Source organism: Salmo salar, chromosome ssa06, assembly GCF_905237065.1.
Source record: "Salmo salar chromosome ssa06, Ssal_v3.1, whole genome shotgun sequence".
Classification (NCBI taxonomy): Eukaryota; Metazoa; Chordata; class Actinopteri; order Salmoniformes; family Salmonidae; genus Salmo; species Salmo salar.
Window position 1 is genome coordinate 35599600 of NC_059447.1, and position 56858 is coordinate 35656457.

At 42.9% G+C, this 56858-nt stretch overlaps 4 protein-coding genes across 6 annotated transcripts; 1 reads left to right on the forward strand and 3 right to left on the reverse strand.

Annotated features, from left to right (window-relative positions):
* Nucleotides 1–473: 473 nt before the first annotated feature.
* On the reverse strand, nucleotides 474–13912 carry LOC106607160 (aconitate hydratase, mitochondrial). 2 transcript variants are annotated; one of them, XM_045720450.1, is made up of 16 exons: nucleotides 13732–13912; nucleotides 8838–8980; nucleotides 8309–8567; nucleotides 7698–7790; nucleotides 7275–7433; nucleotides 7017–7167; nucleotides 6773–6877; nucleotides 6531–6622; nucleotides 6310–6415; nucleotides 5943–6100; nucleotides 5658–5843; nucleotides 5284–5562; nucleotides 4848–5039; nucleotides 4591–4723; nucleotides 4062–4183; nucleotides 474–3942 (listed from the first exon to the last, which is right to left on the reverse strand). In XM_045720450.1, exons 1-16 carry the CDS (start codon nucleotides 13786–13788, stop codon nucleotides 3811–3813), a joined length of 2367 nt encoding a protein of 788 aa, XP_045576406.1. In that variant the 5' UTR covers nucleotides 13789–13912; the 3' UTR covers nucleotides 474–3810. The 2 variants fall into 2 exon arrangements, with proteins under 2 accessions (XP_045576406.1, XP_014059275.1); XM_014203800.2 differs by lacking the exon at nucleotides 13732–13912 and adding an exon at nucleotides 10465–10763.
* LOC106607161 (protein Tob2) lies at nucleotides 12089–19304 on the forward strand. Its single transcript, XM_014203801.2, has 2 exons — nucleotides 12089–12332; nucleotides 14316–19304. Exon 2 carries the CDS (start codon nucleotides 14603–14605, stop codon nucleotides 15809–15811), a length of 1209 nt encoding a protein of 402 aa, XP_014059276.1. The 5' UTR covers nucleotides 12089–12332; nucleotides 14316–14602; the 3' UTR covers nucleotides 15812–19304.
* Nucleotides 19305–24668: 5364 nt separating this feature from the next.
* LOC106607162 (thyrotroph embryonic factor) lies at nucleotides 24669–29040 on the reverse strand. Its single transcript, XM_045720451.1, has 4 exons — nucleotides 28747–29040; nucleotides 27649–28051; nucleotides 27023–27242; nucleotides 24669–26762 (listed from the first exon to the last, which is right to left on the reverse strand). Exons 1-4 carry the CDS (start codon nucleotides 28784–28786, stop codon nucleotides 26547–26549), a joined length of 879 nt encoding a protein of 292 aa, XP_045576407.1. The 5' UTR covers nucleotides 28787–29040; the 3' UTR covers nucleotides 24669–26546.
* Nucleotides 29041–39367: 10327 nt separating this feature from the next.
* LOC106607163 (zinc finger CCCH domain-containing protein 7B) lies at nucleotides 39368–55737 on the reverse strand. Of its 2 annotated transcripts, XM_014203803.2 has the most exons (23): nucleotides 55544–55737; nucleotides 55165–55232; nucleotides 54986–55022; nucleotides 54536–54733; nucleotides 53925–54083; nucleotides 53429–53509; nucleotides 53138–53191; nucleotides 52615–52657; nucleotides 52273–52469; nucleotides 51756–52176; nucleotides 51543–51604; nucleotides 51272–51380; nucleotides 50470–50628; nucleotides 50092–50294; nucleotides 49368–49468; nucleotides 49062–49243; nucleotides 48665–48741; nucleotides 48378–48544; nucleotides 47617–47722; nucleotides 47267–47375; nucleotides 44793–44926; nucleotides 44408–44577; nucleotides 39368–44207 (listed from the first exon to the last, which is right to left on the reverse strand). In XM_014203803.2, exons 2-23 carry the CDS (start codon nucleotides 55221–55223, stop codon nucleotides 44027–44029), a joined length of 3009 nt encoding a protein of 1002 aa, XP_014059278.1. In that variant the 5' UTR covers nucleotides 55224–55232; nucleotides 55544–55737; the 3' UTR covers nucleotides 39368–44026. The 2 variants fall into 2 exon arrangements, with proteins under 2 accessions (XP_014059278.1, XP_045576408.1); XM_045720452.1 differs by lacking the exons at nucleotides 55165–55232; nucleotides 55544–55737 and having other exon boundaries at nucleotides 54986–55147.
* Nucleotides 55738–56858: the final 1121 nt, after the last annotated feature.

Consider the following 56858-nt stretch of genomic DNA (forward strand, 5'->3'; position numbering starts at 1 on the left):
CCAATTAGATTTCACAAAATTGGGGAGAAAAAGGGGTAATTGGCCTTGGGTCCAACTTTTAGGACCCGTGAAGATCTCTAGTGTGGGGGTAAGTCTCATTCGAAAAGCACCATAATTGCACATTTCCACTAGTTTTACCAAAAAGGCTCAGATTTGTGTGTTTCCAATTCCACAGCCCTGCTCCAAAAAAATAACACTAGAGCCTACATTAACATATTCACTGGCAACACACTGGTGCTGTATGGAAAAACCCAGACACAGGTTAAGCCTAGTCATGGACTGAAAATAGCCATTGAAAGTACTTCTTAGTCCAGGACTAGGCTCAATCTGTGTCCGGGAAACCACCTCTATTATAGCTAAGGGATACTATATTCATAGTGCTGAATTGTGTAGTATTTTAACTGTATTACTGGTACAGTAAGTATAAAAGTGCTCAAATTAAATCTAATTAATAAACTTGGGGGGGAAAAAAACAGATTTTATTTATCTTTATTATTCATTTACCACAGGAAATATCCTAAAATCTCTTTTTAATCTTGTACGCTATAAAACTGCAACCATTGAAATCTCCTAATACAAAACAAACTTTAAAATCAAAACAAATATGGAAATCAGTGAAGCGGAATTCACCACTGGAGATTACATTAAATAATGCCCATCAATGGGTTTCTACATTTAATTGTTTGCAGTGTCTGAACAAAATTAGCATTCGTATGAAGTCAGTCATTGACAGTGTTTCAAAATGGAAAAGAAATAGCTAGGCCAATAAAACAAAGCAGTTCAGGTTTTGGATTTGCTGAGGACAACTTAAAATGAGCTAAACATTTGCTTTGTCACATTACAGTAACATTTCAGAAACTCACAGATTTGAACCAGGGATCAACATATTGTATATTACATCACAGTATAAGCAGCCTGCTTCACGGGTGGCTGTTATCCTTATGAATTACAATGTACAAAGGAACGGTTCCATTTAGAGACTGCATTAAATACTTGTGAATTTAAGAATGTATGAATTTCTTTATTAAAAGCCACACAATTGACAAACTTAAATGCTGCTGGCATTACACTGGTCATCTTCATACTCAAACATGGGGTTCATTGACATGAAGAAATTAAACAGAATGGCAAACCTTTGTAACAACACTTTTGTTTTAGTATGTAAATGGAGCATTTTCATGAGGCATCTTTGGCGATTAACTGCAGTAGACAGATCAGAGAGAATTCATCAGCAACATGTTAGCAAAGTTTAGGTTGAGAAAATGACCAATTAGTATTGATTATGACAGTGTATAACAAGTTGGTTAATGTTCTCTAAACCGAATACAACATGGGTTAAAGTTGCAACGATCTGGAGCCAATCCTGTTTCAAGTCAGGGGTTCCTTCATCGGCATCAAATCATTTTAAAACAAAGCCTAGACATGTCTCACCTGACCAGTCTCTCCCTTTACATTGACAACTCCAACATTCACCAGTGTGCAACATACAAAGATGGACCACTGTACAGCACAGGTCCAAGAGCACCAAAACATTGAGACATACAGTACAACCCTACTTTAATGCTTCAACAAGAATTTATTTCATTTAAAACCTCCAACCACCTGTTTATTGGTTTGACTAGTTGTGAAACCCTTAGATTGGGGAGGGGGGAATGGATAAACTATTTTAGGCTTCAGTTTAATAAAAGATAACTGATAAGAGATGAAATGATTAGTTTGTTACAGTGGGTTTATCAGAGAACGAAAGGCTCTGCATTCAACCAGGCAGCTACTGCCCACCCTCTCTCCATTTTATATAGTGCATATGTACACCTCTATATTACATGATTTACACATAGGCCCAAACCAAGTTCCTTTAAATACATTTCGGTTTGACAGAGCCATTGCCATTCATCTGAATAGATTGTCAATGAAGACCATATGCTAGTGGACAAAAATAAGCATTGCATTTCTACTTTCATTACACCCTACTGCAACTACAAAAACTGAGACCATTAGCTCTTCAGTTCATCACTGACAGGCGAAATAAACTGACATGAAAATAAACGTTGATTTGATAGCAACATTAATCATCTTGGCACCATGACCAATGGATTTAATGGAAGTAGCCAATCCAACCTCCAAAGTATTCCCATGAATACTTTGATTATAACTTACTTTAAAGTAAATTAGTGACGAGAAGACAACGAATAAGTGGTCATGGCCCCCCAAAGCCAACTTAAAACAGTCACACTTTATAAGACTTAGCTGCAATATCCTCAAACACACAATGTACCATTTAAGTGGCAAAATGTAGATACATTTGGCTAAAACTCTTGCCATTTTGTAATAACCTGAATAAGATAATGGTATACATTTGTCAAATTACATTTGTCATTGTATTCTGTTATTTCAAATTAAAATCACACCCTTGCTTTAAGACGCTATGGAGTGCAGCATTTGCGATGTATAAATGAAAGCGTGGCTGAGTGTCTACAATACTACTACATATAGCGCTAGTGTACAGCCGTCTGGACACTAGATTGTGCGTTCATTTTGTAAGAGGAGGTCCCTCAAGCTGTGCGTGGAGCCCTGGAATTAGCAAGGACAGTGGGGCAGCACCAAGCCAGAAAGGGATATGGACAGGCAATGGTCTGATTAGCTAGCTAACATATATGGACACGCACATAGAATGTAATGGCAAGACTAGTACAACACAGCAGTATGTAGCATTTTACTCCCACCTAGAGACACACAGAAAAGGGCTGCTAGGATCTAATATCATTTCATGCAATAGCCCTCAAGTAGAAACAAATAGAGCATGTGGAGAAAGCAGCGGTAGAGTTAACGTGTGGAATTCAAAGGAGTGACAAACGGTACACCAAATTTCGTGGGTTAAAATTGATTTTGGGTAGAGAAACGCCAGAAAAGGAAAACCCTACAAAAAAAGTCCATGATTACACAACACTCTGTAGAAGAACTAACCTTGTCACTAGAACCTGGTTCTGGGGCCACAGAATCTAATGGTTCCATTGATGCCTTTAATCTACTATATGAACAGTTATTAGGCCTGGGTAAGCAGGTTAGGCCACTTGCTCTCTAATCAAATGACTAAAACGGATCAATTCAGGTCAGTCACAGCAAAAACCTGCAGCTCCTGAGGCCCACTAGAACTATGGTGGACTTAACTAAACAAATATTCACATTAATCTTTACCAGCAGCAATATTGAACTAACAAGAGTTGCAAATCCTGGGAATGAGAGGGATACATTCAGTGAATTAAGATGTGCACCTGGGTTAACCAGCTCTGTCTGTGTTGGAGGAAACAAGTGAAGGTCCAGGTACACAGCTTAACACAACAACTATGACAGGGAAAGGAACGTGAGCAGAATTCAAGCTACAGACCAGATATGGAGAGCTAGCAGTGTGTTTGTGAGGTAAGAGTGAATTGAATACTGCAGCACTACAGTCAATGGCAAGAAGCGTGACAAATGTGATTACACAAACGGAGTACTGCCAACAAGAGCAGTGCTGCCTAGAACGGGAACACTTAAATGCTATGCTGAAACAAAGACATGGGTTCTTGTGTGTGTTATGTCAGAGCTTGTGTGTGTGTATACAGCTCCTACTGTCTGTGGGGAGAGCTTTGACAGTAATCCTGTATGTGTGCGCGAGCATTTCATCTGTACAGCGGCATGGGGTGTGTGTTTACGCTAGGCAGGCTGCTACCGCCCATTCCCCACCTCTGTGCAGCCCCTCCCCCTCAGTATCTCCAGGCCCGCCTCCCTCTGTGCTCCTCCGCCCCTGCGGACCCCCCTGGGTCCCTTCAGTTACTGAAGCTCCTTCATCCTGTTGAGGGCGCTGCCGGCGTGGAACCACTCGACCTGGTTCTCGTTGAAGGTGTGGTTCAGGGTGATGATGTCCTGGCTGCCGTCACCGTGCTTCACCACTCCCTTCAGGGGCTAGAGGAGAAAGACAGCTGGCCTGTAAGGCATCCGTGTCAAATACACATACTACCAAGTCCCATCCCCATTATATGGAGGGTGGAAATTTGGGTGGCTGAATGGTCAATGACGCTCACCTTGCCGGGGGCAAAGGTTGCGAGGCCTGTGATGGAGATCTTGTCATCAGGGCGGATTTTGTCATAGTCAGTGGGGTCGGCAAAAGTCAAGGGCAGCATGCCCTGCTTCTTCAGGTTGGTCTCTGAGAAGAGGACAGAATGGCAATGAGGAGAAAAGAAAGAAAACAAGACAGAAAAAAAGAAAGTTGGGATCAAGACGGAGCTTGGGGAATTGGCTCGTATTGAGCTCCATTGTGTAAACAGAGGCCTCCTACCACAGCGGGGCAGATCCATTACATGCCAAGTCAAGGTCATAGAGAACAATGTGCACATTCAAAGTGTGTGGGTGATCTTGTTTCTAACCATGTTTCCCCTCTTGTGCAATGGGTCTCATGATAGCTACATGAGCTCCGTCTCAGCACAGATAGTCTCAGATTGAGTAGGTTCCCACCAAAAGCTTTTCCTCTCATGCTACCCACCCACATGCCCCGCCACACCCCTATACCCTCTCCTCTCTCTTGGTGACTCCACATATAACCTCTAAGCGTACCGTGGATCCTGGCGAAGCTCTTGACGAGGATGACCCTGCCTCCCAGGTGTCTGGGCTCCAGGGCTGCGTGCTCTCTGCTCGAGCCCTCCCCGTAGTTGTCATCCCCCACAACCACCCACGACAGACCGTTAGCCTGGCGGGAGCAGAGATGGAATATTTCTTAAAATCAGATTCTAATTTAAATATTGTCATTCTGGGACAGCCCAACAGTACACAGCCTCTATAGGTCCTCTCCTGACAGTTACTGTCTGTCACACCTTGTAGTGGCGAGCCACGTCAGGCACGCCCCCGTACTCTCCCGTCAGCCGGTTCTTGATCTTGTTGACCGCGTCGTTCTCGATGTTGATTGCTCCGATGAGCATGTTGTTGGAGATGTTGTCGAGGTGACCGCGAAACTTGAGCCAGGGTCCGGCGGCGCTGATGTGGTCTGTGGTGCACTTGCCTTTCACCTGCGGAACAGGAAGGAAGAAAAGAGACCGTAGGGTAAATGGCAATCCAAATGTGGCACCACATGCCTGAACAAACATCTGCCAACTCTGTGGTTTCTTAGTCTTTAATAATTATAATGCCACCGTTGAAGGCCTCTCAATTCCAACCATGGTCCTTGGCAGGGGATGGAACTCAGCCAAACAATGAGAAGAGGCCTTCCTCATCATATAGCCGTCTTGACATACACCTCTCCCCTTCCCTCACCTTGATCAGCACTTGCAGGTCCTCAAGGTCCTTGCCATTCCACTTGTCAAAGGGCTCCAGCAGCTGCAGGCGGGTGCTGGTGGGGCTGACGTCCACCATAACGGAGCCGCTCTCGGCAGGGGGGTGTTGGTAGGTGTCCTGGCCGGGGTCAAAGTCACGGGCAGGCAGCTCATCACCATTGGGTGGCTCCAACTTGAATTTCTCACCATTGGCAGCGGTGAGGTAGTCAGTCTCAGGATCGAACTTCAGGGTACCAGCGATGGCCAAGGCTGTGACAATCTGTATAGGAAGAGAAAGGGTTATTAGGGCAGTTACAGGGGGACCTAGTGTGGATGTCATAATATATGAAGTGTGTGTGTTGTAATTATTGGTACCTCAGGGGATGTGACGAACGCATGAGTGGCAGGGTTAGCATCATTCCTGGAAGTGAAGTTCCGGTTGTAGGAGGTGACGATAGTGTTCTTCTCCCCCTTCTTCACATCCTTCCTGTCCCACTGGCCAATGCAGGGTCCACAAGCGTTAGCAAGGACCACTCCACCCACATCCCTCAGGATCTTAGACTGAAGGAGAAAAAACAAACATAAGAATGTACCTACAAATAAAGTAAAAGGGCAACTAGTTTGGCAATGGACTTTTTTCCCCAAAAGGTTTGAACTCACAAAGCCATCCCTCTCGATGGTGGCGCGGATCTGCTCAGAGCCGGGGGTGACGGTGAATGCAGCCTTGCACTTCAGGCCTTTGTCTAGGGCCTGCTTGGCCAGGGAAGCAGCGCGGCCCATGTCCTCATAGCTGGAGTTGGTGCAGCTGCCAATCAGACCTATTGGGACCACCAGAAATCAGGTTAATAATAAAGACAGGAGAAACACAGGTGATTTTAACAGTCATGTAAATATGCCTGCAAATATGATAATGAAATGTTACTGTACTTTCCTATTATAGGGCTTTCCTTGAATATTAACAGAGAGCAAAATGTAGACTTTAACGGAGTGTTAAAGATACCGTGTGACTGCTGGTGCTGATACTGACCCACTTTGACCTCCAGGGGCCAGCCGTTCTTTTCAGCCACAGCACCAATCTCAGACACTGGGTGGGCCAGGTCAGGAGTGAAGGGCCCGTTGATATGGGGCTTCAGCTGCCAGGGACAGAAGACAGACACACAGTTAGCATTGACAATGTGTGTTATTGCTTGAGAAGATATTCTATAAATACAGGTAATGGATGTCAGCCTAATAACAGAGTAGACTCACCTCACTCAGGTTGATCTCAATGACCTGGTCGTACTTGCAGCCCTTGTCAGGGACTAAGTCATCCTTATGCTCATCAGCCAGGGCAGCGATGTCTGAAAGTAGATGGAAAAAGTCCAAAAGACAATAAAAAATGCTAAGGGACTATGCTGTATGTGTATCAGTGGCTGCGAGACTGAAACGGAACGCACTGTGAAATAACGGGCTTTAAAAATATTCCAGAATGTCTTATTGTGAGTACTAACCTGCACGCCCGGTCTTATTCAGGTAAGTCTTCATGCGGTGGTTGTAGGGGAAAACAGAGGTGGTGGCCCCAATTTCAGCTCCCATGTTGCAGATAGTTGCCATACCTGCAACCAGGAGGTGGGAAAAGTCACATCAAGTTTATGCAAACTAGCACCAAATCAAGACCAAACCACTGGGCAAACAAAACAGCGTAGAGTAGTTTACTCACTAGTTCAGGTAAACCTTACTATCTTTTGGCCTCACCGGTGCAGGAAATGGAGTCGACGCCTGGGCCATGGTACTCCACAATGGCTCCAGTGCCCCCCTTCACTGTCAGGATCCCAGCCACCTTCAGGATAACATCCTTGGGAGAGGTCCAGCCCGATAGACTACCAGTCAGCTTCACTCCAATCACCTGATCAGGAGGAGGGAGTCATTAACACACACACACGTAGGAAGGAGATATATATATGAGTGGGTGAAGGGAATGTAGTGAGGTGGTTCACTGTCATAGCAGCTCACATTGGGACACTTGAGCTCCCATGGGATACCAGCCATGACATCCACAGCGTCAGCGCCACCCACTCCGATGCAGATGGAGCCCAGGCCGCCCCCATTAGGTGTGTGGGAGTCTGTGCCAATCAGCAGGACTCCTGGGTAGGCATAGTTCTCTAGAATTATCTGTCAAGGGTAAGTGAAATCTGTTAGCCAATGCACAACAATCCTTTGATGTATTGATCTCAATAACGTCAAGATCTGAATGTATAACAGGTTTGATATCATGAGTGAACAATGCATTCTGCTACTCGTTTCACAGCAGTATTCCTGAGCTCTAATCTAGTTGTTAGTCTAATTTCAGAAGTGGATATTGTTCAAATACAAATGAGTCTCATGGCAGCTCAATCTGACCAGTTATCCTTTATTATACCAGTAAAGTTCCAGTACCTGATGAATGATTCCAGAGCCTGGTTTCCAGAAGCCAACTCCATATTTGGCTCCAGCTGTCGCCAGGAAGTTGTAAACCTCCTGATTCACTTCCTGGATTAAAAAGGACCAGGGAGAAGAGGTTGGGGTGTCAGTTAAGGAGAATATATTTTCAGCTGGTAGTCCCCTTTATATAACCTTCACAGCACATATTTGGCTGCAGACCTTAATTCCCCTTTAATCCCTGTTCCTCAATTTGACCTCTGTGCAACTGGATGTAGTAAGTGTCACCCATGCTAAATATTCCTCAGGGCTTCGCTTTGTCTAAAAATATAATGTGATGCCGTGTGTGTGTGTGTAGCAGTTAACCAACATTCCCTCTCATTTGGGTCATCTTGGCCCCAACGCAATACTTGTGACAGGCTGTCATTGTAAATAAGAATTTGTTCTTAACTAACTTGCCTAGTTAAATAAAAAAATTTAAGAAACTTTTGGTTACCCCTAGGAACTTGTGATACCATGGAAAAGATGATCCCTCTGTAGAACACCCTAAATCTCAGCCAACAGAAAATCAGCTGGACAGCCCAAAAACATCTGGACAGGCCCTTGAGTTTCCCCTGCTCCCTACTGACCTTGGCCCTCTTTAGATCCTCGACCCCTCCGATCTGCGCCTCAATCAGGTGGTCACAGTGGATGGTTGAGGGCACGGCCACCTTGGGCAGGCCGCTGCTGATGAACTGTAGCATGGCCATCTGGGCCGTGGCGTCCTGCATGGCCACACGGTCCGGACGCAAACGCAGGTAAGTGCGGCCCCTTGCGATGTCCTGCCCCACAGGGTCATCCAGGTGACCGTACACGATCTTCTCCGACAAGGTGAGGGGGCGATTGAGCCTGAGGTGAGAGGAGGGCGGGGATCGGAGGACAGTGTGGTTAGGATTCAACTTCTAAAATACATTTAAAAAAGGTTAACTCACTAGGTGGAATGCTTTGTAATCTAAAGTTAGCTTGGTGTGACCAGTGTTGTTGAACATGAGAAGTCAACACGCTAACATGTCAAAGGATTTAGTGAGCAGTTGTAATGGGCATGTCATAGTAGTAGTGGTTATTAACAGAGGAACACTGAGGAGCGCTGGGTGTGAGGTTGGAAAGGCAGCTACTGACCTCTTGCGCACAATGTCGATGTTCTCATGCAGCTTCTCATAGCTGATGCTGGTGCCAGGCTCAAAGCGGCTCATGGCCACCTTGGCTTTGGCGTTGAAGGCTGCCGAAACATGGAGACGCCTTACCCCTTCTCCAAGGACAAGCTAAAGGAAAGGGGGGGGTACATTTTTAGTAATGATACATCAAACTTGGAAACATGTTCATTATCATGGAAGAGGATACAGGGGCTTTACAGTTCCTAATCATTGCAAACATAGGACCTCGTCTCCTCAAACTCAACTCTGGACCTCAAAGCCAGTTCCACTGTGTTCTCATTACTGTATCAGGTGGGTGCAATTAATTATCAGGTAGATCAGAAAACCAGCAGGTTCCAGACCTTGTAGGGTAAGAGTTGAATACCCCCAACCTAGTCTGTGGCCTAATGACCCGAAAGTTTAAACAGAGACATATAGAATTCATACTCTCAGAGAACAAGATAAAGTTTCACTTGACTCAGTGTTAGGCTCTGTTATTATGGGGGTCATGTCAAGTAAGCATGTTGGCATTATCAACAGAGGCCCAGACCGACAACATTATGGATTTTCATGCTGGTTGAAGAATCCCAAAGCCCAAGAATCCCAAAGCCTCATCTACAATCTGCGTGATCTCCATGTGACTTTCATGTTCCATCACCTCAGATACAATGGAGACTGACAGCAAGCCTATTCAAGTAAAGACTAGATCATTGCATTAGATTTACTTAGTTAGTGTATCAGCCAGCTACTTGTCACTCATTTTCCCAAAATACTCTGCACCTAAAGTTTAGAATGAGTAGCTTAAGTGTTGTGTAAATTAGTGTTTAGCCCTAAAGGAGACACCTAATCCCTACACATTAGCACAGCCAATTTTGTGACAGCTCAAGTAGCCTAACCTAGCTATGATTTTCAACATTACATCAACACAGCCAATCGTCCTCAATAAGATGTTAATCAGCCTGTCTAACATGAGTTATCAAGAGTGGAAAGATGTAAGCAAATGTTATATCACAAAGAACTGAGAAAAATCAGTAATGTTAATTTGCCGAATCAAATACAAATCTACCTCATATTAGCAGGCCCTTGGTCAAATATTTTTACACACGTAACAGAACAGTATTGGATAGTGACCATTAAGATAATTTCATTAGATTTTTATAAGATCCTATCATGTTCAGTTAAATTTCTATATTTGGTGCCGCATTGTCCCGACACCGTGATTTCACTAAATCTGTTATCAGGCGTAGAAACCAGACAAGTGCGCACTTAACTTCAGTAACCTTGAATCACGTTGCACACTACTGGACATTTGGTGCAATTTGAAGCTACCAATGTATTGTATTTCGACACCATATTGTATTGTAAACCAGCATTATAGATAAAGCGTTATTGTACACTTCCCAGACTCACTTGTAGCAGTTGCATGGAGCGCTAGTTAGTAACAGTCTAGACCGCGACCAAACGACATAGCCGCTGAGATGGATTGTTTATAATATTGATGATGTAAAAAAATATCGTTGTGGACAGCAATATCTCTTCATTTTTAACTGAACCTTTGTACTTGATGCATAGTGTTGAATATATTTACTAATATAAAATAAAGTCCTACTTACCCGAAGCCGAGTGACAGTCATACAATAGGACGCCATTTTGTTCACTGACAAAGATGTGTTGACGTCAGGAACCCTAATTTAAACGCGTCCATTATTTTTGTCCTGACAGGTATTAAAACTGCGTACAAGTCTCTGTGAATAACGCAATGTCAAAATACAATATGTCCATACAATTGTCAAAGTAGTCCCAATAATGTAAGATATACGCAATGATTGAGTTTATGTTTTTGTTTAATACTTATCTGTAAGGTTGTTGTCATGAGCTCCCTATAATGAACTGATGCGCTATCTATAATAAACTATGCACATAGTTTGCATACAATTGATGCACTTTTACAGTTTAAAGGGGGCTATTTTATTTTACCTTTATTTAACTAGGCAAGTCAATTAAGAAGAAATTCTTATTTATAATGACGGCCTAGGAACAGTGGGTTAACTGCCTTGTTCAGGGGTAGAATGACAGATTTTTACCTTGTCAGCTCGGGGATTCGAGCCACGAACCTTTCGGTTACTGGCCCAACGCTCTAACAACTAGGCTACCTGCCGCTACCTGCCGGCTATGAATTTTACTGATGCAAATGAGTTAATTATTTACATAGTAGCCTATATATAGTCTGACAAAACTACTAAAGACAATGACTGTGATGTGGCACAGCAGTAATATAATGAAGGTCCTGAAGAAGGTATTTTGACAGAGAACTTGGACTCTATAAAAAAAATGTATATATAATTACTTTCAAGAACACTCCTTACTCAGTATATTTCTTCCAGTACCTGGCCTGGTCCTGGACCAATGATGTGTCCAAATATTTTCCTTTTTAATCACTCTCCTTATGTGAAATGTGGCAATAGATTGTTGTTGCATATTCAAAAATATAGCATACAAAATAAAATTAAAATACATAAAAAATTAGATCAACAGTTAGAAAACAATTCTTAATTCTTAATGTTTGAAAAGTAGGGTTCTCTCTGGGGGAGAAAGTAGACAAAAGTAGAAACCATGCCAATCTTACATGGTAACTTTACAGACTTATGTAATTTCACCTGCAGAATGATTTCCCAAAACAAGTCTCAGCGGGAAGTTCAAGCAAATATTGTAAATAACTTGTCTTTCTTTACGCTATATGGTTGGAACGACATTACCCACAACTCCTGCAAACCGTCATATCACTTACTTGCTGACTGGACACCCTTGCAGCCCAATAAAATACGGGTCCTCCCCCTTCTAAGCCAATAGGGAGTCTGTTGCTATCACCGCTTATATTTTTAGCAATGGCACAGTACTTACTTGGAGTTACAAATATCCGTTCGCCAACTAAACTAGGATTTCGCTTTCCGGTTTTGCAGAACCATGGATGTAATTGTGTGGCTCATAGTTGGGGAAAAATAAAGAAAATGCATTTTTTTTAATTTACCATCGTTGTTCAATCATATCTACCAGCATTTACAATCCTCAATAACCCGTAGCCTATTTCATATGATTTACTTATTTTGAAACTATAGGCTTATTACTGAGGGTCGACTATTCTCTCCAAGGTGTGTATGAGTTTATTTGATAGTATACATTACAATAGTATCAAGAAAGTAGTCCGTATTCAGACCAACGTCACAAAATAGGGGGTGTAGGCGAAATGGTCCTGTATAAATGCGCAAGGTTGTTGAACAGTAAAGTTTTCTCGGGCAGTTTTAGTCAACCTGTCTGTCTGTTGTGGAAATGGAGACCGTATGAAGAGAGTACATTTCAATACCCATTTAACACACCACATTATATCTGCCTCTAAACAACTACTTTGAAAAGCCACATCACCTTCACGTGCAATGTAAAATACGGGAATTAAAAGCGCAGGAACTGAACACAAGCTGCATTAGTAAGTATACACCGCGTCCGCATATAAACATGTATGGCATTGACATACATTTTTATGTAGCTGCCATAACCATACATTTGGCTAGATAGTGCATCATTATTTAATCAAAGAGGCTTTAGGACTCTCCAAAGATGCCCTGCCTTTTGAGAATCGGACTCTGTAATTGGTTCTGTCATCCATTTTAGATTCTGTTTATTTTTATTTTTAGACAGAACCACTCAAACCCGTATCAGAGAGTCGAGTTGTATTTATTATTCTCATATACTGCTAATCATTTCTTCCTGTATTCGGGCAGGACCAATTTATTATTGAGCTGTTGTAGTCCTGCTCATCGGTCGACATAATGACATGAGACTGCAACATTCACCACTTTATTAGTCTCCTTATAATTTATTTACAGTGCCAATTTGTAAGGTCTTCCAGTTTGTTAGAATAATAGTATCATATGTGTCCTTATTGGTGAAAGGTGGAATTGCCATGTAGAGAAGTAGGTATTGGACCTTTGGGATAGGCTTCACCACGGCACTCAAAGCCATATAGGCTACTCTGTCATTTGCACACCATCACTCTATTGCTTTACTGTATGTAGCCTATTGTTTTGCTTGAGTTAACGAAGTTATCCTACATATTGTAGACATTGTTTTCACACCCCTTATCAACATCCAGGGTTGCTACTTTTTCTCTTTAATCTATTCTTTATTAATAGGCTACCCGCCCATAAATTATTTAGGGAAATATGTTCTGTTACTGTATACAGGTATAGTATTCACTTGAATAAGCTTGCTACATTATTACAATGTGTGGACAGATGTGTGCTTTATGGTGGTGATGATGCACTGTAAACGGAAGGAAAAAAAATTATGCATTCACTACTGTAAGTCGCTCTGGATAAGAGCGTCTGCTAAATGACTAAAATGTAAAATGTAAGCAACATGTCAACTATCAGATTAGGTCATGTAACCTACTGTTGGCTTGTGCAGTCTGCTTAGTAGTAGGACACAACTATGACAAACACACATGTTCATGGTTGAGTAATGCTGCATTAACTAATACAGTATATGCATCATAGGTCAATTGTCAAAATTAACAACTAGGATCCATTTTGATACATGACAGGTTTTACTGTGTACAGTACATGAAGTCCGGATGAAAGAAGGGATGACATTGAATCGTATTGGAAAGGACGATGGTGGTTAATGCTTTTAGAAGATGTACTGTTAACTTTATTATCATTGGTTTAAATGTAGTCAAAGGTGAAAGTTTGTTTGCTATATGCCAAACATCTCCTATTGAATGGTTTCACACCTCTTCAAATGAGTTTCTTCATAGATTTAACACAAGTAAAACACTATCTTAAATAACAAGCGAAGTCAGGTTGTGTATTGTATCTTGTACTTGCCCATCTTCTTGCCATCGATGCAATGTTTTGCCTGCAAACAGAGTAGCTGTATCTCATATCAATAATTATGTTGTTGTTGCTCAACCTAATCTGATTCACAATATAACATTCATCGTCCTTGATGCATACATTATAACCATGTTCTTGTAGATCAAGTATACAGTTGTTAAATTTAGCTTGCTGTGTAATCCTGGCTGCTGGACAACGTTTATGGTGCGTAGGTGGACTATGTACTGCACGTGTTGTGATGACGTTAATAGTGCTGCATGGTGGGAAATGGTGTCCTTTATGCACTGTAGCCAGTACCGTGCCATTTACAGTATGCAAAACATGCCTACGTGTGAACTGTACACCCACAGCCTACTCACGCAACTACACATTTTCTCTAATTGTGTAATCCTGAGTAGTGAAGCATCTGGCAGAAGCAGATTATCATGGCTTTCTGCCTCAATCACTGCATCTGTTACACCCCCTCCACATTGGCTGGCTAACCGATTTACTCTCTCATTATCCCTTCTGTTCAACCTATATGGTCTGCCTTTTACCTTACTAGAACTAACACCATGTCTTTATTTTTCCACCAGTTGGACTCCTCATCTCGTTACCTGGCAAGTCTTGTTACCTGTCAACTGAAAACAACTGGTTGGACTCGCTTTTGTCCTCCTGGCCACCAAGTCTGTCCACCAAGTCTGTCCATGTTGATCACCCAGGAAGAGGTTTTAAGATTCTTCCAGATTTCAACTTACCTGCAGTACATGTAGTGAAGAAAACATCAGACTTCTACAAGCCAGAGATAACTGTTCCAGTATTGTCTCATTTTGGGCTTGATTTGAATACTTGGCTATCCAGACTGCATTGGCCAGGTACAGTCATGCACCTAGAGGTAAAGGTAGCTCTGAATTTCATTGTGTCCTACCTGTACAACAAACTTCCTCGTCGTCGTGCTGACCTCTTCGGGGAGGAGTTGGAGCAGATACTGTTGTCGCACTATGAAGGCCACTGGTACCCTGAAGCTCCTCTGCGGGGCTCTGCCTTCCGCTGCCTGCACCTAGGGGCCCCCAGGGACCCAGTGGTGGAGCTAGCTGCCAGGAGAAGTGGACTGGACACAGAGGAAGTGCGTGCCAATGTCCCCCCTGAGCTGAGTGTGTGGATCGACCCCTATGAGGTGTCCTACCAAATCGGGGAGAAGGGAGCCGTTAAGGTTCTGTACTTGGAGGATCCATCTGGCTTAGGTGGGGAAGGCGAAATGGTGGAAGTAGTAAGTGGAGTGAGTAAAGGGGACATGGAGGCAAAGAGCTTAGGGTTCAACCCTGAGGCCCAGGTGTTTGTTCCAATTGGAGCTCAGATATCTCCAGTTCTGCTTCCTTCCCTCTCCAGCTCACCCACACCCCTCTCGGCCTCATCCTGCCCAGTGATTTTCAGCTATCCCAGCTCCACCACACCCACGAACCCAACGGCCCACTCCTCTAACACATCCACACCTTCCCCTCCAAGTGGGGGACTCCCTTATCTCCCCTCTCAGCAGCCAACGGCTGCCCTGCCCAGCACCCGTCCACCGCTGCAGCCCATCACCTTCACCACGGCCAGTTTCGCCGCCACAAAATTTGGCTCCACCAAGATGAAGAAGTGTGGCGGTTCTGGATCGGCTGGCGGCTCGGGTGTAGGTGTGCCCCCGCCACAGAGGATCCTTTCTCATTCCCCCACCAACATCTCTCCCCCAGGGCTGCTGAAGCACAAGCCCCTCTCAGTCTCCCTGCACTCCCTGGGGGCTCAGATCCCCAGCCAGCTCTCCCCCAATGCCAAAGAGTTTGTTTACCCGGCATCCCCAGGGCCCCTATACTTTGACAACGATGCTCCGCTCATACTTCCACACTCAAGCCCCTTCCAGCACCCTCACCCCACCCACTCCCACCCCTCCTTTGACCCATTCTCCAGCCCCCCACCTGGTCCAGCTGTTGGTGTCATTGGTGGTAGCGGTGGGATTTCTTACATGGAGAAGCCCTCATTTGTAGAGGGTATTGGTGGGTATAACCTGCAATATCCCAGCCAGGCCTTCCAGCCGGTGGTGCTGGCCAACTAAGCCTTTCTTATGAGTATTTCTGTTGCAGCAGTAGGGCAGTAATGCTCAAGTATTTTTTGGGAAAATTGTTCTTACTGATACAACATCGTAGAATTAGTTTTATTACTACAACCTCCACTATGTATTTCAATATGATTATTTCCATATCATTAATGTTCAGTTTTGTTGTTGTGGATTTTGATTTCAGTTTCTCTAACCAGAGGAGTAACCAGCCTCCTATTGCACAGACATTTTCATTGAATGTTCAGCAGAGTAAAATGCCCTTCAGCTTCGGTCTATTGACAGCAGTATGATAGTTATATTTTGCACTTCACTGTCTCGCTGTGAAAAAGGACCAATGTCCTGTAAGATGGCTTTGGAAAGCTTAGCGCTTTGCAATCTGCTCGGCCTTAGTTACCAAAAATGCACAGAGTGGTTTGTGTGGGTTTGGTGAGGTCTTATTCATGCTAACAAGTGTTAAATGTGCTCTTCTGTGGCTTATGGTCTTGTGAATATAGTGGGCCTGTTACTAGAGCCTTGAAACATATCACATACCATGTCTGAATTGGTTTGGCGTGAGGTATCAGTATTTGCCATTCATCAGTTCTGAAATGTGTTCATGGACATGCTAAGAAAGGGAGCCTGTGTAGTGTCTTGGGAATCGGGAGGGTTTAATGTGCAGGGTATGAGGAAATGGATCTGTCATGACGGGAAGAATTACTGCCAGGGAGGTCAGCGACCTTTGGTGAACGTGAGGCAAGTTGATCTTTGGATATAACGACTACTAATCTCCCACACACACACATTCACACAGGCACATAGAATTTGTCAGCAGTGTGTGAAGGTGAACGGGCATTGTTGGAGGAGAATAGGATGCTGCTAAGCAATGGGGATTGTGATGAATGGCTTAGCGCGACTTTGACTATGAAGGAGAGGTCTTACTCTGCAGGGAAAAGCGGATGGGGAGGGAGTAAGGAGAGGGAAAATGGATGGCAAGGCAGGGGCATCGATGACGTTTTAACACCTTTTGGCATCTTGGGTGCAATGGTTTTAGACTGACACTTTAAAACCCGGAGCACGTTTCTGCGTTGCAGCCAAAGGTTCACGCTAGGTCCCCTGCTCTTTAATCCCTTAATTATCTCTGTTCCAGTTGCTGCTCCAGTGGGAGACCAGCATCATATAATGAGATGTTTTCCTTTTCAATTTCCAGGACTATGAATGTTAACTAAACCTGTGTTTTTGTCACTTTATGATGCCATGTCAGATCATTCTCATATTGATGGTGGTGATACCCTGTCTCCATATAGGTAATAGAGGGGGCAGTAATTGTCACCAGGGTTCAGGCAGCCTCCTAACCCCATCTTTCCTTTTGAGCCATCCAGCACTTCATATTATTGGGCTATAGATGCCATGTGACCCCCCCCCCATTATGTTACAGCTGCATCTGCTAAGAAATGTTGGTTCTGTTCCAATGAGATTTGGATGGAAGGGGGAGTGTCCCTAGCCATCGTCTGAATGTTTTCTAGATTGTGCCCGTAAACATCTGTGTATAAGCTAACATAAGTACCCTTAACTTGTGCTCACACTGGTAATTGCTGTGATAGTCGGTCATATGCGTGTCATTCAAACTGTTTATTTTTCTTTACGTCCAGGGGTTGGGAGGGGCGGATCTCTTTAGAAATGTAATGCTAGTGAGGGAAGGGGTCATTTTTACATTTGTAATTTATTTTAAATTTTCTATATTTTTCCTATGTTTTTTTCAAAAGTAATGAAGTACTTTTGCAAAGTTGAGAGGGATGTTATAACAGTAGGAATATGTATATATTTCTTATGTTCAGGTTTCCTTTGTTTAGTTATGTGCTGAAGTTATTCTTACAAAAATAACTAAATATATATGCAAGTTGGGAATAAAAATAAAGATGTATAAAGTATTGAATGTGGATTGTACCTTGTACATAATTTGTCCAATAAAAGACGGGTAAATGTAATTTGTTAAATTGGGTTTTTGAAGAGCTTCAGAGATGAATGTTTACAATGGGTGGATAGTCTGACAACATCATTCTCAGTCTGTGTTTCTAAGGGCAGTCTGATAACTTGTGTAAGATATCTGTTCCTTCATAGTTTGTACACTTAAACCAAAAACTCCACATTTAAACCAAATTCCCTTAGTAGTGCTTGTATCTTACAAATTTTGTCCCTTATTCATTCATATTCCATCTACATATTGTCCAGTGCCATTCATCTTTGCTTTATACCATTAACCTTATTTGTGTGCCTGAACAGTCCTGCTGTGACTGAATTGGCTGCCAATTTCATTCTCGCACAAAGACTGAGGGAAAGCAAAACCCCCGTTCCTGCGGTCTAATTCTTGATGAGTATTCACCTCGCATCCATGTGGTAACATTCCCATGCTCCCGCTACTATAGCCATAACTTAGACTGTCTTTACTCACACTGACCCTGGTCCAGTGCAATGTGTAACTAATGCCATATTTTAGACCACAATTGTGGGGGTCTTAGCCCTTTTCAACCACAAATATTCCAATACATTTCATCAAGTGTTTCAAGCAGGTTTAGGAGGAGGATAGTCATTGAATGTGCTGTGATTATGACCAGTGACTGGTCAATCCTGGTGGTGGACAGCCTAGTGATGGATAGAGCTTTTTTTTTTCATTCTTGTTGATTCAGTGGTTTCCAAAATCCCTACAAGCATCCCAAAGTGCGGCCTTCCCTCATTGCTTAAATAATGGTCAGATTACTCTTGGTAATCGGATGTGTGCTGTATTTAATTCCCTGTGCCTGCAAAGCGGGTCTGGAGGTTTGCGTGGTGGCTTGGAGGCCATGTTGCGGTCACTGACCGCCTGCCAATGAGAAGGCCAGAGGACTGTGACGTTTGAGGGATGGGAGCTGCTCTACTTGAAGTTCTGATGATTATAGGAAGACTATAGATATTGTTTCACATTGGCTTTTTGGTCACAGGATGAACAGTGTTTTGTTGCGGTATAGTGGTTGGCTGTTGGTATATGTCTTGCGTTTTTGAAAATAACAGATTACACTATCCTCCATGCAATTAAAAATACTGGGTTTATAAATCCACACTAAAAGCAGGCTTTTCTACCACCAGGATTGAATCAAAGTGAGGGAAAACAGAGTTTTGTATTCTGTCTTTTGCTTATCTATCTACGTGTGTATTGTATTTAGCACTTTGGACTATTTTGTTGTAATAAAGAAGTATTTTCTATTTAACATTTAAGAATAACTGGATATCATTGAAAAAGTAAGATATATTAATATAGTACTTTCTTTTTTGCCTGTATTTTGTTATCATTTTCCTATTTTGTATCTGATCTGTACACCCTGTAGATGTATATGAACCTTTCACTACTGAAATGCAATGACCTGTTTTCTGTGCTCCCCCATGGGAATGGGGACTTACTACTGCACTTTCTTATTGTATCAGATTCTTTTTTTAAGTTTGTAATAAAACAATTGCAAAAATAAGCACGGAAATAATACAATTCTTGTCATTTTTGTCTGTTTCAGTTAATCAAATGTGACCAATCCTGGCAAAATAATTATTACAAAATGATTTAGAATAGTGTTTGATGGCCTATTTGTGATCATGAACTCTAGTATTTATGTTCCCCTGCGGTATAAAAAGCCCTCGCAAGGTTGTAGAAAATAAACATGTATTTCATAGCATTGCAATACGTTCTAATATTGATGTAAACAAATTGAAGTCTGCTTAATAATTCAACCCAGATATGAACATCTCATATCTCCTCTCACAAACTCTTCTACTTAGACCCCCGACAAATATTATCTAATTTCATCACCTCGAAATATGGCCGGTGCATTATTTTGACTGTGTTAGTATATCTGTCAGATGTTTGCATGACTCCCTGTTGACTCCACTGGGCTCTGCTCTCCTATGGCGTGTTGATGTTTGGCATAAACATGCTTGGTCAGCTACTCCTTGGCTCCCTTTATCTCCTCACCGCCCACTCACCACATCTCATTCCCGTCCTCCATCACCCTCTCATCTTCCCTTTATCGCCGCTCTGTTCTCTCACCAAATCCCTATTTTTCCCCCTTAACCTTTCTGCTCTCTATCCCATCGCATTTCCCCACTCATCCCTCAACCCTCTCCTCTATTCCCCCTTGTCTTTGAGGCTGTGTTTATGCAACACTGCTCCCCTGTGTGGATGTGATCGTTACGTAACATCTCATACGCCGTTGGAATACTAATGTAGATGAGGTAGGGGGATAGGCAGAGCAGAAACAGAGGACCTCAAATCTGTTTTTGTGTGTCTATGTGCGTGTGTGATAGACAGACAGCGCATGTGTGTGTGTGCATGAGGCAAGAAGAGTGATCTGCTCCCTGTTTGTCTCCCAGCATCACAATGTGCATCCTGTCAGCGTTGGTCAAAATCACTGCTGTTTGTCGATTGTTCAGGCAAGGTCAAGGCAAAGGCTCACCTTTCATTGAATTCCACTTCATAAATATGATTGATACGTATCCCATACATGGGTACATACAGATTAAAAAACACAACAGGAAATGCATCTTAATTTCAAAGAGAAGGAAAAAAATGCACTTGGCAGGCAAAGTTTGAAATGTCCTCAAAGTAATGTTGCTCCTATCGGGAGTGTTATTGTTGTTAAAAGAGACAGTTATCATTTTCTGACTGTTTTCTACATACAAAGAGGCTATTCTTTTAGGATGACCTTGGTTGTTTGTATTGTGAAGGGCTGTTTCAGCCTGGAGTTGGTATATTTTATAACGGTTTTCTATGCAGATCTGGTAGGAAGTAACTGTAATTGTATTCATGAACCATGTAAAAAGGAATAATTCAGTCCCCACCACCTCATTGAGAATACTTCATTATCCTGAAACAAATGTAACATAAGGAACCAAAAACAAACATCTGACATCACAAAATGCTAACGTCCAATTAATTTCAAAATAAATATTTAGTATTTTACAAGATGTTTCAAACTAAAATAAAAGTAATCATTTGTAACCTTGTGACTGCCCAAGGTCAAACGCTACAACAGTAAAGGTGGCGCTAAAAATAGGAAGTACACTACATGACCAAAAGTATGTGGACACCGGCTCATCAATCATCTCATTCCAAAATCATAGGCATTAATATGGAGTTGGTCCCCCCTTTGCTGCTATAACAGCCTCCACTCTTCTGGAAAGGCTTTCCACTAGATGTTGGAACATTGCTGCGGGGACTTGCTTCCATTCAGCCACAAGAGCATTAGTGAGGTCGGCACTGATGTTGGGCGATTAGGCCTGGCTTGCGTTCCAATTCATCTCAAAGGTGTTCGATGGAGTTGAGGTCAGGGCTCTGTGCAGGCCAGTCAAGTTCTTCCACACCGATCTCGACAAACCATTTCTGTATGGACTTCGCTTTGTGTGCAGGGACATTGTCATGCTGAAACAGGAAAGGGCCTTCCCCAAACTGTTGCCGAAAAGTTGGAAGCACAGAATCGTCTAGAATGTCATTGTATGCTGTAGCATTAAGATTTCCCTTCACTGGAACTAAGGGGCCTAGCCCGAACCATGAAAAACAGCCCCAGACCATTATTCCTCCTCCACCAAACTTTACAATTGGCACTATGCATTGGGGCAGGTAGCGTTCTCTTAGCATCCGCCAAATCCAGATACGTCCGTCGGACTGCCAGATGGTGAAGCATGATTCATCACTCCAGAGAACACATTTCCCCTGCTCCAGAGTCCAATGGCTGGGCGCTTTACGCCACTCCAGCCGACGCATGGTGATCTTAGTCTTGTGTGTGGCTGCTCGGCCATGGAAACCTACTTAATGAAGCTCCTGACGTTGCTTCCAGAGGCAGTTTGGAACTCTGTAGTGAGTGTTGCAACCAAGGACAGACGATTTGTACGCGCTTCAGCACTCTGCGGTCCCGTTCTGTGAGCTTGTGCGGCCTACCACTTCGCGGCTGAGCCGTTGTTGCTTCTAGATGTTTCCACTTCACAATAACAGCAGTTACAGTTGACCAGGGCAGCTCTAGCAGAGAAGAAATTTGACGAGCTGACTTGTTGGAAAGGTGGCATCCTATTACGGTGCCACGTTGAAAGTCACTGAGCTCTTCGGTAAGGCCATTCTACTGCCAATGTTTCTCTATGGAGATTGCATGGCTGCATGCTCGATTTTATACACCTGTCAGCAACAGGTGTGGCTGAAATAGCCGAATCCCCTAATTTTAAGGGGTGTCCACATACTTATGCATATACAGTGCATTCGGAAAGTGTTCAAACACCTTCCCTTTTTCCACATTTTGTTACGTTACAGCCTTATTCTAAAATTGATTTAAAAAAAAATCCTCATCAGTCTACACACGATACCCAATAATGACAAAGCGAAAAGGTATTTAAAATTAAAAACTGAAATATCACATTTACGTAAGTGTTCTGACCCTTTGCTATGAGTCTCGAAATTGAGCTTAGGTGCATCCTGTTTCCATTGATCATCCTTGAAATGTTTCTACATCTTGATTGGAGTCGACCTTTGGTAAATTCAATTGATTGAAAAGTTTGTGGTCATATGCACATCCTTAAAAACATAGGTACTGGGCTAATAAAGAATACTAGTATAGAACAAGAAGGCCCGCACACTGTTAAAGCTCCCAATTCACCGCTTTACTGACAACGTTTACATCCAAAACGGTTCTTCGTCAGGTCAAACAAACAAACTGAGTGCTCATATCCCAAAATATACACATTTCACCTCACATGACCATTGCAGACATGATGCATGGTGGGTGCAAAAACAATTTGTCTATCTCTAATAATTTAATAACAAGGAGATGGGTACATGTACTAGTTCCAGAAAATAATATATATTTACAAAATGACCAAGTAGGTGACCTGGAAGGCAAAACAAATCAAAGTGACATATTCATGTAAAAAATGGTCTGATATTAAACTCTTGGTTCAGACCTCTATGAGACATGGTACACAAATGGTGAATCCAATACAATTCTCTTCTCAATAATAGATTATCAGTATCAATTCAATTGAATTGGACATGATTTGGAAAGGCACACACGTGTCTATATAAGGTCCCACAGTTGACAGTGCATGTCAGAGCAAAAACCAAGCCATGAGGTCGAAGGAATTATCCGTAGAGCTCCGAGACAGGTCCCCAAGAACACAGTGGCCTCCATAATTCTTAAATTGAAGAAATTTGGAACCACCAAGACTCTGGCCGCCCAGCCAAACTGAGCGATCGGGGAAGAAGGGCGTTGATCAGGGAGGTGACCAAGTCCCCGATGGGAACTCTGACAGAGCTCCAGAGTTCCTCTGTGGAGATGGGAGAACCATCTCTGCAGCATTCCACAAATCAGGCCTTTATCATAGAGTGGCCAGATGGAAGCCACTCCTCACTAAAAAGCACATGACAGCCCGCTTGGAGTTTGCCAAAAGGCACTAAAGGACTCTCAGACCATGAGAAATCTGATTCTCTGGTCTGATGAAACCAAGATTGAACTCTTTGGCCTGAATGCCAAGCATCACGCCTGGAGGAAACCTGGCACCATCCCTACGGTGAAGCATGGTGGTGGCAGCGTCATGCTGTGGGGATGTTTTTCAGCATCAGGGACTGAGAGACTAGTCAGGATCGAGGGAAAAATAAACGGAGCTAAGTACAGAGAGATCCTTGAGGAAAACCTGCTCCAGAGCACTCAAGACCTCAGAGTGGGGCGAAGATTCACCTTCCAACAGGACAATGACCCTAAGCACACAGCCAAGATGTTCAAAGACCCCAGTCACCCAAGTCATGGACTGTTTTCTCTGCTACCGCACAGCAAGCGGTACCTGAGCGCCAAGTCTACGACCAACAGGCTCCTTAACAGCTTCTACCCCCAAGCCATAAGACTGCTAAACAATTAATCAAATGGACACCGGACTATTTACATTGACACACCCCATCCCTCCATTTGTTTTTTACACTGCTGCTACGCTGTTTATTATAGTCACTTCACCCCTACCTACATGTACAAATTACCTCGTTTAACCTGCACATTGACTCGGTACCGGTACCCTCTGTATATGGGGCGGCAGGTAGCCTAGTGGTTAGAGTGTTGGGCCAGTAACCGAAAGGTTTCTGGATCGAATCCCCGAGCTAACAATGTAAAAATATGTTGTTCTGCCCCTGAGCAGTTCCCCAGGCGCCGAAAACATGGATGTGGATTAAGGCAGCCCCCCGCACCTCTCTGATTCAGAGGGGTTGGGTTAAATGCGGGAGACACATTTCAGTTGAAGGCATTCAGTTGTACAACTGGTTATCCCCCTTTAAGACAACGCAGGAGTGTCAGAGGGACAAGTCTCAGAATGTCCTTGAGTGGCCCAGCCAGAGCCTGGACTTGAACCTGATCAAACATCTCTAGAGAGACCTGAAAATAGCTGTGCAGTGATGCTCCCCCATCCAACCTGAGAATATTTGCAGAGAAGAATTGGAGAAACTCCCCAAATGCAGATGTGTGTAGCGTCACACCCAAGAAGACGTGAGGCTGTGATTACTGCCAAAGGTGCTTCAACAAAGTACTAAGTAAAGGGTCTGAATAGTTATTACATTTTTTTATACATGTGCAAACATTTCTAAAAATCAGTTTTTGCTTTGTCATGTAGATTGAAGAGTTATTTCTACAAAGAAAATGAACATAGTTTGGGACAACTTGGAGTTTAATTTCTACATACAAACTGACTATCATACCTAAATGTTGGTCTATCAATCTGACAAGATTCTGCACCAAGCTTAAAATCACTGTTAAAACAACTATATGCCTAAGCATATAACATAAGAATGTCAGTGCAATGCAATGCCTTCCATTGAAGCAAATTCAGTAAATATTTGTTTTGATCCTTTAATTTACAGACATAAGTACATACACTTAGTGTAAAACATACAAACACTACACCATTAACACATTTTCGTGCAGCAGGATTACTGGGAAACGTAATTGGAAGCACACATGAATTTGCACCATTTCAACATTTTGTCTATAATAGTTATTTTATAGAAACAAAGCAGAGTCAAATTAATATTATTGCCACATGTATGATTCTAATATGCATAATAATGAAGATCGGCACAGGAACACAAATTCATCAGACACTTAAGAGATTGAGTCCCTTTACTTAACAGTCTGCTATGTAGTATTTGCAACAATTGAGGCACGGTCACTTTGACAAACAGAACTCTGCATCGACTCTGTGCCTTGACCTATCATTTTTTAATCAAACTTAACCAAAACCACCTTTCTTGTGCTCACAATTCCTGTCAACATTGTCGTAGGCACCCCAACCCTTCAAAATTATTGGTATCCAATAAGATAGGAGTATTAAACAATGGAAGTGTTGGATGAGGTAAATAGGAGATTGTCTTTAGAAAAAAAATATATTTCTGTAAAATTCTGGTTGAAAACCTGTTTAAAAAAATAATAATTCTAAAACCACAGTTTGTCCATTGAGATCCCTGCTTAGTCACTGGGTTATTGTTTTCTTTCCTCTAAAGAAATATAAAATCTGACAGATTGTTGCACATCAATCAATAGATGCATTGTTAAAATACAGCATTGTACATAATAGCTATTCAACAAACATAAGGAATGGCAGTAAATTAAGATGAAAAAAAACAAAAAAAAGGTATTGACAGAATAACTGACTCAATCCCAGACAAACTACAGGAAGCACAAATAGATAGTGCCCTCTACTTGCAGTGTGCAATGAAATAAACCAACAAACATAGTAAATACCCCTACACCAGTGAGGGCCCTTATTAATGCCTGACCTATGAGCAATAAACATACTGAGAAAAGACAGTCCTTGCCATACTACTTTTTAAAACTCCTCTTCCCCCCCTCAAAAAAATACTGTTTTTTGGGGAAAGATATTAGAAGCATGTGTGGGTCATGTCGTAATAGGAAAAAAGTTCCCGCCCACCCCTATATCTAATCTTCACCCACAAGGTGTTGCTTTGGAAGGGTTGAGTGCAAAACAGGGGTAACACAATCTATGTGGTGCAGGGAGAAGACTACATAGTTCTCTACACACACACACCTCAGTGTGGTACAAGCAAAGAGACATAGAAGAGCTGTGACCGGACAACACCACCATCTCGCCCTTTCTCTGACCAATATCAATTATTTCCGCTGTGTACGATCACGGCGGTGCAGCCCTCAATCTGTCCTTTCTGTTATTCATCGTTTTCTCCCCTACCTCATTATGAATAAATAAAGAGTTCACGTGTCCTTCTTCAGAGCCTCTGTATGAGTACTTGAAACAGAGGAGAGAGACAGTCAGTTACTGCAAACAGTGGTAAGAGGAGGGCAGGGGGACAACTCTCATTATTGACTACTGATCACTGATGATGTTCATGCTTTGGTCCACAAAACAACCCGTTAATACGCTGTATAAATGTGTGTGTAACTTCTCCAGCAGCTGTCTCTGACTCAGTGATAAGACCTGACTAGCAGTAATTGAGTCCCTGTATGTGTAGGAGCCAGTCGCTCTCCACAACCCTTCGTGTCCACCTCTCGCCATGTTGCTGCCTGGCTCACTGACAGTGTGTATCCATGCCTCCACTGTCGTGTTGGAAAGGATCTAGAACTTGACGCAGTGACCGGTGTTCACCATGAAAGCAGTGCAATTCAGATTCTCTTTGTGTCGGCGTTTTGGGGGGCGTTTTTCTTTTTCGGTTCTTTTCTTGAAAGATAAAGTTTGTCCCTTACAATGGTCCGTATTTGGCTTCATATCGGGACATGATGTTCTTGCAGCGACCACAGTCCTTTCGCAACTCAGCCACTTGTAGCCGCAACGCCGCATTTTCCCTCTCCAGAAACGAAGCGCGCACTGTGATCTGGTTCTCCTTCAGCCGCCGGGCGTCACGTGAACGTTTGGCTGCCACGTTGTTCTTCTTCCTCCTCGACCAGTATTTATCGTCCTGTGGGAGACGGAGGATTGTAATACAAAATAATAGAATCAGTGTTGTGGAAACATCCCTAATCCCAGACAAGCCCCCTTATTTCATGGCTTACTACTCGCTCATTAATTTTGCTGGTGTAACAGTGATACTACAATCTTCATCAACCAATGATTATTTGGTACCCAATTGCAGTGGCTACATTCTCATTATCCTACTACAGAACAACCAGTTCCATCATTCATCACCTCCCTGAAACAAATATTCACCGGTCATCTTACCTTCTGCTCAGTGGGCACAAAGACCTTTTTGGCCTTCTTGATCATGGGCTGTGGTTTGAGGTCCTCGTCAGAGAACTTGTGTTTGCGTGGGTTGAACAGCTCACCCCCAGGCACGCTGGACAGCACCAGGTCTGTGGGGTCCGGCTGGAAGTTGATGTCCACCTCAATGTCCTCCGGGTCGATGGGAGTGGGTGTGAGTCGGTCTGCAGACTTCCCCTCTAGAGGGAGACAAAGTGAGTTCAATGAGGAGTATATTTTTATATATTTTGGTGTCTGTTATGTTTTTATAATCTTGAAGACTATAGTTAATTGAAAATTCACAACTGTTTGCTATATTTTTTCCTTAAGACATACTAAGGTCAGCCCTATATCAATACTGCCATTTGCTAATGCTGTAGAGCTCAGGTTTCACATGTACGTGTGTCCATATTTGTGCTGGAGGCAAGGTGTCGAGTGCGTCGGGTAAGTCTATTTGACATTTGAATACAATATGGGAGTATCTAGGGTCAGCATGTTGCAAGCGTCTATTACAGTGTCAGTATATGTGCATGTTGAGTTCAAAGGTAGAATTTGTTACAGTGGTACCGCGTCTGGGCTTTTAACAATGGGCCCCAAAAATGTACCTTTTTTTATTTTTAGACACTTCAACCTCCGCTACTTCTAACACAGAATCTTCATCGTCCCCATCTTCTTCTTCCTTCTCTTGTTCAGCTGGCTCTAAGGTGAGTGTGACGGTCTCTGTGTTAGAGATGGTGAAAGGGGGTCTTGTCCCCTTGGTTTCCTCCTGGGCCAGGCTCTTCTGCAGCTCCTCCTCTAGGGTGACTGGGATGCCATTCTCCTGCAGGAACTCATCCAGGTCCATGTACTCCAAGTGGAAGGTCTCCCCGTCATAGGGGATGGTCTTCTCCCAGATGGCAGGGGTAAGGGAGGCGGACACCCCTCCAATGCCTGTACCTCCAGTCCCACCACTGGCCCCTCCAACACCGGCCTCGCCATTATCGGCAGAGCACAACTTCTTCTTCTCTATTTCTGTGGAGATAACCGTGAAGAACATAATGGGTGACGGTTGCACGGCCATGTGAACACAAACAGGATGGTAAATAAAGGAAGATAGAAGTCCGATGTCATGAAAAGAAGTAGGGGAAAAAAGTGGTGAAATGACAGAATGAGGTAAAAGAAAGGGGGGGTGCATCAACCCATAAAAAAATGGGGAAGGGAAATCTGGACTTGTCAACACAGCCCCTAAACACAAAAACGAACATGAAAAAAAATATTAATTGCCCTTGAAATGCAAGAAAATGATGTACTCATATTGTATGTGAAAATGGTTTGACTGCAGTGCTCTAGGACAAGCAGGGAGGTGTGAGAACTTTATGTTCTTTTTTCCTCCCTCACTCAGTTCACTGCCTCAGGGGAAACTGGCACAGCACTCAGAATGTACAAAGGTTTTCCTTCCCCAGTACTGCTCTATACTTGACACATTTGAACAACTATTGTACTAGTTATATATAATTATCAAACATAGCTGATTAAAAAACAAATGTATCCAGTTGTTTGAGGTTACACAAACGTTCATTAGAAGCACTACTACGTCTCCATACACCAGACAACATGTCCGCGAAGTCAACGATCACATCAGATCTATGCAGTTCACATAAAAAAAATGTGTACATTGGAAAGGATCTCTCCATTCATCCAAAACGAAACCAGTAGGCTAGTCTTACCATCGTCGCCTTCGAGAATATTAGGTGGGGGAATGTCCATAATCTTCTTCAAAACAATAGGAAACGATTTCTGTGGATTCGACCTAGGCTGCAGAGGCGCCTTGAGTGTAGTTTCCCAGGCACTGTTAGCAATATCCGTGGATAAATTAAGTCAAATCAGTGTTTCAGTCTGTTGCTTTGAAACCTGTTTCACAAATTAAAACGTTGTCATAACAAACACCACAGATCCTGTCGGTCGAAGCCTACTGCCAGCCCTGTTTCCTTATTCATGAGCTATACGCCTCTTCAGAAAATACTCGGTGCGGATTGGTCACAAATGTATCTTTTAATATTTTTTTTAAATATTTTTTTATTTCACCTTTATTTAACCAGGAAGGCTAGTTGAGAACAAGTTCTCATTTGCAACTGCGACCTGGCCAAGATAAAGCATAGCAATTCGACACATACAACAACAGAGTTACACATGGAATAAACAAAACATAGTCAATAATACAGTAGAAAAAAATATAACAAAAAGTCTATATACAGTGAGTGCAAATGAGGTAAGTTAAGGCAATAAATAGGCATGGTGGCGAAGTAATTATAATATAGCAATTAAACACTGGAATGGTAGATCTGCAGAAGATGAATGTGCAAGTAGAGATACTGGGGTGCAAAGGAGCAAGATAAATAAATAAATACAGTATGGGGATGAGGTAGGTAGATAGATGGACTTTTTAAGTAGCTGACATAGAAAATTCGCTGGTGAGCCTTGAGTCAACAGAAGCAGTAGAACACACCGAGAGCTCATTGGCTGAAGGAACACTCCGTTTCAATCCTTCGTACGGAAATAACTGTACATTGCGTGCAGAATGTCAACATTGTGTCTCCTGACTCCTATTGTTGCTACATTTAGCTAAACCAGATAGATCTAGAACGGTATGACTATGGCCATTCACTGACCCTGGGAACTGGAGGAGACGAGGGCGGATGATTCGCGACATTAATGTCAACTACCAGGCTATATCAAATCGTAGGCCAGGCTTCCCTAAACGGCGGCGGTTTCTGAGAAAATAATTAAAGAAATGTTTTGTTTTCATTGTTGGAGATAAAAACACCAGGAAATCAGCTCCAAGTGATTTTAATGTTGTACATCTGTTCCCAAGTATTCCCACTCATAGAGACATATGTGATCATATAATAATAATGAATAACAATTTTTTGGGTTTATATAGCACTTTTCTACCAACTGAGGTACTCAAAGCGCTATACATCGTAGGGTGAAACTCACCTCACCCAACATCAATGTGTAGCACCCACCTCAGTGATGCACTGGGACCATTTTTGTGCCAGAACTCTCACCACACATTAGCTATCAGTTGGACAGGTGAGGAGTGACATATGCCAATTAGGAATGAGGGGGATGATAGGTGGCCACCCGCCTAATGGTCCGACCCGGACCACTCGCTCAAGAAAAAATATACTTACTTAGGTTTTATATGAAGATGCATTGTATCCAGTTTCTCCTCTGCAATACATGGCGACAGGATGCATTATACATTGCTGCATTTGTATCCACACTCCTGGCCAAACAAAACACGTGTGTTCTTTTCTCTCCTTCACGTGCAGAGACAAGCTGTTGAGGGGCGTGGTTATGGCACGTGCAAAAGCAGGGCGGCAGTAGCCGGGGAAGCACGGCCTCGCGCTCTACTAAACAGCTGGCGCGTCCCTATCATGCATTTTCACCCAGCGCAACCGTTCTACCGTTGGATTGGAAATGTGTTAATAACGTATGAGTCATATCCCCTCACCTTACACCACATCAATAAAATTGTTATATTGATAATGGTTTCCGATATGTTAATAAGCTAGAATTATCACATTCCTGCGCGCACACGCGCATCCAAACGGAGCTTCAACAAACATCAGTCAGTTTTTTGTTGTTGCAGGATGTTCAGACAGCATCATGATGTACTAAACACATTCCACCACTGCAAATCAGTCATTCCAAAAATAGTAACAACAATACTTAGTAGCCCATGTTGGCCATACCTGGAACCAATTAAGGGCTTCATTCACTGGGTGAATTAAATCTGATTAGTTTAGTTCTAGTTTTAGTTCACCCCTGTCTTATGTATTTAGGTCAGTGTCATATTTTGTATGAAGACAGTTTGTACAGTGGATTTAGGTCTGACCTTCAGACAATATGAATCTTTATGGCAACACAACATATGATGCAATGCAATGTTATTCTAGCAGGTCTCTCTATATGCAACAGCTCAACTGTTCACTCACTGTACAAGATACACAACAGAGTGGTACAGTAACAGTACATCTGAAATTTTACAGAGTAAACAAAAATCTAAGTGGGTACATGAGGGAGGAACTAGCCACAAATAGTTATCTAGGTTAAAATACAGGTGATATGAGCCCATAAAATAGGTCAGTATCTAGATACCTTGTATCTAGACTAGCACCTAAAAAATTCAAAATAAAGTTATATAGACTGACAAGCTTCTACAAATGCAAATCTAATAGACCCGTACAGACAGTACTTGAAGATGGCTATTATTTAGTCAGGTCACAACATTTACGATCAATTTATACTGAACTAAAATATACATGCAACATGTAAAGTGTTGGTCCCATGTTTCATGAGCTGAAATAAAAGATTCCAGAAATGTTCCATACACACATAAATCTTATTTAAAAAAAATGTTGTTCAGAAATGTGTTCACATCTATATTAGTGAGCATTTTTCCTTTGTCAAGAAAATCTGTTGACCTGACAGGTGTGGCATATCAAGAAGCTGATTAAACAGCACGATCCTTACACAGGTGCACCTTGTGCTGGGGACAATAAAAAGGCCACTCTAAAATTTGAAGTTTTGTCACACAATGCCAGGGATGTCTCAAGTTGCGGGAGCAAGCAATTGGCATTTTGTCTGCAGGAATATCCACCAGAGCAGTTCCCAGAGAATAGAATGTTCATTTCTCTACCATAAGCTGACTCCAACGTCGTTTTAAAGAATTTGGCAGTATGTCCAACCAGCCACACAACCGCAGACCACGTGTATGATGTCGTGTGAGCGGTTTGCTGATGTCACCCCATGGTGGCGGTGGGGTTATTGTATGGGCAGGCATAAACTACAGACAACAAACATAATTGCATTTTGGTGATGGCAATTTTAATGCACAGAGATACCGTGACGAGATCCTGAGGCCCATTATCATGCCATTCCTCTGCTGCCATCACCTCATGTTTCAGCATGATAATGCATAGCCCCATGTCACAAGGATCTGTACACAATTCCTGGAAGCTGAAAATGTCCCAGTTCTTCCATGGCCTGTATGCTCACCAGATATGTTTGGGATGCTCTGGATCGACGTGGATCGACGTGTACGACAGTGATCCAGTTTCCACCAATATCCAGCAACTTCGCACAGCCATTGAAGAGGAGTGGGACAACATTCCACAGGCCACAATCAACAGCCTGATCAACTCTATGCGAAGGAGATGTGTCGCGCTGCATGTGGCAAATGGTGGTCACACCAGATACTGACTGGTTTTCTGAACCATGCCACTACTTTTTTTTTAAGGTATCTGTGACCAACAGATGCATTTCTGTATTCTCAGTCATGTGAAATCCATAGATTAGGGCCTAATGAATTTATTTAAATTGACTGATTTCCTTATGAACTGTAACTCAGTAAAATCTTTGAAATTGTTGCATTTATATTTTTGTTCAGTATATGATGGCACAAGCAATGCATAGAAACATGGTCCTGATAATTTCCCTTTTAGATCAACAGAATTGTATGAAAGCAATATAAATCCTCTCCTACATTCATTTCCTCGGAGGGGAAAATGACCAGAGGGTTCAGCTTTGTGGGAGCAGCACAGTGTGGTTTGTTTGCTAACAAACTGGGTGATGTCAGATGCCTCTGGTTCTTGTCTGTGTAACAGATGGATATCAATCTATTCAGACTGCATAAGAGTAGCCCTAGTGGAAGTCTACTGTCCACAGCAAGAAGGGCATGAATGTACAATTGTTTAGTGTTAGGAAAATAAGAGACTGAAAGACCATGTATTTGTCTGTATACATATCCCTCTTTAGAGGAATGTAATAATGAACTAATCTCACATATCTTAACATCCACCAACTGGTCTTGGTGTTGACTTGAAAGCGGAGATGCACAGTCTCTGGGACATTCAGTAACTGGAGTGGAGATGCTTTAACCGCTGGGAGCAACAAGGCTATGCAAATCACATTTTATTTGTCACATGCTTTGTAGATAACAGGTGTACACTAACAGTGAAATGCTTATGGGTCCTTTTCCAACAATGCAGAGTTAAAGATGAAAAATAAAATAAAGATAGTAAAGACACAAGTAATAAATTAAACAATGAATAATGAAAACAAATAACAAGTAAAAATAACATGGCTATAAACACTAAGCATACAAAACATTAAGGACACCTGCTATTTCCATCGACATAGACTGACCAGGTGAATTCAGGTGAAAGCTATGATCCCTTATTGATGTCAATTGTTAAATTCACTTCAATTAGTGTGGATGAAGGGGAGTAGACAGATTAAATAATAATTTTTAAGCCTTGAGACAATTGAGACATGGATTGTGTATGTGTGCCATTCAGAGGTTGAATTGGCAATACAAAATATTTAAGTGCAGGTGCCAGTTGCGTTGCTGGGTTATTCACGCTCAACCGTTTCTGTGTGTATCAAGAATGGTCCACCACCCAAAGGACATCCAGCCAACTTGACAAAACTGTGGGAAGCATTGGAGTCAACTTGGGCCAGCATCACTGTGGAACGGTTTCGACAACCTGTAGAGTCCATGCCCCGACAAACTGAGGCTGTTCTGAGGGCAAAATTGGCAGGTGCAACTCAATACTAGGAAGGGGTCCTTAATGTTTTGCACACTCAGTGTATAGGAAGTAGAAAATAACATGGCTATATACAGGGAGTACCAGGACTGAGTTGATAATTGAGGTAGCTATGTACTGTACATATTGGTAGGGGTCAAGTGACTAGGCAACAGGATAGATAAAACAGTAGCAGCATCGTATGTGTTGAGTGTGAAAGTGTGTGTGTGTGTGGATTCAGTATTCATGTGTGTGCATGTTATATGTGTGTAGGCGTATGTGGTGTGTGTGTGTTGGGGTATGGGTAGAGTCCAGTGTGTGTGCATGGTGCAAGAGAATTAGTCCAAAAAAGGGTCAGGTAGCCATTTGATTAGCTCTTTTGTAGTCTTGTTTAGAGGTCTTATGGCTTGTGGGTAGAAGCTGTTCAGGGTCCTGTTGGTTCCAGACTTGGTGCATTGGTATCGCTTGCCATGCAGTAACAGGGAGAACAGTCTGTAGCTTGGGTGGCTGGAGTCAGAATTTTTGGGGGGGCTTCCTCTGACACCGCCTGGTATAGAGGTCCTGGATGGCAGGGAGCTCAGCCCCAGTTTGCAGACAACACGATGGTGGTAAGCTTGATCACAGACGACGATGACACAGCCTACAGGGAGGGGGTCAGTGACCTGGCAGTGTGGTGTCGTGACAACAACCTTTCCCTCAACTTCAGTAAGACCAAGGAGCTGAACGTGGACTACAGGAGATGGGGGAGGGGGGTACGCCCCATCCACATCAACATGGCTGTAGTGGAGCGGTTCAAGAGCTTCAAGATCCTCGGGGTTCAAATCACTAAGGACAAAAATAGTCCACACAGACACCCACACAGTAGTGAAGACGTGATAGTTCCTCTTAAATTTAAAAAAAGAACACCATTTGGCAAAAGGCTCAGCACACAAATACTCAGGCTGACTGGCTGTCGTTCCGGCAAATTAGAAATAAGTCCACTTAGGCTATCCGTTATGCACCTCCCCGAATTTTGTCTTAAACACTCTACTACAAAGCTTTCAGTGTCCAAAAAGCTTTCTCTGCCCTTACCCTTGTTATGAACACCTCCAAAACAAAGGTCATGGTATTCAATCAATCCCTATCCCAGTCTGCTGTCCCCACATGCTTCAAGATGGCCACCATTGTTCCTGTTCCCAAGAAAGCTAAGGTAACTGAACTAAATGACTATCGCCCCGTAGCTCTCACTTCTGTCATCATGAAGTGCTTTGAGAGACTATTCAAGGATCATATCACCTCCACCTAGATGCACTCCAATTTGCTTACCGCTCCAATAGGTCCACAGACGACGCAATCGCCATCAGACTGCCCCATCCCATCTGGACAAGAGGAATACCTATGTAAGAATGCTGTTCATTGACTACAGCTCAGCATTTAACACCATAGTACCCTCCAAACTCGCCATTAAGCTTGAGACCCTGGGTCTCGACCACGCCCTGTGCAACTGGGTCCTGGACTTTCTGACGGGCCGCCCCCAGGTGGTGAGGGTAGGAAGCAACATTTTCACCCCCCTGATCCTCAACACTGGGGCCCCACAAGGGTGCGTTCTCAGCCCTCTTCTATGCTCCCTGTTGACCCATGACTGCATGGCCATGCACGCCTCCAACTCAATCATCACGTTTGCAGACGACACTACAGTGGTAGGCTTGATTACCAACAACGACGAGACGGCCTACAAGGAGGAGGTGAGGAACCTCAGAGTGTGGTGTCAGGAAAATAACCTCTCACTCAACGTCAACAAAACAAAGGAAATGATCGTGGACTTCAGGAAACAGCAGAGGGAGCATCCCCCCAACTACATTGACGGGACAGTAGTGGAGAAGGTGGAAAGTTTTAAGTTCCTCAGCGTACACTTCACGGACAAACTGAAATGGTCCACCCACACAGACAGCATGGTGAAGAAGGCGCAACAGCGCCTCTTCAACCTCAGGAGGCTGAAGAAATTTGGCTTGTCACCTAAAACACTCAAACTTTTACAGATGCACAATCGAGAGCATTCTGTCGGGCTGTATCACAGCCTGATACGGCAACTGCTCCGCCCACAACCGCAAGGCTCTCTAGAGGGTAGTGAGGTCTTGCACAACGCATCACTGGGGGCAAACTATCAGCCCTCCAGCACACCTACACCACCCGATGTCACAGGAAGGCCAAAAAGATCATCAAGGACAACCACCTGAGCCACTGCCTGTTCACCCTGTTATCATCCAGAAGACGAGGTCAGTACAGCTGCATCAAAGCTGGGACCGAAAGACTGAAAAACAGCTTCTATCTCACGGCCATCAGACTGTTAAACAGCCATCACTAACATAGAGTGGATGCTACCAACATACAGACTCAAATCTCTTGCCACTTTTTAATAAATGTAATAAATGGATTTAATAAAGGTATCACTAGTCTCTTTAAATAACGCCACTTTAATAATGTCTACATATTTCTCATCTCATATGTATATACTGTATTCTATACCACCTACTGCATCTTGCCTATGCCGCACGGCCATCGTTCATCCATATATTTATATGTACATATTCTTATTCATCGCTTTACATTTGTGTATATAAGGTAGTCGTTGTGAATTTGTTAGATTACTTGTTAGATATTACTGCACTGTCGGAACAAGAAGCACAAGCACTTTGCTACACTCGCATTAACATTTGCTAACCATGTGAATGTGACCAATACAATTTGAATTTATTTGATTTGATGTGGATCGGTAAGAAGAATGCCCCCTCTCTCCACCAGTATGATTACTACCTCTGAGGGTTTAGAGCTTGAGGTAGTCACCTCATACAAGTACTTGTGAGTATGGCAAGACGGTACACTGTCCTTCTCTCAGCACGTCCAAGCTGCAGGCTAAGGTTAAATCTAGACTTTGTTTCCTCTATCGTAATCACTCCTCTTTCACCCCAGCTGCCAAACTAACCCTGATTCAGATGACCATCCAACCCATACTAGATTAGGGTGACGTAATTTATAGATCGGCAGGTAAAGGTGCTCTCAAGCGGCTAGATGTTATTTTCCATTCGGCCATTAGACCTGCCACTAATGCTCCTTATAGGACACATCACTGCAATCTATACTCCTCTGTAAACTGGTCATCTCTGTATACCCGACGCAAGACCCACTGGTTGATGCTTATTTATAAAACCCTATTAGGGCTCACTCCCCCCTATCTGAGATACCTACTGAAACCCTCATCCTTCATATACAACATCCAGTCACATTCTGTTAAAGTACCCGAAGCACACACATCCCTGGGTCACTCCACTTTTCAGTTCGCTGCAGCTAGCCACTGGAACGAGCTGCAAAAAACCCTCAAACTGGACAGTTTTATCTATTTATATTTTTCCACATTTTGTTACATTACAACCTTATTCTAAAATGGATAAAATATTTTTTTCCCCCTCATCAATCTACACACAATAACCCATAAAGACAAAGCAAAAACAGGTTTTTAGAAAGAAAAAACTGAAATATCATACTTACATAAGTATTCAGACCCTTTACTTAGTACTTTGTTGAAGCACCTTTGGCAGCGATAATAGCCTCGAGTCTTCTTGGGTATGACGCAACAAGCTTGGCACACCTGTATTTGGGGAGTGTCTCCCATTCTTCTCTGCAGATCGTCTCAAACTCTGTCAGGTTGGATGGGGAGCGTTGCTGCACAGCTATTTTCAGGTCTCTCCAGAGATGTTTGATCGGGATGGGCCATTCAAGGACATTCAGAGACTTGTCACGAAGCCACTCCTGCCTTGTCTTGGCTGTGTGCTTAGGGTCGTTGTCCTGTTGGAAGGTGAACCTTCGCCCCAGTCTGAAGTCCTGAGTGCTCTGGAGCAGGTTTTCATCAAGGATCTCTCTGTACTTTGCTCCGATCATCTTTCCCTCGATCCTAACCAGTCTCCCAGTCCCTGCCGCTAAAAAAACATCCCCACAGCATGATGCTGCCACCACCATGCTTCACCGTAGGGATGGCATTGGCCAGGTGATGAGCGGTGACTGGTTTCCTCCAGATGTGACGCTTGGCTTTCAGGCCAAAGAGTTCAATCTTGGTTTCATCAGACCAGAGAATTTTGTTTCCCATGGTCTGAGAGTCCTTTAGGTGCCTCTTGGCAAACTCCAAGCGGGTTGTCATGTGCCTTTTACTGAGGAGTGGCTTTCGTCTGCCCACTCTACCATAAAGGCCTGATTGGGGCGTTTTAAAATGCAAATAGCCAAGGTTGTGCACAACGTGGTTCTCTTACTGGTGTGAGTATGACAGTGGTAGGATTGTTTGTTAAATCACACTTTTTCTATGTGTACAAACATTCTAAATTCCGCTCGTAAGTAGTATTTTAGAATAGTTTCTACGCAATATTGATAAATGAGGCCCAAGATGTGCAAAGCTCTTAGAGACTTAGCCAGAGACTCACAGCTGTAATGCTGCCAAAGGTGATTCTAACATGTAATTACTTATGTAAGAGAGAGTTCTGTATTTCATTATCAATACATTTGCAAACATTTCTAAAAACATGTTTTCACTTTGTCATTATGGGGTATTGTGTGTAGATGGGTGAGACATTTATTTCTTTAATCCATTTTGAATTCAGGCTGTAACACTAAATGTGGAATAAGTCAAGGGGTATGAATACAAGGCACTGTTTTCCAGTCTGTGCTAGCAATACAGTCCTGTAGCTTAGAATTTGCTTCATCGGACCACTTCTGAATTGAGCGTGTCACTGGTACTTGCTGTTCGATTTTTTTCCCCCCACTAGATTTATGGAAAGAACAAGCTATGTGTAAACACAGACAGCAAAATGATTACGAGATGGTCACTGTGAATCACCAATGCCATGCCAAATTCATGTGGCACAAAACACTGATGTCTGGGGTGAGAGCTCTGATGTGTAGACTGTTTGTGGGTATGTAAGCAAGTCTGATATGAACTCTATCATGGGAGCATGCAAATGAATGTCATTTTGAACACCATACACTGAGAAAGAATGAAAGATTTTATTCTGGATTTTCTATTTTCTTTGATATTGAATACTGCATTGTTGAGGAAGACCTTGCAAGTGAACATGTGTACGTGTCAAACTTATTTGATTTGAATGGCTATGGCCTGTGTCCATCACAATTCAGTAAAACATGTCAGACAGAAAAGCAAAGGCACTGGATTTGGGATCTAAATAAAAAATGAGGGTATGATGATGAGTGTGTGAACATACACTAGGACTACATCAAGTAGTGAGGATACCTCTCCGCATAATGAGGGCACGCTGTGTGCACAAGTGTCCTACAGCCTACACAATATTCTGAATATACAAGGCCTGTTAACAGAGGGGTTAGTTATGTACAATTAAAAGAGTAGGCCTATGTAATGGGAATCTCCCATATGATTTACACAAGACTAGCCTGTCACTGCTTTGTTAGGCTACACATTTGTGCCAGCCTTAAGCACAGCGGTGCCAAAAATAACAGCATAATGCTGGAAGTGGAAGGGATGCCTACCATGCTTGTGACGCCTTAGTTGGCCAACATGTTTCTCATCCCAGCTCCTGTTATCAAATAAAATGTTATTGGTCACATACACGTGTTTAGCATATGTTATTGCGGGTGTACCGAAATGCTTGTGCTTCTAGTTCGGACAGTGCAGCATATAACCATGGGTGATCACAAGGCAGTTCAGTCAAATGGACATATAGTCAAATATTCCTAAACTTTTAAGAAAACAAGGAGATGATACATATCTACTTTATTAACGAATGTAACAAAACATGTAATGACACTGACTAACGTTAGTCTCACAAGAAACTATCACTTCATAATATGCAAAGTGATATTTGCTGGCAGCAAGTGTGTTACAGTATCAAATCATCCAATGCAGTTTGCCAAGACATGAAAATGTAATGTTTTGTGAAATAGTACATTGACAAGTTTGATAACAAACCCAGGCAGCCAGTAACTATAGTGTAAGCAATTGAAGATGTTGCACATGCTGCAAAGTTTATATTTCAATGACATTGCATCAGTCCATTTAGTTAGCAACACAAGGAAGTTGCAGGACGCTAATGAAATTTGACTGTTAAAACATTACTGTATGAATGTAGCTAACGTCACTGGCATGAAGTAACCCTCTATCGGGATAAATGTGTCTCTATCGTCACAAGTGTGTTAAAGAGAATAGCAAGGGTAAAACAAATTCACACCGATTTCTACTACCGTTGTCGATGGAAAACGAGAATGGAAACTCCATCAGGGCTTTGAAGACTTCAGGAATAAAACTTGAATTGCTTTGTCTGATAGTAATAATTACAAGTTCTTGCAAAGTGTATAACATTATGAATATAGAACGTACTCTGTGAAAGACCAAGGATACTAATCTTTCAATTTATCCAGAGTTTCGGTTTGCTGTATAGTCTGTCAATCATACCCATCAGCCAATTACAAGTTGGGAGCCGGTTTGTGTATTTGACCACAAAGGTGCGAAACCCCCATCTCATCACGCACTCGCAAGCATTCGGGACACTAAACAGCACGTCATGAAGAAGATCTGAAAGTGGAAATCATTTACCCTCCGCTTGAACCTCAATGACATGAACCACACTAACTACAACACAACAGATTTTTACACAATATATATATAAAAAGTGTCCTTTGATAAGATAACAGACCTTAGTCAGTAGTAGTGTTATAGTTGTGTAATAAATTACAATAAGTAACAAAATAATTGTCAATAACAGTAAAAAATAAAATAAAATCATGGATCTATTACCTCTCAAAAATAGTTTTATTTAACATGTCAGATTTGGTCAATAGCTCAAACAATTCATTTTTGTTTTCTCAGGTGCCATGATCTTGGAAATTAAATGCACAAACACTGCAGTCTCTAACCATCTGTTCAATCAGTATGGCAGCTACAATTAAATAGAGTGGTCACGAGAGCAGTGTGAATAGTGTTTGACAAGGGTGCACTTTTATAAAGGGGTCATTTTGATGGCTTTGAGAGGGGGCACTTCAGTTTCAAGAACTGTTTCCAGCCAGCAAGGATTAAACTGCCCGAAAAAAAGTCCTTGACAAACAACATAGGCAGATATATTGTGGTGCAGTCAGTTCAATGACATAGATGGATGTGATGAAGGTCAATGTGATTCAGTCCTCGATTAGAATGATTTAATCGAGGACAAAACCTATGGCAGTTTCCCAAACTTGGTCCTTGGGACCCTAAGAGGTGCATGTTTTGGTTTTTGCCCTAGCACTACACAGCTGATTCAAATAATCAACTAATCATCCAGCTTTGATCATTTTAATCAGCTGTGTAGTGTCAGGGAAAAAAACAAAACGTTCAGAGTTTGGAAAAAGCTGACCTAAGGCAAATCAACATGATCCAGCTCACTGACTTTGTTTGCATAGTAGGAAACATACCACTTCCCACTCTATAGATTATTTTAGAATATTGTAAATCAAAATCGTTATAGCCATAATTGTCATTGAAATAATAGTATTTAGTAACAAACTTAAACCTTCCATTTGGTTCATTCCGAGAGTATCCATTACCTCTCTATACTGGCTAAAGCTGGTATTAAAACACACTTCCCATGTGCAAAGCTTATGAACTAACACAATTACCAGTGATGTATACAGAACTTTTCAATATTTCAAGAGAACCCCCCCCAAAAAGTGAGCATGTTAACCCCTCCCTTACCCCTCACCCAGCCTGGTCTCATAGACTAGACGTAACATAGTAAATGTATATCCGGGACACTCAAATTAGTATGTTACGTTTGGTATGGTTACATAAGACAGATGGCTACTTAAGACAAAAACTAAAGTAAGGTGGAAGGGTTGGCGTATAACATGAATGTCTAGCAACCCAAAAGGTTGCGAGTTAAAATCTCATCATGGACAACTTCAGCAACTTCTGAACTACTTACTACTTTTTAGCTACTTAGCCTACCTCCTAAACTCTAACCCCGAGCCTAGCTAACATTAGACACCTAGCTAGAATTTGTAACATACCATACAGGTTTTGCTAATTCGTAACATATTGTACGGGTGATGGAAATCCACAAATGAACACATACCATACAAAATGTAAACTTATCATACTAAATAGCGTGTCTCGGATTTACATACAGAATAAGACAAAATGCCCTGAGACTAGGTATGCTTCACTGCCTCTTTCAGCTTCTAGGGTTACAGGCTAAATGCTCTCATCTGCACAACTCTGAATTATGTATTCTCCCTCTCCTTATTTAGAATTCAGTCTTAGCTTTTAGGCCACCGCCCTTGCAAAACAGGAATGACACACCCAGAAGCATACTCTGAACCCAACAATACAATGTATGATTTGGTAACAAAGAACTAAGGTATAGAAATCAATAAGATTATTTTACTAGGTTTAACTACCATGTTATTACTTATTGTTTGCCAACATTGATATAATGTATTAATGTGCAGGACTACATATGTGGAGATACATTTATTCACATCTTCAAATTTACTGGGCAGATAATCTTTTCTTCAGCATAACATGAGTGAGTCTAGACGCTAGATAGGAACTTCTACTACAGGCACATTTGAGGAACTTCCAATCTCTCTTGTATTGGATATTAAATTATGGGTAAATTATCTACCCACAGATAAGGCCTTAGTTAGCATCCTCAATCTATTTAGTCAGTAGTAGTGGTAGGTGTGGTAGAGTCCAACCGCTAATTGTAGACGCCCTCCTCTTGGCCGCAGAGACAAATTTTGTATTTTTTGTTTGTCATGAGGCGGAGAGAAAATGTTACTGTTTTAAAGCTAGTTTCCTGCAATTCCACACAATTTATATCATCGGGCTGAGAGAAAATTAAGTTTAAGTAATTTATTTTTGAATGACCGTGGCAGTCTCATTCCTTTCGTAATTTTTGCTTTATTGAAGAGATAGGGTGAGTCAAGGGTGCGTCAAGGGGCAGTGGGCCGGTTTCAAACCCACGCCAACTCCGGCATATATATGTGCCGCTGGACCACACAGAAAATGGACACCACAGAAAATTCTACACATTTTGCCATGCCTTACAACATGTTCTTATGCTATTGGAGTGACTTCAAATCAAATTCCATAAAATGTTTTGAATTTGAGATTTTCCCTGACAAACAAGTTTTTATTTTGGTGGTTGTTCTTAAATGATCTTATTTAAAATATATAGCTCCATTATATATTTCTACATACCTTATATCTGGTTTAGTTGTTTATGTTTACACTGAAAACGTTTTACAGCCCGAAAATGTTTAATCATATTTTTTTGGAGCGGTGGCAACTATTTAGCAGCGGTGCTAAATGAATATAGGAGAAACACTGTCCGGTGAGTGCAATTAGCTCCAATGAGTGTAATTTGCTCAATATTAGGAGTTGAGAAATAAAGTTGACATCATTAGAAAAGAGATATTACCCTCTTTTATATTGTATGTTTAATTTAAAATTAATTCAGTCTTGTTGCTAGCAATATTGATAAAAACATTGAAATAAAATAATATTTTTATATTTCCATGAACACCCTGCAGTACCCCTGTATTACTGTGATCATATTCTGTAACATTTTGTCTGTCTACAATGGCAGCAGCAAATTCTTTAAAGATGCAATATGCAGAAATCACTCACCATTTCCTGGTTGCTAAACTTCTAATACTTTGCCTAATTTCAGTTAGTGACAAAACAAGCAATGTAGATAATCATTGTACCATCTACATTGTTGTGAAATATCTTTCCAATAACCAAAAATAGTATTTTCAGCTGTTTGAAGCTGGTGTACAAAAACAAAATAATCAAAAATAAAACGTAACATTAAGCACAGAAATAGGACACATAGAACAGATCTTTCAATGAGAATGACCACTCTATAACTAACATTTCTATGTGAATTTGCTCAAGTCACCCAAAAAGTTACACATTGCAGCTTTAAATTGGCATAAGACGCACAAACAAAGTGAAAGTGAATAACTTTTGCCTTCCAGCAAAACCGGTTTTCATTTGATGGAAGAACAGTTGTGAAAGTTTGAGGGTTGTATAAAGAGTCCCATCAGAACGCAAGCATAAATGAATTCTTAATATCCCCCAATAAGACATATATAGATTAAACAGACTATTAATGGAGATATTTGGTCAGTACGGTTTTGTTAAATGGCAGTGCTAAATTACATTTTTGCCCCCCCACTGAAATTCGGAACCAAGACCTCATTTGTTAAGCCCTTTAGAAAATATTGGACAAATAAGGCACTTGCAGTCCTAACCAGCTCAAACAGGTATAAACTGTATTAACTGTTAACTAATAAAGAAAATACCCCCCAGGGTTTTCAACAAAACAGACGACTGCTGTCTATTTACAGGTGCAAGTGTCTCACATAGGGGACAGGGGCCTCAGTCCTGCAGGAGAAAGTTGTACTTCCCAAAGTCAAACTCATCTGGCATGATGAGCATGTCTTCACGGGCCTTGGCCAGCTTCCGCCGCAGGAATTCCCTCCTCTCCTGCCATTCCACCAGCTCCTCAACACTGTGGGCGTAGTCACAGCTCACCCCCTCGGGACAGCCACTCTCCAGCCTGTCAATCACATCAATCTATATTATACATACGTCAATCACTGTGCACCGATAAAATTTGACAGGAACAAATAGGATAAGGGTGTGATAAGTGAACCCTGCCATATCCCAGGTGTTTTCTGTGTGCATATACAGAGCATCTCTTGATGGGTAATGAGAAAGGAACTACAGTATTGAGACCCTCCCCTGGGCGAATGTTACCTGGTGCAAAGGGCAAGGCGGAGTCCGGGGAAGCGGTATGTCCAGGTGAGGCTCTCGTCCTCTCCCTCGCAGCTGAATACACGGTCCTTGTGTTTCTCTGAGGAGATGTGCTGCTGCCACTGGCGCTTGCTGTTACTATGCCTCCCACACAGACGACAATGGAAGCCGCTCTAGAATACACACAAAGTAAAACTGTTCTCATAGTACATTACGCATTCATACACACTGACATACGCACACATTGCATGAAGATGCATGCACACACTATCAAAATACAGAATCCTTCTTGATAGTGGTAGACAGCTTTTACAAATGAGAAAGGTGAATGTATTGTTTGCGTTCTACATCCAACAAACAGGTTTTGTGAGTAAGTGCCTTTACTCACCATTGGCTCGGCATAGTCGGTTGGCATGACAATTTGCTTCTCCTCTACGGGTTGGGTGATCAGGGTGTCATCCGGCGGACGGTTTTGATTCGTCATTGTAAGCCACATGTCGTACATCTGCTGCATATCCTTCACTTCAGGAACAGGTTCAAAGAGGAACGTAAGTAACAATACTAATGCGTATACTTTGATGTATACGCTGACTCAGTGAGCGTGTTTATTAGCGAGTGCATCAGAGATGTCGGACCCACTGTGACTATTAAAACCTTCCCTAACCAGAAACCGTGGATTGATGGTAGCATTCGCACAAAACTGAAAGTTCGAAACACCGCTTTTAATCATGGCAAGGTGACTGGAAACATGACCAAATACAAACAGTGTAGCTATTCCCTCCGCAAGGCAATCAAACAAGCAAAGCGTCAGTAAAGAGATAAAGTAGAGTCGTAATTCAACGGCTCAAACACTAGACGTATGTGGCAGGGTCTACAGTCAATCACAGATTACAAAAAGAAAACCAGCCCGTCGCAGACGTCGGCGTCGTTCTCCCAGACAAATTAAACAACTTCTTTGCTCGCTTTGAGGACAATACAGTGCCACTGACACGGCCCGCTACCAAAGCCTGTGGGCTCTCCTTTTCCGTGGCCAACGTGAGTAAAACATTTTAAACGTGTTAACCCTCGCAAGGCTGCCGGCCCAGACAGCATCCCTTAGAGCATGCGCAGACCAGCTGGCTGGTGTGTTTACGGACATATTCAATCAATCCCTATCACAGTCTGCTGTCCCCACATGCTTCAAGATGGCCACCATTGTTCCTGTTCCCAAGAAAGCTAAGGTAACTGAGCTAAATGACTATCGCCCCGTTGCACTCACTTCTGTCATCATGAAGTGCTTTGAGAGACTAGTCAAGGATCATATCACCTCCACCCTACCTGATACCCTAGACCCACTCCAATTTGCTTACCGCCCCAATAGGTCCACTGACGATGCAATCACCATCACACTGCACACTGCCTTATCCTATCTGGACAAGAGGAATACCTATGTAAGAATGCCGTTCATTGAATACAGCTCAGCATTTAACAACATAGTACCCTCCAAACTTGTCATTAAGCTCGAGACCCTGGGTGCAACTGGGTCCTGGACTTTGACGGGCCGCCCCCAGGTGGTGAATGTAGGAAACAACATCATCGCACTGATCCTCAACACTGGGGCCCCAAAAGGGTGCGTTCTAAGCCCTCTCCTGTACTCCCTGTTCACCCATGACTGCGTGGCCATGCACGCTTCCAACTCAATCATCAAGTTTGCAGACGACACTACAGTGGTAGGCTTGATTACCAACAATGACGAGACGGCCTACAGGGAGGAGGTGAGGGCCCTCGGAGTGTGGTGTCAGGAAAATAACCTCTCACTCAACGTCAACAAAACAAAAGAGATGATCGTGGACTTCAGGAAACAGCAGAGGGAGCACCCCCCTATCCACATCGACGTGACAGTAGTGGAGAGGGTAGAAAGTTTTAAGTTCCTCGGTGTACACATCACGAACAGACTGAAATGGTCCACCCACACAGACAGCGTGGTGAAGAAGGCGCAACAGCAACAGCGCCTCTTCAACCTCAGGAGGCTGAAGAAATTTGGCTTGTCACTTAAAACACTCACAAACTTTTACAGATGCACAATCGAGAGCATCCTATCGGGCTGTATCACCGCCTGGTATGGCAACTGCACCGCCCACAACCGCAAGGCTCTCCAGAGGGTAGTGAGGTCTGCACAACGCATCACCGGAGGCAAACTACCTGCCCTCCAGCACACCTACACCACCCGATGTCACAGGAAGGCCAAAAAGATCATCAAGGACAACAACCACCCGAGCCACTGCCTGTTCATCCCGCTATCATCCAGAAGGCGAGGTCAGTACAGGTGCATCAAAGCTGGGACCGAGAGACTGAAAAACAGCTTCTATCTCAAGGCCATCAGACTGTTAAACAGCCATCACTAACAGAGGCTGCTGCCAACATACAGACTCAAATCTCTGGCCACTTTAATAAATTGATTTAATAAAGTTATCACTAGTCACTTTAATAATGTTTACATATCCTACATTACTCATCCCATATGTATATACTATATTCTATAGAATCTAATGCATCTTGCCTATGCCGCACGGCCATCGCTCATCCATATATTTATATGTACATATTCTATTCATCCCTTTACATTTGTGTGTATAAGGTAGTTGTTGTGAATTTGTTAGATTACTTGTTAGATATTACTGTGTAGTCGGAACAAGAAGCACAAACATTTCGCTACACTCGCATTAACATCTGCTAACCATGTGTATGTGACCAATAAAATTTGATGTGTACTGGTGGGAATAATAGGCATCTGAACCAATCCTGCTCATAGATCAAAGTAAACAAAGGCGATAATGTGGAACAAAAGGTTTAATGGATAACGAAAATATAGTGTAAACTTACAGCCATTGTTCTTCATATAAGTCCATACTTGCTTCTCCTCTTCACTGTGGGCAAAGGCACAGTTCCCAATGTAGTGGCACTTCTTCTGCTTCACCACATGTGCACATATCTAAGGGGGACACGTTATGCCGTTACACACAGACTGCGAGGATGTTTGTGGAAACAAGTTTGCACAGTGTCAATGATTAAGTATTAAATTCAACTGACCAATATATACCGTTACCCTTGAGCACACTAACATAATAGTTCATTATAAGTTAAATAGACACAATGATAATATGCTTGGTTGAGTCGATCAAAAATCATTTCTAGCAGGTAGTGCATGAGGAGTAGCAGGGGGCAGCACACACGTCATACTGCTGGGGGTAGGTCTTGGCAAAAGGCAACGGCCGCACCATCACCCACTTCTTTCCCTCAAAGAACTTCACCAGCAGCACCCGACGCTCCTTCGTCCAACTACAGGGAGAGAGATGTGAGAGTTATGGTGGACTTTCCAGAAAGATACTATCCTAAATTACATAGGGCTTCGCTGTAAACGCTCCATACAACTTGGCTTGTGTCCCCGAGATGAACATTCTCTATTGTCATTCAAAAAACTGAACACATAGCTCAGACTACACATCTAACATACATTGGCCATACATTGACCAGTGCTCCCGCACATTGGCTAACCGGGCTATCTGCAATGTGTCCCGCCACCCAGCAACCCCTCTTTTACGCTACTGCTACTCTCTGTTCATCATATATGCATAGTCACTTTAACCATATCTACATGTACATACTACCTCAATCAGCCTGACTAACCGGTGTCTGTATGTAGCCTCGCTACTTTTATAGACTCACTACTGTATATAGCCTGTCTTTTTACTGTTGTTTTATTTCTTTACTTACCGATTGTTCACCTAACACCTTTTTTGCACTGTTGGTTAGAGCCTGTAAGTAAGCACTTCACTGTAAGGTCTACACCTGTTGTATTCAGCGCACATGACAAATAAACTTGATTTGATAGACAATAGTGAATAACAGTGGTCAGTCATATAGAATTGTTGCATACTACAGTGAAGCACTGGTCTCCATCTGGCTAGGGATGCTAGGTAGGGTGCAGCCTCACCTGTGCCTGGCCTTGGCTGTACAGTACTTAAGCGCTTTGTCCGGCTCGCTGACCAGCCCGTCCCTCCAGCACTGACCACAGACAAACTTCCTCTTCAGGTTCAAGTTATAGCCTCCTCCCCCACCTCCACCACTTGAGGATGAAGATGGTGGTGGCATGTACACCGGCTTATAGTCAACGAGTCACAGGGACAAAAACAGAGAGGCAAAAGGTGGAGAATCAGACAAACTACACAGGAGCCATTGCCTCACCATATTATGAGATGTGGCATAGCAGGGATATTATACCTTGGGTTTGTGCGTGGTCTGCTCCTGTTTATGCCAGTGTCGCTTGGATTCCTGAACAATTTCTTCATGAGTGACGCCTAAAGAACAGGCACATACACAGAAAAGTGATGCCTAGTCGAGCATAGACATCACTTTTTACAGACAGTATTTACAAACAGTGTTTATCAACTGTGACAAGACTGAACGGCAGTGTCTACTGACACCTACTGGATTTTGTTGAAATTTTCCTGACTTTTAATATAGAAACTAACATTTACAAATAAAGATGTTTTATTGTAGATCGGCCTCTACATTTAAAAATGTTTTCACATTTATTAGACAGGAATAAATATATGTCTCTCTGTGTCTGAGACCAAGTACAATGTTCATGAGTGTGTGTGCATCAATCTGACTGTACCAGAGTCTTGCTGAAGCGTCCAGCACTTGAGCTCTATGACGGAGTGGGCAAAGGAGCAGCTGTCCTCTCGCTGGCAGCCGTAGCGCTGGGCATGGCGGCACACGTCCAACTGGCACTGGGTGTACAGCGGGCGGATTTTAGTGTAGTGCACGCTGCTGGATCTCACCGCATGCACCAGGCACCTGCAGGGCACAGGGGGGAAGAGTGAGGGTGTGTGAGGGAGGGAGGGAGGGAGGGAGGGAGGGAGGGAGGGAGGGAGGGAGGGAGGGAGGGAGGGAGGGAGGGGAGGGAGCAAACGTGACTCACTTGTTTTTGTTGAATGGGTGTCGGGCGCAGGGGTTGGAGCAGGTGGACGGCACCTCCTTACTGCACTTACTGATGATCCTGGGCTTACTGTCATAGCACCGCTGAGTAGAGAGAAGGGGGGGGGAGAATGAGGGGGAAAGTTGAGGTAAACAGACACAAGAAGTAGGGGGGAGCATGAGTAAGGTTGAACGGCATGTTTTAGAGGTCTGCGCGCGACTGATTTTTTGAATCCCATTTTTATTGCACCTCATCTCATGTTGGTTGAGCGCCCTCCACTTCTTTCCATTATCAATATGTATTTATACACACTGTGGTAAGCTACAGTCTAATCATATTTAAGCTAACTGCCACGTGATTCTCCGCCAATGTAGGCAGCCTACTCTATTTCAATGAGACCACACTTGAACTCTCACTCCCAACTAGGAGAGGAGAGGTAGGCTACTGAAGTTGAAGCAGAGTGTGTGAATAATGCGAAAATTGTGCTTTTAAGCATACAAAGCAGAAAGACGACCGTTTACAAATAATCTGCGGGACAACAAAAGTATTTTCATCCCAAAGTCATCTGTCTGACTGCACGCTCGCGCCCGCAGCATAAAAAATGACGACCGCTCTGCAGCGATCTCTGTCGGGACTCACAGCCCTCAACCATGTTTCACTGGTAAAGCTTGGACATATGGAGGTGTGTCTGTGTAAGGGCACACGTGTGTGTGTGTGTGTGTCCTACCTCACAGAGGTACATGAACATGCCGTTGTGGAGCTGCAGCAGGCATGTGATGCTGAGCCTGTCATTGTTGGGGCTCTGCGGGTTAAACAGCAGCTCTCTGTTCAGGGCTCCCTTCCTCTCCAGGGTCCACACATCTACCTCCTCCTGGCAGTAGGCAAATGTACAGCCCTCCCTATACTTACACTTCTGAGTCTCCAGCACCTCTGCACAGAGGGAAGGAACTTAGATTACAACATATACAAACTCAGACCAAAGCTAACCTTTAGGACCCTTTTTCCACAGATTAAAACGACTGGGTAATTTGACCTATGACACACACACATTATCTTCATCTAAACAGAGCCTCTTTCCCGCACCAGTGACTGTTGTTTTCCGTACCCTTGCAGAGCACAAACGGCCCAGTAAAATTGTGCGTGGGGCGGGGTCGCACCCTGTTCCAGACAGGGTGCTCTGAAGCCCTGATCGTGCACAGAAGAATGTCCCGCTTACAACGGTGGGCCAATTCTGCCTGGTGCTGGTAGTCAAGGACCCCTGGACCTGAGAGAGACAGAGAAAGGGGAGTTAAGGGGGGACCTAGAATGATAACAATAGAGGTGAACCTCAGTGCTATGATGGCCTTGAAAATGTCTGTCTTATTAGTTAGAAGTAGGGGGCCTCCCGAGTGACGCAGCGGTCTAAGGCACTGCATTGCAGTGCTGGAGGCTTCACTACAGACCTGGGTTCGATTCCAGGCTGTGTGGCAGCCGGCAGGAACCGGGAGACCCATGAGGCGGTGCACAATTGGCCCAGCATCGTCTGGGTTAATAGAGGGTTTGGCCGGCCAGGATGTACATGTCCCATTGCACTCTAACGACTCCTTGTGGCGGGCCGGGCGCATGGATGCTGACTTCGGTCGCCAGCTGTACAGTTTCCTCCGACACATTGGTGCGGTTGGCTTCCAGGTTAAGCGAACAGTGTGTCAAAAAGCAGCGTGGCTTGGCGGGGTCGTGTTTGGGAGGATGCATGGCTCTCGAGCTTCGCCTCTCGAGTCCGTACGGGAGTTGCAGCAATGGACAAGACTAACTAACAATTGGGGAGAAAAAGTACAAACACACACAAAAAAAAAAAGACATTAAGAAGTAAACTGGGGAGGGACACTGGCTGAGAGCTGAGAGGGAGTTTATCATGTACACTACTGTACCTATCCATCTGTAGCACGTGGCACAGGCCTGCATGAAGTCATGGGTGGCTGCTAGGGGGTTCTTGGTCAGCTGAGACAGCTTGGAGGAGACCTGGCCATTCTTTACCACCTACATCGCCATGGAAATTAATTTAGGTTAATATGTCAAGGCGAACGCCAAAGACAAAGTTGTATGTGACCTAAACATTGCATAATAAATGTTTAAATTTAAATGTACACAATGTACGGGAGGGAGTCCAACAAATTCTGCTGACAGAAATAAATGGCTTACTGTGTTGTTGGACTTCTTGGGCGAACGTGTTGCAGAGAGAACATTGTGGGAGATTCTTGCACCTTAAGATAGCGTGAGAACAAAAAACGGAACAATCAATTATAACACCTAAATTAGGTTCATAACTTTCTTGGTGTTAAACATTAAAAGAAAAATGAACCATGTATACATTGCTAAAAGCTAACAAGACATTACCACCCTCAATCGACTCACCAGGCAGGTTGAACTCAGAGAGGGAGTCCAGCCCCCCTCCCCCCACCACCACTGGTTTGGCTGCAATTGCGCCCCCAAGTGGGTAGAAACAGTCAAGGGTATCTAAGGCATCAAGTGAATAGAGTGCTGTTGTGGGAGCCAGGGCATCCCCACCACCAAGGCCTGAAAGGGTGTCCAGGTTGTTTAAAGTATCTAGAGAGTCTAGAGCATCAAGGCCATCTAAAGAGTTCAGAGCACCCAGGGCATCCCCCCCACCCATGCCTGGGAAGGTGTCCAGAGAGTTGAGCTGGCTGATGGCTGAGTTGAAAAAGGCTGGGGGGAGCCGGGGCGAGGGGGCGGGCAGACGTGAGGGAAATGGGAGCTGGATGGGGACACAAGCTGAGCTGGGGAGGATGGTGGGAAAGGCACGTTGGGGGGGAATCTGAATGACAACGAGAGGGAGAGAATGAAAAGTTGCATTGACAGATTCAGGTTAGATATATCAGAATACTACGTCAACCAGTAGACACAAACTCACACAGTCCAGCAGGCTGTCTAGATCATCTCCCATCAGCTCACTGTCATCCAGGTGCTCCGACTCAGGCACAGAGATGGGCAACCCCCGGGGGCCTTGGACAGGGCTACCCAGAAGTTTGGAGTAGACCAGAGGACCAGAGGGAGAGGATTCATCACTAACTGGGATAGCGGCAGATAGAGCCTTGCAGGAGAAACCAACTGAAAGACAGGGAGAGAGAACAGGTGAGTTTTATTTTCTAGAAGTTATTCAATTGTTATTGCTACTTTTGACAAATCTTCTTCGATAGTTTTTACATTACAATGTGATAGGTAATTCAACATTTCTGGTCAGGAGAATTACTACCTGATGAGATGTCACTTAAGGAATCCAGACCACTGCCATACATCTTAAGATGAAAAGAGAAAGACAACAGCTTCTGTTTAAGTGACAATAAATCAACAGGTAAACCAAAGTACATTCCAAATCTCAACCAGTTTAAGTGGAAATATGTAACTTATTGGGCAGCCCAACTAAATTCACATAGAAATGTGGTTATAGATTTATCATTCTACTTGAAAGCAAGTCTAAAAAGCGAAAGATCTTTCTATGTGCTCTATTTATATGGTTCATATTCTTATGTTTTGTTTTTGTGTCTATTACTTTTGGTTTTGTACACCAGTTTCAAACAGCTGAAAAAAATATTTTTGGTTATGGAAATTATATTTCAGAGCGGTTTAGCTGGTACAATGATTCTCTAAACTATACTAGCTTATAATTAATTAACTTATAATTAGGCAAACTATTAGTTTCAGCAACCAGGAAATGAAAGAGCGATTTCTGCGTAGTGCCAACCTTAAAGTGTAATGGTGAAAGTTGTTGTACTTGCCTCTCCTGCAAAAGGAGCTGTGTTCCCATTACGTTTCTCAGAAGTGGCCGACTCCTGCAAAGGAAACAAACACTAACTCCATAAAGAGGCAACCTAAAGAAAATGTCAAATTGAATGACTTCCAATTGTTATGAATCCAAATTGAGATTTAAACCAGGGTATAAACAGCTCATGGCAGATTTGATCAGAGAATGGCAGATTGAGAACAATTGAATCCAAGCCACTTATCATGGAAGGTAAGTTGCCATGCTGTTTGAATCTAGACCTTCTGCTTTGGAAAGGGATTCTCACCTGTGTGCTAATGTAGGCTTTGCGTATCTTCAGGCCCAGTTTGTTAGCTAGCTCCTGTGCCAACTCATACACATGTTTGTCCTATAAAAAGTACAAAAGAATATATATAATTTTTTTTACATTTAAATAAGCTTTTTATTAAATGAATTTCACATACACTTCTTCTGAGCTACACGGAACTGCAAAAGTATGGTGTGAGGTCTCCCCCCTCGCCGCATCTTCTCACATTCTTTTGAAAAACATCAAAGGTATTCGAAGGAGAGAAGGAAATGTGGAAACAAATCGACTTGTATGAAATTAAACTCCCCTTCTCCACTAGCGGATCATCATGAGGAATCCCAAATTACATATGTCAAGTGGTAAAAAGAAATGTGAGCTGTGCTAGACATGTTATAGATAAAAACAATATGCTACTTAACCTTTTAAAGGTGTGCATACTATTCTACTCCAAGAAAAGAGCCTCTGATGTGAAGGGGTAATTCATAATGTTACTCACGTTAGGCGTAGTGAGCAGGCAGCCCGTGCTGCAGTTGTAGGCCTCTCTGAAACGGCCCAGCTCCCGCAGGCATAGAGCCTTCCTGTAGAGTGCCCTGCAACTGTCTTTGCACAGAGCCAGCGCACTGTCACAGTCCTGCACACCCTGCTCATACTCCCCCTGAGAGAGATGGAGAGAAAGAGATGACAGGAAATGTGTGGGTTCTGCCACAGAGTGAAAGACGAAGGCCAGACAGTGGTTAATACAGGCTAATGAGAATGGGGTAATGATAGATGATACAGGCTCTGTAACTTCAAGGGGATGTTGAGGAAGTGTCTGACTTTTGGCATGATGGCAACAGTTCAATGATGAGGCTGAAACATGTTGCACATGATGCAATAGAACAATGTGATGCAACAACACGAAATACTGAAATAGAGAGAGTGCAATGGGTATTCACCATTGGTTCAATATTTTCCCACTACAGCACATTTGCTTACAACACAATTGCTATTAAATCTTATATTTAAAAGATGACTTCATACCTTTTGTATACAGAATTGAACCTCATTCAATCATCAATATTGTGGATCAAAGATGCATAATCCTGGTGACACACCACTCTGACTCACCATGCTGTGGTAGGCTGCTGCCCTGTTGAAATACAGACTCTCCAGCAGGGCTGAGGGGATTTCCAGAGACTCAGCCTGGGCATAGTGGGCCACGTTAACACCCTCACTGAAGTCCTTTATGGCCTGCTGCCACTCACCCTCCCTGAACATTGCATTCCCCTCATCCAGCAGGTTACACACCAACTGGGTCAGAAACCCCTGGAGGGACATTCAGGGAAGAGAGGAATATGGCATGGGAGTGAAATAAAGACACTACACAGGAAAAGCCATAAAGGACATGGTACTTTTTCCCATGGTAATAATGAACCAAATGTGAAATGGAGAACATCTCTGCAAAGGGCAAGCTGCAAGACTATGAGCACACATGTTCTTTGGAACAGTATAGTGGGTGTAGACATGCCTAGACTAAGGTCAAGAGAGAAGACAGTCATCGCATTCATTAATCCCTACCTTAAAGCCTTCAGGCTTTGGATAAGGCAAAGAAGACCTAGGACAGAGGAAAAGATAACCTATCTTAATTTTGACATGTGAACTAGTTTGTGGGTATAGGATGAATGACAAGTAAGAGAGCAACTGGCTACAATTTATTGACAACATGTGGGAATTGCAGGGGAATGTTTATTTCTCACTGTATGAATCCCAGGGCGTTCTGTATGCCCTCCTGGCGCTTTTGACGGTCCAAGTCCATCTCTGCACACTGTAAAAAGAGAAAGGCCCATATCAACATAATTTTGACGTCTATTATAGAATTAACGTTACCTAGCCAGAATACATAAGCTAGGTTCAAGAGCTCGTGCGAAGTATACAGCAACGAGAAAATAATACGTGGCCAGTTTAGCCAAATATTTGTTTTGTTTAGTTAATGTTAACTTGAGGCATGGGTAACTATTTATCTAGCTTTCGTGCTAGCTAGCTAACGTTAGCTAGATAAATAGTTAACCATGCCTCAAGTTTTCGTGCTAGCTAGCTAACGTTAGCTGGGCATGATTCGAGGAAGTTACAACCCACCTGGTGATAAAACACATAAGTCGACGTTTACTACTGTGGACAGCGGGAAATCTCGGCACAGATAATTCAGAGCTGTACAGCTACCAGTCATCCAGTATAATTCTTTGCAAGGGTTTTTTTTTTCGTGCACAGTTCACATTTGAGTTTCACTTCCAATTCCTCAGCTGAACAATGAACACCCACCCACTCCCTCACTCCCTCCCTCCCTAGCTTGTTTTTGAGTTGCTTGGCTCCCACAAGGTCCTAGTGAGATTATTTCAAGGGTAGGGTGAGGTGTGCTCTGAATAAAATGTTTCTTGTTTAGACATGTCATAAGGAAGTAATCAATTATACGCGAAATTAAAAAGTTTGCATTTGTATTTTATTTGAGAAATTAATCTAGCTAGGATAGCTTTCACTTTTGTTTGTGTTGATTCTCTCTGCAGTTCTACCGCAAAGGCCGGCAGATGGCGATATTGAGTAGTTTGATCTCATTTTTACCTCTTAATTAATGCGAGACCTTTGTATTATTTCTAGCGCAATACCGGCAAAGATCAAATCAAATCAAATTGTATTGGTCACATTCACATGGTTAGCAGATGTTAATGCAAGTGTAGCGAAATGCTTGTGCTTCTAGTTCCGACAGTGCAGTAACATCTAACAAGTAATCTAACAAATTCACAACGACTACGTTATACACACAAATGTAAAGGGATGAATAAGAATATGTACATATAAATATGTGGATGAGTGATGGCCGAACGGCATAGGCGAGATGCAGTAGATGGTACAGAATACAGTATATGCATATGAGATGAGTAATGTAGGATATGTAGACATTATTAAAATGGCGTTATTTAAAGTGACTAGTGATATCTTTATTAAATCCATTTATTAAAGTGGCCAGAGATTTGAGTCTGTATGTTGGCAGCAGCCTCTGTTAGTGATGGCTGTTTAACAGTCTGATGGCCTTGAGATAGAAGCTGTTTTTCAGTCTCTCGGTCCCAGCTTTGATGCACCTGTACTGACCTCGCCTTCTGGATGATAGCGGGATGAACAGGCAGTGGCTCAGGTGGTTGTTGTCCTTGATGATCTTTTTTGACCTTCCTGTGACATCAGGTGCTGTAGGTGTCCTGGAGGGCTGATAGTTTGCCCCTGGTGATGCGTTGTGCAGACCGCACTACCCTCTAGAGAGCCTTGCGGTTGTGGGCAGAGGAGTTGCCGTACCAGGCGGTGATACAGCCCGACAGAATGCTCTCGATTGTGCATCTGTAAATGTTTGAGTGTTTTAAGTGACAAGCCAAATTTCTTCAGCCTCCTGAGGTTGAAGAGGCGC

Excerpts from the sequence above, each read along its gene's own strand:
- LOC106607160 (XM_045720450.1), bottom strand. The coding sequence starts at position 13,788 with ATGAGATACAGCTACTCTGTTTGCAGGCAAAACATTGCATCGATGGCA. Across the intron at positions 7,434-7,697 it reads GCTCTGGAATCATTCATCAG|ATAATTCTAGAGAACTATGC; the intron begins GTACTGGAACTT and ends TACCCTTGACAG. Across the intron at positions 5,040-5,283 it reads ACCTGCAAGTGCTGATCAAG|GTGAAAGGCAAGTGCACCAC; the intron begins GTGAGGGAAGGG and ends CCTGTTCCGCAG.
- LOC106607161 (XM_014203801.2), top strand. The coding sequence starts at position 14,603 with ATGCACCTAGAGGTAAAGGTAGCTCTGAATTTCATTGTGTCCTACCTG.
- LOC106607162 (XM_045720451.1), bottom strand. The coding sequence starts at position 28,786 with ATGGACATTCCCCCACCTAATATTCTCGAAGGCGACGATG. Across the intron at positions 28,052-28,746 it reads TATTCTCGAAGGCGACGATG|AAATAGAGAAGAAGAAGTTG; the intron begins GTAAGACTAGCC and ends TTATCTCCACAG. Across the intron at positions 27,243-27,648 it reads GAAGTGTCTAAAAATAAAAA|AGAGGGGAAGTCTGCAGACC; the intron begins AAGGTACATTTT and ends TTGTCTCCCTCT.
- LOC106607163 (XM_045720452.1), bottom strand. The coding sequence starts at position 55,132 with ATGTTGTCAATAAATTGTAGCCAGTTGCTCTCTTACTTGTCATTCATC. Across the intron at positions 50,629-51,271 it reads CACGTGCTACAGATGGATAG|GTCCAGGGGTCCTTGACTAC; the intron begins GTACAGTAGTGT and ends TGTCTCTCTCAG. Across the intron at positions 47,376-47,616 it reads CCTACCCCCAGCAGTATGAC|ATATGTGCACATGTGGTGAA; the intron begins GTGTGTGCTGCC and ends TGTCCCCCTTAG.